Source organism: Pseudophryne corroboree (assembly GCF_028390025.1).
Source record: "Pseudophryne corroboree isolate aPseCor3 chromosome 3 unlocalized genomic scaffold, aPseCor3.hap2 SUPER_3_unloc_14, whole genome shotgun sequence".
In the NCBI taxonomy this organism is placed as follows: Eukaryota; Metazoa; Chordata; class Amphibia; order Anura; family Myobatrachidae; genus Pseudophryne; species Pseudophryne corroboree.
The window spans coordinates 1-72,089 of record NW_026967502.1 but is presented as its reverse complement, the minus strand read 5'-3'; the positions used below and the strand labels follow the sequence as shown (position 1 = coordinate 72,089).

General features: G+C 43.7%; 2 protein-coding genes and 1 non-coding gene across 3 annotated transcripts; 2 read left to right on the top strand and 1 right to left on the bottom strand.

The window, feature by feature from the left end:
* The first annotated feature begins 5,092 nt into the window (after positions 1–5,092).
* LOC134983418 (U2 spliceosomal RNA) lies at positions 5,093–5,284 on the top strand. Its single transcript, XR_010191637.1, has one exon. It is a non-coding gene; the product is annotated as a U2 spliceosomal RNA (small nuclear RNA).
* Positions 5,285–10,569: 5,285 nt separating this feature from the next.
* Positions 10,570–11,896, top strand: LOC134983379 (gastrula zinc finger protein XlCGF17.1-like). Its single transcript, XM_063949072.1, has one exon. It carries the CDS (start codon positions 10,600–10,602, stop codon positions 11,743–11,745), a length of 1,146 nt encoding a protein of 381 aa, XP_063805142.1. The 5' UTR covers positions 10,570–10,599; the 3' UTR covers positions 11,746–11,896.
* A 24,873-nt stretch (positions 11,897–36,769) lies between these two features.
* LOC134983375 (zinc finger protein 345-like) lies at positions 36,770–70,863 on the bottom strand. The gene is made up of 6 exons (XM_063949069.1): positions 70,824–70,863; positions 68,523–68,554; positions 66,780–66,858; positions 66,563–66,660; positions 65,766–66,405; positions 36,770–39,610 (listed from the first exon to the last, which is right to left on the bottom strand). The coding sequence occupies exons 3-6, from the start codon at positions 66,811–66,813 to the stop codon at positions 38,139–38,141; spliced, it is 2,244 nt and encodes a 747-aa protein (XP_063805139.1). The 5' UTR covers positions 66,814–66,858; positions 68,523–68,554; positions 70,824–70,863; the 3' UTR covers positions 36,770–38,138.
* Positions 70,864–72,089: the final 1,226 nt, after the last annotated feature.

Here is a 72,089-nt window from a genome sequence, read left to right as displayed (position 1 = left end):
AAAAAACCTTAGTTCTGGATTTCTTCCTTCGCAGAAGATGTTATTCATGGTATACAAGCCTGGGACGACACAAGAAGCCCAATGTGCTGAAGGAGAGGAAAAACCGATACAACTTGTGGTTTGTAAGTAAAACCACCCTAACTGCATAAACAAAAACACTGTAAACAAACCCCCTCCAGTTGCTCGACGAATACACCACTGTGAACAGCCCAAGAGGCTCCAACAGGTCGAGTCGAATGAGCCCCTAAGGAATCAGGAACAGGCAACGCCTAAGAAATCTAAGCCTGCTGAATAGCAGAATTAACCCAGCACATCACCCTGTTCTTATTGGCCAGCCAGCCACGCTTGGGTGCAGCAAACAAACCCAACAAGGTAAGAGTTAAGGTTTGAACAACAACCAATAAGGCCAATTACCGACCCGCCCCGGACAAGCCTGGGACGACACAAGAAGCCCAATGTGCTGAAGGAGAGGAAAAACAGCTACAACTTGTGGTTTGTAAGTAAAACCACCCTAACTGCATAAACAAAAACACTGTAAGAGAAAAGAAACCGCAACTCAACAAGAGTCCAGAGGCCGGAAAGGAGAAACAAGAGCCATTCTGGAAAGTAAATTCTAGAGCAGAACCCTGTCTCCTAAGACAAGAAGACAATGTAGCTCTGACAACTGTGTTGCAGAAAAGATAAGAGGCTGAAAGGACTAAGAACTCCAGCTGAGTGACCGTTAAATACACACCAACGATGACAAGTGTTCTGGCATTGTGATCGGTTAGAGACCCAGAAACGTAGTAGGGCTTGATGACGTTGTTCTCCACAATCACGCCGTCACAGTCAGAAGAGACAAAAGCCCATTGATGACGCAAAGGTTGAGAGTGAAAAGCTGGCCGGAAAGGTACCCTGTAAGGAGCCCTGGTCACCCTGGCCTGAAGCATTGCAGAACATAGTCAACAGGCAAATCCGAAGCGGATTAGGAAAACCGAAAGAGCCACTGGTCAAATGCGTTGAAGTACTCACTAGATTTTGCCAGAGGTAGAATAAATATGCTAGATGAAAGTGAGAAGGAGCTGACACAGCATCCATGATTGCCACAAGAGGATCCCCGGAGCGATCACAGTACCAAGGAAGCCCTGAGGTCTATGTCGGCTAGTCATAGACACACCAAAGCCAGAAATCCCCGCTGATTTCACATACATTAAGGAAGAACAGCCTGACGATCCAGGAAGTCCGCTCCCCAGTTGCCCATTCTGCAACCGGAGATGACAGATATTGCCGGAATCCAAAATTCCGCCCTCTGCATATGTTAGATACTGTTCCGATGGCTCTCCAGCTATAAGTGCCACAGAACAATTGATATAGGCCACAGTGGACAGACCTTATAGAAGACATTGAGCTGGAGTCAAGGCGTTGTAGATCGCCCGTAGATCGGAAGTGACATTTCCACTTCGGACATCAGTTTCATTGAAAATGCCAGAGTTGAAACCAAAAACCGTAATGTGTGAAACTTTTGACTGTAGGTATGACCCTCCATGTCGAGACAGAATGAAGTCCTATGAGTCAGATCTGTATTGTGTAACGAAAATATCGACCAATGAAAATATCTTCGTATTTTAATTGAGAAGCTAAACTGCTGTTTATGTAAACTCAATCCTGCCTGAGATTAATAACCTTGAATCTGAGATTGAAGAAACCCGGCAGGAGATCGGGGGAATGGAGCCACCTGTAAAATCACCACTGTCCTGCAGAGGAAGTGTATGCCTGACCCCTGAGTTTATTCTGGTCAGTAAATCCTGCACTCCGCCAAAGTTCGAGATACCAGGTATCGAAAAGAATACCACCCATGAATAACATCATCTGCGAAGGAAGAAATCCAGAACCAAGGTCCGCTGTAGAACAAAGTGCATGAGACAGAGCTCTTTTTTTTTTTTTTTTTAACAACTGACCCAAAATGGCAGCGATGCCCAGATGATGGGAAAAGGATTGGACTGAATACTCCTGTGGCGGATAGCGAACAGGCTGCAATTATTAGAGCCCGTCTCTTGGATGCAACATAAACAAGATGGGCAGTAAAGAATTTTGCTTGGTACGTGTTCCCCAAGATTCAGAATATATGTTCGTGATACAAATTCAGTACAACCAATGGACCAGTGGACTCTGAGAAAGTTGGTATCTTCCCCACTGGGAACCAGCGTGTCCGACTCCATGGCCCCTGCAGAGGGCACCTCGGAAGGCCGTGTTCTAGGCAGACAAATGCCTCCTAAAAGAATACACATTTTCCTGACATAGGTTAAAATACCCATTTCTCAGCTATTTACTCAGGATGAGAACCCACGACCTGTTATACCGCAGGCATACACCTTACTGATAGAGTTATTTGCTCCTGCCTGCAAAGTACGCTGTAATTTGGAAGCAGAATTTCACGATTCGCAACCATAATGAATAGAAGGGTGTCATAGCCAGGGAAAAGATGCAACATTGAGTAGATAGGGAATAGAGCCTGAGAGACCAAATCTGTCAATGGATAATTTGAAAAGGATCAGCTGCCACAAGAATGGACAACTTGCATTATGCAACCTGCAAACGGTTTAAAAATTCATGCATAAGCCAGGAGAGCGCGTAGTAATATTCCTGTCAGAATGAATACCAATATAATAACGGTCTCACTGTTGTCAATCTGTGATGACTGTTAAGGTCACATACTGTACTTTAGTAAAGACAGTCGCCTTAGGCTCTCCCGTGATGGATGCGTCCACTAATTATTAGTGGAACCTTCATTAGATCAGTGTCTTTATCAGCGAAAAGGATAAAGAAATACTGTCTCTAATAATGAGACACCGAAACTGAACCGAACACAGTATGTACTAGAGACAGACACATTTCCCTGGAAATATAAACTTTTTGCATCAGGTGTGTAGTCAGACTTCCATCAACATTCTCTCAACGTGAAGGAAGAGGTGGAAACCAAGAAATTCAGTAGATTATTTCTTATTTCTATCCTGAAGGATCCTCACTGACAGGATTTATCTCAACATTTTCTTTAGAAGAAGTATCAAAATGCCATCTAAATGGAAATAGTAATAATGGGACACTGTCCAACACTGCCAGGGCAAGTTGTCTGTCCTACCTGATATAGTGCCTCCTCGGTGCTGTGTCCGGTAACAGAAAGCCCCAGAGACCTCTGGCATGGTGACTTTCTAGAGGCTGGGTGAGTGAGAAATAAGGAACACAGCCGCCTTCTATATAACTTAACCCCACTCACAATATGCTTGTCGCCTGTATACAGGGACTAAACATAAAATCAAAACAGATAGGAAACAAAAACCTACTAAAAACTAAGAGCAAAGGAAACTGTGCCTGTCCTCCAAGGCACAAAACTAAAACTGAGGTAATCTGCTGGTCAGGCTGGAGATGGGAGGGGTTAGAGGGGGGAGGAGTTAGTTTTAGTTTTGTGCCTTGGAGGACAGGCACAGTTTCCTTTGCTCTTAGTTTTTAGTAGGTTTTTGTTTCCTATCTGTTTTGATTTTATGTTTAGTCCCTGTAAACAGGCGACAAGCATATTGTGAGTGGGGTTAAGTTATATAGAAGGCGGCTGTGTGCCTTATTTCTCACTCACCCAGCCTCTAGAAAGTCACCATGCCAGAGGTCTCTGGGGCTTTCTGTTACCGGACACAGCACCGAGGAGGCACTATATCAGGTAGGACAGACAACTTGCCCTGGCAGTGTTGGACAGTGTCCCATTATTACTATTTCCATTTAGACGGCAGTGGCGCGCAGCAGGGTACTGAGAGCGGCTAGGATCACACCGCTGACATGCCGCTCACCGCTACTTCGGATCCTGCCATTTCCGCTTCAGGGCAGGCGGCGGCGGGACTGCAGAAGGGGAGCGGTAGTCGCGTCTGTATAACTGAAGGAGTTTTACGGCTGCTACAGGCCGTTCTCCTAAAGGGGCTTCCCGCCGTGCTCTTCCCGCATTGCCGGTCTTTACTGTTCCGCCCATCACTGTCTGTGGGGATGGACTCAACCAGCGGGCGCCATTTTACTACCCAATCCCTCTGTATCAACGCTGTCTGAACAGGGAACGCTGCACAACAGAGGAGGAGATTATCTGACAGAAACCTGACTCACCCTGTTATTATACAGGCGGGGATCAGTAAATACAAGTGTTATTGGGTTAAATCAGAAATCTGCATCTCCCAATTTTATGTCTTGTCTGCCTATATTTCGGTAGTCTCACTGTAATAGTTATTTTTATCTCACCCTGTTTATTACACAGGCGGGGATAATTTCTTAACTAGTGTTGTGCTATTCTGACATAGACAACAGTTTTTTTGTTTTTTACCTGTTTACAAACATCATGTTATAAAAGGAGCGTTCTAGCTCAGTCGGTAGAACTGGACACAGCACACAGAGTTAAGAGGAACATTATTGTGTGCTTTGGTTGTGGCCTTGTATATTCCATGGTCTGTAAACCAGCAAATCTCCTAAAGGAACGACAAGTTCAGTAGTTTACTACACAGGAGCTCCAATAGCGTGGTGGGCTAATGCTGTGTATTGGCAAGATAGAGTACACAGGTTTGATTCCCATATACATTTAATTGCATGTTCCCAATGTGGCTCCAGACTTCCTTAAGGTAGCACGGACACAGGTACCCCATGCTCCGAGACACTAGTTGCGGAGCAGCCGGGAGGTTCCAGGGATCAGTTTATGCCTCTGTGGGCCAGACACACCCCAATCCAGAATAATACGGATGGGGTAGTGGTTAGCATTGCTGCCTCACAGCACTGAGGCCATGAGCTTGTTTAAATAAAAGTATATGCATATACCAAGCAGGTTTAAGCCTCTACCACCGCTCATGGGAGGCTATTCCACTTATCCACTACCCCTTCTGTGAAGAAATTTTTTCCTTAAATTTCCCCTGAACCTACCTCCCTTCAGTTCAGTGTATGCCCATAACTGTGTGAGGTTATATATGTATATATATTCCCTGTATTTGCAGGGATTGGGGTTCCAGGACCGGTCCACAAATACCGGTATTTTTTTGAGTCTACTTTTCCTTACATGTCAATGTAATGGGTCTGGTACTCTGTTTACTACTTAGCCGCTTCTTGGTCTTTTGGCTAAGATCAGGTGTAGTATCTATTCTTATCAGTTTAATATCTGATACGCCCTCTATCTGGGGGCCATGTATTAAATAGATTTTTTAGGACAGGGAGATGGAAGAAGAGCTTGCTCTGTCCACTCCACGCATTGACCCGGTATTGCAGTACCTCCGGGACCGGTGCACCTTTCAAACAGACTTTTTCTATTTCTTGTACTCTATGTACTCATGAATTGCCAAATGGCTGGACAAAGCTCCTTAATCAGTTCATACTGTGCAACGAGGCTGGTCTTTGACAGACAATATAGCTCCTTTACTTCAGAGGCATTTTGAGACTTCTTCTAAAGAAAATGTTGAGATAAATCCTGTCAGTGAGGATCCTTCAGGATAGAAATAAGAAATAATCTACTGAATTTCTTGGTTTCCACCTCTTCCTTCACGTTGAGAGAATGTTGATGGAAGTCTGACTACACACCTGATGCAAAAAGTTTATATTTCCAGGGAAATGTGTCTGTCTCTAGTACATACTGTGTTCAGTTCAGTTTCGGTGTCTCATTATTAGAGACAGTATTTCTTTATCCTTTTCGCTGATAAAGACACTGATCTAATGAAGGTTCCACTAATAATTAGTGGATGCATCCATCACGGGAGAGCCTAAGGCGACTGTCTTTACTAAAGTACAGTATGTGACCTTAACAGTCATCACAGATTGACAACAGTGAGACCGTTATTATATTGGTATTCATTCTGACAGGAATATTACTACGCGCTCTCCTGGCTTATGCATGAATTTTTAAACCGTTTGCAGGTTGCATAATGCAAGTTGTCCATTCTTGTGGCAGCTGATCCTTTTCAAATTATCCATTGACAGATTTGGTCTCTCAGGCTCTATTCCCTATCTACTCAATGTTGCATCTTTTCCCTGGCTATGACACCCTTCTATTCATTATGGTTGCGAATCGTGAAATTCTGCTTCCAAATTACAGCGTACTTTGCAGGCAGGAGCAAATAACTCTATCAGTAAGGTGTATGCCTGCGGTATAACAGGTCGTGGGTTCTCATCCTGAGTAAATAGCTGAGAAATGGGTATTTTAACCTATGTCAGGAAAATGTGTATTCTTTTAGGAGGCATTTGTCTGCCTAGAACACGGCCTTCCGAGGTGCCCTCTGCAGGGGCCATGGAGTCGGACACGCTGGTTCCCAGTGGGGAAGATACCAACTTTCTCAGAGTCCACTGGTCCATTGGTTGTACTGAATTTGTATCACGAACATATATTCTGAATCTTGGGGAACACGTACCAAGCAAAATTCTTTACTGCCCATCTTGTTTATGTTGCATCCAAGAGACGGGCTCTAATAATTGCAGCCTGTTCGCTATCCGCCACAGGAGTATTCAGTCCAATCCTTTTCCCATCATCTGGGCATCGCTGCCATTTTGGGTCAGTTGTTAAAAAAAAAAAAAAGAGCTCTGTCTCATGCACTTTGTTCTACAGCGGACCTTGGTTCTGGATTTCTTCCTTCGCAGATGATGTTATTCATGGGTGGTATTCTTTTCGATACCTGGTATCTCGAACTTTGGCGGAGTGCAGGATTTACTGACCAGAATAAACTCAGGGGTCAGGCATACACTTCCTCTGCAGGACAGTGGTGATTTTACAGGTGGCTCCATTCCCCCGATCTCCTGCCGGGTTTCTTCAATCTTAGATTCAAGGTTATTAATCTCAGGCAGGATTGAGTTTACATAAACAGCAGTTTAGCTTCTCAATTAAAATACAAAGATATTTTCATTGGTCGATATTTTCGTTACACAATACAGATCTGACTCATAGGACTTCATTCTGTCTCGACATGGAGGGTCATACCTACAGTCAAAAGTTTCACACATTACGGTTTTTGGTTTCAACTCTGGCATTTTCAATGAAACTGATGTCCGAAGTGGAAATGTCACTTCCGATCTACGGGCGATCTACAACGCCTTGACTCCAGCTCAATGTCTTCTATAAGGTCTGTCCACTGTGGCCTATATCAATTGTTCTGTGGCACTTATAGCTGGAGAGCCATCGGAACAGTATCTAACATATGCAGAGGGCGGAATTTTGGATTCCGGCAATATCTGTCATCTCCGGTTGCAGAATGGGCAACTGGGGAGCGGACTTCCTGGATCGTCAGGCTGTTCTTCCTTAATGTATGTGAAATCAGCGGGGATTTCTGGCTTTGGTGTGTCTATGACTAGCCGACATAGACCTCAGGGCTTCCTTGGTACTGTGATCGCTCCGGGGATCCTCTTGTGGCAATCATGGATGCTGTGTCGGCTCCTTCTCACTTTCATCTAGCATATTTATTCTACCTCTGGCAAAATCTAGTGAGTACTTCAACGCATTTGACCAGTGGCTCTTTCGGTTTTCCTAATCCGCTTCGGATTTGCCTGTTGACTATGTTCTGCAATGCTTCAGGCCAGGGTGACCAGGGCTCCTTACAGGGTACCTTTCCGGCCAGCTTTTCACTCTCAACCTTTGCATCATCAATGGGCTTTTGTCTCTTCTGACTGTGACGGCGTGATTGTGGAGAACAACGTCATCAAGCCCTACTACGTTTCTGGGTCTCTAACCGATCACAATGCCAGAACACTTGTCATCGTTGGTGTGTATTTAACGGTCACTCAGCTGGAGTTCTTAGTCCTTTCAGCCTCTTATCTTTTCTGCAACACAGTTGTCAGAGCTACATTGTCTTCTTGTCTTAGGAGACAGGGTTCTGCTCTAGAATTTACTTTCCAGAATGGTTAATTATTAGGAGGGGGTTTGGATTTTTTACATTTTCCAGTCCAAAAGGACTGCAGTGTAGGTGTAGGATAAGATTTCCTAGCTAGGGCTGCTGCGGAGAGAAGAAATGTCGACTTACCCGCAGTCGCCGTGGAAATCCACGCATCCAATGCGTCCCCAAATAGTGCCTGACCTGTAAATGGCAGGTTCTCCACACTTTTCTTGGATTCTGCATCCGCAGTCCATTAGCGTAGCCAGAGTCCTCTGCGTGCCGAGACAGCCATGGAAGTAGCAGGCCAATGTCCTTCATGGCCTCCACCATGAAGCCTGCAGAATCCTGTATGTGACGTAAAAACAAGTCAGTGTCACTCCTATCCATAGTATCTAAGTCCTCTAGTAAGGTGCCTGACCACTTTACTATGGCTTTAGAAATCCACGCACAAGCAATAGTGGGCCTTAAAGCCATGCCTGTAGCAGTGTATAGTGATTTGAGCGTAGTCTCAATCTTGCGGTCAGCCAGCTCCTTTAAGGCGGTTGAACCAGGGACAGGTAAAACCACCTTTGTAGACAGCCTAGATACAGAAGCGTCTACAATAGGTGGGTTTTCCCACTTTTCTATTCTCTTCAGGGAAAGGGAAAGCAATGAGAATTTTTAGGGATCTGTAATTTTTTCTCTGGGTTTTCTCAGGATTTTTCAAACAAGGAGTTTAACACAGAAGCAGGGAAGGTAAGTGAGGACTTCTTATTTACTGTAAAATAAGATTCCTCTACTTGTTCTGGACCTTCTCAGAAATATGCAAAACATCCCTAATGGCTTCAATCATTAGCTGCACCCCTTTAGCAAGGGATGCATGCTCCCCCTGCATATCCCCCTCACCATCCCCTGTATCAGAGTCGGTATTAGTGTCAGCTTGCATTATCTGGGCAAGTGTACTTTTTTGGGGTATGTAGGTGGGGTTTTAGATGAAGTAGTGGGAGCTGAATATTTCAAACACTCCACAGATTGTCTCAAAAACTGCGTCTCTTATTATGCGACATCCATGTTGAAATCTGGGATATCATTCCCCTTAAAGAATCCACCCATGGGGGTTCGGATTCAGAAGGCTGAGACAGCACATTGCAGTCCTGAGTACATGGAATAGACTCCTCAGGAGAAGATACACACTCTGGTAATGTGGTTACACACACACACACACACACAGGAAAATGTCAGACACAGTTTCCCCCAGAGTACCTTCAGAGAGTCACAGAGTATAAGGAGCCAGCCACACAGCGCCCCTGTAGGCAGTTATTATGATAAAAGCCCGGCACTGACTAACCTTAATAGGGAGGGCAGCGCTCCCTGTCAGTGTCCTAGTTCCTATGATCTGCAGGGTGAAAATGGCGCTGGTGAGTGCTGGATCCGCTCTGAGAGGAAGCCCCGCCCCTTGTAATGGCGTGCGGCTTCCTGCACTAATTGTTTATACTGGCCTGAGGATTTTAGTGCTAACAGGGGGATTAGCCCCTGTTAGCTGCGTGACCAGTGTAGGGTTTATCCGCGCTGACTCAGGACGCCCCTCAAAGCGCCTACACTGTGTGTTGCTGAGCCTTCCTGGAGCGTAGCCTGTCAGAGCTGCGCTCCCACCCTTGTGCCGCCATACCCTGCCGCTAACCGGGACGCCGGCGCTATACTCGCCACTTTTCTTTCTTCTGGCTCTGTTAGGGGGTGGCGGCCGTGTTGCAGGAGTGAGCAGTCGACTCATGGGCTTGTGATCAGCAACCTCAGGAGCTCAGTGTCCTGTCAGCGGAGTAGAGAACCATTAACTCTTCAGGAAGTTGGTTCCTATTCCCGACCCCCCCACCCCCAAGTCCCATGAAGCAGGGAGACTGTTGCCAGCAGCTTTCCTGTAACCTAACTAACTGTAGAAAATAAAAAACTAAGAAAACTCCTAGGAGCTCCTCTAACTGTGACCGACTCCTCTGGGCACATTTTCTAAACTGAGTCTGGTAGGAGGGGCATAGAGGGAGGGCCAAGCCCACACTATTAAACTCTTAAAGTGCCAGTGGCTCCCAAAGGACCTGTCTATACCCCATGGTACTAAATGGACCCCAGCATCCTCTAGGACGTAAGAGAAAGTAGATTATAGCCTAGCAGATGATGATTACAGGGTATCATATGGTGTATTGCATGTAAAATACCTTGTTCCACACCTACTCTGCTGTAGCAATATACCTTATATAAGGGTGAGTAACACATGTACAGGCTTACCAGCGTATGAGCACACACATAAAGGAATGCTACCTTACCAATGCTTCCAGGAGTAACGTTAGGAGACATTTCTCTGATCCATCAGCTCATATGACTGATGTTATTGTTCATCTAGAATCTCCAATTCATACAATATATTCCCCATCCATTGTTTTACATTGGTGCTGACATAGGACTTGGCAAGTGACTACATCTCCATTTATACTTCATGTTTAGTTACCAGTACAAGAGAGATGTATCTGAGTCTTATTATATTACATTTGTTATTGTGAGTGTTCTCAGGAGGGTGGACACAATGATCATCTGAGACACAATAGTATAAAGCCTTTATTAAAAGTTGTTTTATTATACACACCCATTTACAATTAATTGTCCCAGAGAGTTATCTTCTCCTATTGTTTACAATATTAATATTGTTACAGAAAATGTCACATTTCCATAATGTATTTTATTTCCAGCAGGTGGACACACAAGCAGGAATATCTCAGAAGGACATCTAATGTTATCCCCGGATTGTGACATAAAAGATAATGACAGTAGACAGGATTCTCCAGGAGATAACCCCATTACCCCAATTATACATCCAGCTCTATCAGCTGGTCCCTCTGATCCTGCAAAATATTCTCCTGATCACTCTGATATTGGTGTATCTGGTACAGCTCTGAGAGTAGATACAGAGTTTCCATGTGCTATAGATGCCAAATGTTTTACACAGAACACAAAGCCTATTAACCCACAGACCGGTAAGGCAGGTGAGAGGCAATTTCTGTGTTCTGAGTGTGGGAAATGTTTTGCATACAATTCAGTTCTTATTAGACATCAGAGAAGTCACACAGGTGAGAAGCCATTTCCATGTCCTGAGTGTGGGAAATGTTTTGCACGGAAATCAGATCTTATTATACATCACAGAAGTCACACAGATGAGAAGCCATTTCCATGTTCTGAGTGTGGGAAATGTTTCACACAGAAATCAGTTCTTGTTAGACATCAGAGAAGTCACACAGGTGAGAAGCCATTTCCATGTTTTGAGTGTGGGAAATGTTTTGCATACAAATTAGTTCTTATTAGACATCAGAGAAGTCACACAGGTGAGAAGCCGTATTCCTGTTCTGAGTGTGGGAAATGTTTTTCATCGAAACCAGATCTTGTTTGTCATCAGAGAAGTCACACAGGTGAGAAGCCATATTCCTGTTCTGAGTGTGGGAAATGTTTCGCACAGAACTCAGCTCTTGTTACACATCAGAGAAGTCACACAGGTGAGAAGCCGTATTCCTGTTCTGAGTGTGGGAAATGTTTTATCCAGAAATCACATCTTATTAAACATGAGAGAAGTCACACAGGCGAGAAGCCATTTTCTTGCTATGAGTGTGGGAAATGTTTTATCCAGAAATCACATCTTATTAAACATGAGAGAAGTCACATAGGTGAGAAGCCATTTTCTTGCTATGAGTGTGGGAAATGTTTTACCTGGAAATCACAACTTGTTACACATCAGCGAAGTCACACAGGTGAGAGGCCATTTCCATGTTCTGAGTGTGGGAAATGTTTTGCACACAAATCAGATCTTATTAAACATGAGAGAAGTCACACAGGTGAGAAGCCATTTTTTGCTCAGAATGTGGGAAATGTTTTACACGGAAATTAGATCTTTTTACACATCAGAGAAGTCAGACGGAAAAAGCCATTTCCATGTTCTGAGTGTGTGAAATGTTTTACATAGAAATCACAACTTGTTACACTTCAGCGAAGTCACAAGTGAGAGGCCATTTCCATACTCTGAGAAATAAATCAGCACAATAGACCACTCAGGTGAGGAACCATTTTAATCTTCTGGAGTATTCTCATCAATGCCATGCGTTGTTCTTCAAGGTTCTTCTATTTCCTATGCTTTTTGCAATATACATGTTACCACTGGGTGAAATAATCAGATGTCATGCCATCATCTACCACTGCTGTACAGATGACCTGTCTTTTGCTCCAGGTACTGAGAACCCAGTACCAATCCTAAATAGTTGTCTAGCTGAGCTCCAGGTGTGGGTGATGCCAGTTGGCTGTGACTCAGTCCTGGTGAAACAGGTCCCTATGATAGAAACTCACCAACAAAGGGCAGGGCTACAGCTCAGCTTTGCAAACCAACCAGACTTAAGCTTGTGGGTTCAGAGTTACAAAATGCTGATCCTGAGTGGAATCTTGGTGTCCTGGATGGTGGAGTGACACTTAGACATCAGGTATCAGCCACAATCAGAAGATTCCCTCAGAAGATCTACCTACAGTCATACATGCACTTGTATCATCACACATAGACTACTGCAATGTCCTCTACCTGGGTCTCCCAGCAAAAGAATTACACGGCTTGTAGCTTGTACAGAATGCAGCAGCCAGGCTGTTACCTAACCAGCCCGTTCCTGCCACATAACACCCATTCTCTGCTCCCTTCACCGGCTGCCTGTAAGATGGTGACTCTATTACATAATCTTACTGACTCTCCCAGCCCTACATGACCAGGGTCCATTGTACCAGAAGCAGCATCTGCCTCCTTACTGCCCTGCTTTCTTACTTCCATCTGGAGACAAAGGACTGTTACCAGCAGTACCAAGAATCCCCAAGCAGTTCTGAGATGTCAGAGGGGGAGACAGGGTGGTGGCACTAGTGCTGTAGCGGGGGCTGCCAGAGGCACTGTCTATGGGTAATATTGTCCCCAAGCAGTGCTGAGGTGGAAGAGGGGGGGCACAGGGTGGCGAGCAGTAGGGGGAGACAGGGAGGTTGGCAGTAGTGGGGTAAAGACAGGTTGAGGGGAGACAGGGCGGGTGGCAGTAGTGGGGGTAGGCGGGGTGGGTGGCAGTAGTGGGGGAGACAGGGTGGGTGGCAGGAATGGGGGAGACAGGGCAGGTGGCAGTAGTGGGGGGAGACAGGGCAGTGGCAGTAGTGGGGGAGACGGTGGGAGGCAGTAGTGGGGAATACAGGGCAGATGGCCGCAGTGCAGTACCAGGGGCTGCTGGAGGCAGTAAAGAGGTGTATGGGTCTCGCACAGAACCAGTTGATAATTAGACTTATGGATGATTATGCTTCCTTATTTCTAATTAATCCCTTGTATGTGTTACTGTTATTTGCTGTGTCAGCCTTTATGTGTGTTCTGTGTAATAATCCTGAAAGTAGTGCTGCTACCGATCTCATATCATTTGTAGTAACTTGGAAAAGATGAGAGATGAAGTGCACTCTGGAAGCTTATAGGGGGTTAAAGAGGAACGCATATGTGATATCACACAGCCCTCCGGAAAATGGTCCTGGCCTGCCGGCATTCGCCCCTCAGGTATGTGGCCACAATGTGCGTGTCCGCACGGCCGCTGCACATGTGCATTTTGCCAACACCAGCAAACTGCTGCGGGCCACTATTGCGGCTGGGTCTGAATGATATGTATCTGTTTTACTTGCCTGCAATACTAACACGTAACTTGAAATTGTTTCTGTGCTTTAAAGGATATTTTATCCATGTGCAGAGTAAAGTATATTTTAAGTTTAAAATATAGACAAAAATCTCTTATTAAAGATATGAAATAAAGTTGTTTAAAAACAAAAGATTTCCGTTGAGTCTTTTATTTGTCTTTGTATTATCTTATTTCCAGATAATTGTCGCTATGGTGACAGAAACAATTTCCTGTTAATGTGTCACTTGTATTGTTACTTTTGTGTCCACATAATATCAGTGTTGCTGTGTATAAATATCCCGTCTGGTGTATAAAGGTGGGTACACACGCTGCCATTGTGACTATGCGATTTCCCTTGAAGTAGCCAGAGCCCAGAACCAGCAATAGTGACTGTATGTACTTGCAATTTTGGCTATGTGCGATTTTGACAGCTCATTTGAATAGTGGGATGACATTACGGGGGGGGGGGGGGGGGCGGGACTCTCTATGCGTTTCGAGTCTGAGGTGACCAAAGGAGGTCTTTGCACAGGTGAGGTGGATTTGTGTCTCCCATGTAAGGTAAGATCTATTTTATTTCTATATATGTGGGATTTGGAGCTTCATTACCGGACCTCAGCTCAACAAAATCATATATTCTTCCTTGCTGGGATCTCGCACAGCCCCCCCCCCCCCTAAGGCTTGTATGTTTATTTTTTCAACCATTTTAAACCATTTGTAAAATAAATTGTACCTTTATTGCATCACTGTACAAGTCTATTTGACGCAAAGACCTTTATATATGGAGTTATGCTGTATTCATTGTGAGTAATGGTACGCTTGAGACATACCTTATGATAACGATACCTTGATGTGTGTTATACTGTTCCTCACTATGTAACTGAGGTATGCTATTCCTAAGATCACCTGCATATCTTATTTGTGGGGTTAAGATATAAAGAAACCATTATAAGGGTTATAGCACATTATATTGTGTAAGTGAGGTACGCCACCTCTAATCTACTAAAAAAACATCATTCACTTTCATAAGGAGTACCACATTATAATCTCATGTATGGAATAATCTTGAACATACAGTGGGGCAAAAAAGTATTTGGACAGCCACCGATTGTGCAAGTTGACCCACTTAAAAAGATGAGAGAGGTCTGTAATTTCCATCATAGACTTCAACTGTGAGAGACAGAATCTGGAGGTCACATTGTATGATTGTTACACTATTTATTTGTTTATTGTTGTGGGAAATAAATATTTGGACAATCAAAAAGTTTAACTCAATACTTTGTAATATCACCTCGGTTGGCAATTAGGTCAAACGTTTCCTGTAGTTCTTGACCAGGTATGCACACATTGTAGCAGGTATTTTGGCCTACTCTTCAATGCAGATCTCCTCTAGATCTGTCATGTTTTGGTGCTGTCACTGGGCAACACGGACTTCCAACTCCCTCCACAGATTTTCTACTGGGTTGAGGTCTGGAGACTGGCTAGACCACTCCAGGACCTTGAAATGCTTCTTACGAAGCCACTCAGTTGCCCGGGCAGTGTGTTTGGGGTCATTGTCATGCTGGAAGACCCAGCCACGTTCCATCTTCAATGCTCTTACTGAGGGAAGGAGATTTTTGCACAAAATCTCACGATACATGGCCCCATTCATCTTCTCCTTAATACGGATCAGTCGTCCTATCCCCTTTGCAGAAAAGCAGCCCCAAAGCATGATGTTTCCACCCCCATGCTTCACAGTGGGTATGGTGTTCTTGGGATGCCATTCACCATTCTTCTCCCTCCAAACACGGCGAGTGGAGTTTATACCAAAAAGTTTGAACATGGATTTTGACTTGCTTTTCTCACAATCCTGTGAGCTGTTCTGTCTGATATTTTTCATGGTCTTCCAGATCTTGCTTTAACTTCCACTGTTCCTGATGACTGCCATTTCTTAATTACATTTAGAACAGAGGATATGGGCATCTGATAACGCTTTGCTATCTTCTTATAGCCTTTCCTGCTTTGTGAGTGTCAACTATTCTCAGTTTCAGTGTTCTACACAACTGCTTAGAGGAACCCATGGTGCCGATTGTTGGAGCAAGGTCAGATGAGTCTGGGCTTTTAAAACCTTTGAGATTGACATCACCTGGTCTTTCCATACGATGATTGAGAACAATCCATGACACTGCCAGGTCACAGCTGTCCAAAGCGGGCAGTACACGGTATTAACTCTGCAGGGTGCCCAAACTTTTGCAGACGCCATTTTTTTGTTTTCTGTTATTTTGATAGTGTCAATGATGGAAATAAAATCAAACTTCTTTTGACATGTTATAAAAATCAAACTTTTTTTGACATGTTATAAGAATGTCTAATCTGTAATTTGATGCCTTTTGGAGATGTTTCCATCTTTCCTTTGCTTCTTTTTGCACATTCAAATGAATTTTTGCTTAGGGTGCCCAAACTTTCGATCCCCACTTTATGTCTCTTCATATCCGTCTGTATCTTCTGCCTTTATATCAGTCACATACGTCTCTTCTTCTCCCTCTGTATCTTCTATCTTAATATCAGTCACATACGACTCTTCTTCTCCCTCTATATCTTCTGTCTTTATATCAGTCAGATAAGTCACTTCTTCCTCTATATCTTCTGCCTTCGTATCAGTCACATATGTCTCTTCTTCCTCTATATCTTCTGCCTTTATATCAGTCACATACGTCTCTTCTTCTCCCTCTATATCTTCTGCCTTTATATCAGTCACATACGCCTCTTCTTCTCTCTCTGTATCTTCTGCCTTTATATCAGTCACATACATCTCTTCTTCTCCCTCTGTATCTTCTGCCTTTATATCAGTCACATACGTCTCTTCTTCTCCCTCTATATCTTCTGCCTTTATATCAGTCACATACGTCTCTTCTTCTCCTTCTGTATCTTCTGCCTTTATATCAGTCACATACGTCTCTTCTTCTCCCTCTATATCTTCTGCCTTTATATCAGTCACATACGTCTCTTCTTCTCCCTCTGTATCTTCTGCCTTTATATCAGTCACATACGTCTCTTCTTCTCCCTCTATATTTTCTGTCTTTATATCAGTCAGATAAGTCTCTTCTTCTTCCTCTATATCTTCTGCCTTTATATCAGTCACATACGTCTCTTCTTCTCCCTCTGTATATTCTGTCTTTATAGCAGTCACATACGTCTCTTCTTCTCCCTCTGTATCTTCTGCCTTTATAGCAGTCACATACGTCTCTTCTTCTCCCTCTGTATCTTCTGTCTTTATATCAGTCAGATAAGTCTCTTCTTCTTCCTCTATATCTTCTGCCTTCATCTCAGTCACATACATCTCTTCTTCCTCTATATCTTCTGCCTTTATAGCAGTCACATACGTCTCTGTTTCTCCCTCTGTATATTCTGTCTTTATATCAGTCACATACGTCTCTTCTTCTCCCTCTGTATCTTCTGCCTTTATAGCAGTCACATACGTCTCTTCTCCATCTATATCTTCTGCCTTTATATCATTCACATACGTCTCTTCTTCTCCCTCTGTATTGTCTATCTTAATATCAGTCTGACATTCATCCTAAATAGCAGTGATGTCAGGGTAACTGCTTCAAATCCCGAGTTCAACCTGTTCATAGTATTGGTAATTTTCCACCTGATGTTGATAATGGTAACAGTCTCGAAATATACCTTGAGAAAAGTCGCTCTGCTGCACTATGACATGGGTAGGCTCCGTATCCTAATGGTCAAGTGTCCTGCAGACCATGTCAGGGTCACTGGTTTGAATCCCAGTTTTAACCTGATAGTGTAGGTCATTTTCCGCCTGATGTTGATATTAGTCACAGGCTCAGAATATGCTTTGAGAAAAGTCTTTCTGCTGTGCAAAAACATGGACCAGCTCTGTAGCCTAATGGATAAGGGCCCTCATTCCAAGTTGCTCGCTAGCTACTTTTAGCAGCCGTGCAAACGCATTGTCACCACGCACAGGGGAGTATATTTTCACTCTGAAGAAGTAAGAATACCTGTGCAGTCAAGTGGCTGCAAACACATTTTGTGCATAACAAGACCAGCCCTGTAGTTACTTATCGTGTGCGATGATTCTAGCAACAAAGGTCCCGGAATTGACGTCAGATACACGCCCTGGCCACATCTGCATTTTTCCAAACACTCCCAGAAAACCGTCAGTTGCCACCCAGAAACTCCCACTTTCTGACAATCTCCTTGCTTTTGGCTGTGCGATTGGTATCGTCGTTAGAACCAGTGCAAAACCACAAAGCACTTTGTACCCGTACGACGCACGTGTGCATTGCGGTGCATATGCATGCGCAGATTAGCCATTTGATTGTTACACAGCGTACAACGGCAGCTAGCGATCAACTCGGAATAACCCCCAAAGTCTCCTGCCCACAGTGATGACCGTGTCACTGGTTCGACCTGTGTTTATAGTAATGGTCATTTTCCACCTGATATTGATATTGGTAAGAGTCTCAGAATATACCTTGAGAAAAGTCTCTCCGCTGTGCAAAAACATGGGCAGGCTCTGTAGCCTAATGGTTAAGTGTCCTTCCCACAGTGATATATTCTGCAGCCAGTGATGTCAGAGTCACTAGTTCGAATCCCACGTTTGAACTGTGTTTATAGTATTGGTCATTTTCCGCCTGATATTGATATCAGTCTCAGAATACACCTTGAGAAAAGTCTCTCCGCTGTGCAAAAATCTGAAAAAACTATATCTGTGAAACGCACGTCGGCGATGCACACTGTGCCTATGTGATTCATCATTTTGTGCATACCAATTATGTGTGGAATAGTCAAAGTGCGATTTGTGTGAAAGTGTACTCCTGGGGCTCAATGCTCTGTGATACTGATAGGGCTTAGTATATACTTACCAGAGCTCAGCCTATTATTTAGTTACAGGTGAACAAACAGCTGAATAGATAGCAACAGTGTAACATCAGTTTAAGACACAGAGTTTAATGTGTCCACTTGATACTTTTATATAATTGTCTGTGATACATTACAAACATACTGCAACTGCCACATGTATAAAGTAATGGCTCCCCCTTAGTGAATGGATGAGTGGGACCTGCAATCTGTGGAACACAGTCACAGACCATCAGTTGGGATAAACTGTTGCCTGATCCATAATAGCTCGAGGAGAGTATTTAGGACACTGACATTTTGTGACATTAATTAAGCATGTTGAAATTAATGCCTCACACTATGGACACATCTTATATCTAGGTGTGAAATCTTGTATTAATTCAGTCCGCTGCAGACAATACAACTGATACAGCGCATTACGTGGGGAAATAATCCCCAGTCTGCCCTAATTATAAAATGCAGGGATAGTGCAGTGGATCCCCTCTACCACTCAATTATAGCAATTCAGCAATATGAATCAAGCTCCACTATATTAAGAAATATTGGAGATTTAAAGTTCAAGAAGTATTAGTGATATTACAATATAAAGTTGTCATGTGATTAGGCATATCACGCCAATAGCAGTCATATATACGACAATTGTCATGTGCAAGTTCACGTTGGAACAGTGAATTTGTGTATAATGCTGATAGCAATGATTGCGAGCATCCACTAATATCACAATTTCAACATCTTTATTGAATATAAGAAGTGATATTGCACACTGTGATATTTGAGTGGAAGCGCTTCAAAAGCTGACGGGATAATAGAAGCAACGCACATTGCCACACGCAGCGTTAAACAATACTGCATTAGCTGACTGCTAAAAAATGATAAGAGACATAGGGGGTAATTCCAAGTTGATCGCAGCATGATTTTTGATAGCAACTGGGCAAAACCATGGTGGTCATTCCGAGTTGTTCGCTCGGTATTTTATTCTCGCAACGGAGCGATAAGTCGCTAATGCGCATGCGCAATGTCTGCACTGCAACTGCGCCAAGTAAATTTGCTATGCAGTTAGGTATTTTACTCACGGCATTACGAGGTTTTTTCTTCGTTCTGGTGATCGTAATGTGATTGACAGGAAGTGGGTGTTTCTGGGCGGAAACAGGCCATTTTATGGGTGTGTGCGAAAAAACGCTACCGTTTCTGGGAAAAACGCAGGAGTGGCTGGAGAAATGGGGGAGTGTCTAGGCGAACGCTGGGTGTGTTTGTGACGTCAAACCAGGAACGACAAGCACTGAACTGATCGCAGATGCCGAGTAAGTCAGAAACTGCTAAGAAGTGTCTATTCGAAATTTTGCTAATCTTTAGTTTGCAATTTTACTATGCTAAGATTCACTCCCAGTAGGCGGCGGCTTAGCGTGTGCAAAGCTGCTAAAAGCAGCTTGCGAGCGAACAACTCGGAATGAGGGCCCATGTGCACTGCAGGTGGGGCAGATATAACATGTGCAGAGAGAGTTAGATTTGGGTGGGGTGTGTTCAATCTGCAATCTAATTTGCAGTGTAAAAATAAAGCAGACAGTATTTACCCTGCACAGAAACAATATAACCCACCCAAATCTAACTCTTTCTGCACATGTTATATCTGCCTCCCCTGCAGTGCACATGGTTTTGCCCAGTTGCTATCAAAAATCCTGCTGCAATCAACTTGGAATTACCCCCATAGGCCCTCATTCTGAGTTGTTCGCCCGCTAGCTGCTTTTAGCAGCAATGCAAACGCTAAGCCGTCGCCCACTGGGAGTGTATCTAAGCATAGCAAAAGTACTAACGAAAACATCGCAGTGCGGCAGCAAAATAAGATTGAGCAGTTTCTGAGTAGCTCCAGACCTACTCCTTCCTTGCGATCACTTCAGACCATTCAGTTCCTGATTTGACGTCACAAATACGTCCAGCGTTCTCCAAGCCACGCCTACGTTTCTACAGGCACGCCTGCGTTTGTATCTGACACGCCTGCGTTTTTACGCTCACTCCTCGAAAACGGCAAGTTACCTACCAGAAAAGCTCCTTTCCTGTCAATCATTCTGCGGTGTGTAGTGCGTCTGAAAAGTGTAGTTCGAGCTTGTGTTAAAGTACTATGGATGATGTTAATGTCCGCCGCGTGTGCGCATTGCAATCCATGCGCAGAATTGCCGGTTTTTCACCTACTAGCAGAAATGCGAACGAAAACTGCTAGCGAACAACTCGGAATGACCCCCATAATTGCTGTGTGAGTAGGTGGACTGTACTAACAGCAAATAGATACACGGCAACCGTTACTCAGAAGTATATAATAGAACAGTGATTTCACTAATAAGGCTGCCAGCAATGACTGAGAGCACTTAGATGTATGTGGACTCCAACAGAGGGGAAACACTAGCCAGCAGTTTATCATTTATATAATATTATGTAATAGTGTCCAAGATTTGTGAGGCATTATCCTGGAAAATTATACACCAGGCCATATTTATTGAGCCCAGTTTAGATTCATATAATAAGTAAATACATCACAAGACAATACTGTGATATTACAGCTCAATAGTATACTTAGCACCTTGAAGGTTATACTACCCAAAACCTGGTAATGAATAAGAGAGTACACTGCAAGACATTAACAAATATTTTTATTTATATAAGCACTTAAATCAGGGCTGGCCAAACCAGTCCTCGAGATCTACCAACATTTTCCAGGCCACCTAGCTGGTGCACAGGTGTAGTCATTACTAATTAAGATGTGCTGCATTTATTCCTACCTGACAATTCTACAGATCTCCGGGAGGCCTGGAAAACATGCACTGTTGGCAGATCTTGAGGACCGGTTTGGCTAGCTCTGACTTAAATGGACAGTACACACAATATCATTGGAAGTCATAGTACAAATGAATTGACTATATATGGTGTACACGACACAGTAGGTACAGTGTGTGTTTTTAACAATATATGTTACACTGTGTTTTGTCAGTTGTTGTTTTTGGTATTCACATTTCACAGTTACAGGCCTTTTAACATTAATACAATAAAAGTTATATTTTATGTATCTATTTACTGTTAAGTGCGCCACACTAAGACCAATTCTTTCCTTTCTTTGTGTGTAACTTTATACAAAAGTAGCAGGATGGAAATGTACCAAGAGAGATTGTCAGAACTGTAATGTTCCTTGGTCTGATAAATGCAGAACTAATAAGTCTGGGGAACCGTCCACAGCACGTAGTACCAGACGCTGTGATAAGGAAAGGGTAAGGGTTACTCCCTATAAGCAAGGTTCCTGGAAATGTGAATGTTCTCAGACCAAGTTATACATGACAATACGTCGTCTAGATTGTAATAGCAAAAAGAAAGAAACCGACAGGCAAAGTAATCCTACAGAACCACAGCTACAGCCTGTTTATATTGTAAGTCCCACAGGAAAGTCACAAAAGTTGGTTCCGTATGGACAAAATACTAGTATGAAAATCCAGACTATTGCAAAATCAGAAGAATAGATTATTGATATATCAAAGTTTATTGTGATAGTAATATTATCAATAATAATCTGTTATTCTATGTACTTTGTAAATATACAGGTCGGGGATGCCAGGATATCAGATACTTACTAAGTGATGGAGCCAGTGTCTAGATTTTCATGCACACATTGCACTGCACATGTTGTAATTCCACATAGAAGTCACATATATAATATTGTTAATTTTTTTCCCTTTCCTTGTATTTGATACTACATCAACCGACATAATTTACATATTTTTCCTACCACAAGGTCCTCATACTGCTGTTTTTTTTCTCTAAATATTATGTTTTTAAACTTTTATGGTCTTTATTTTATGATCCCGTAGTTATCCAAGAGTTATTTGCCCATATAACAAACAATTTCTGTTTTGTGACAAGGTTGTCACAAGGGGGGAGAGTAGAATATATTTGTTATAGGCAAAGATATTGTTACTATAAATAGCTGCATGGCGCATATTCCAGTGCATTTTATTTTTTAGAAAGATATGCAAGTGAAGAAAGGAAAAGTATGTAGGATAATAGATGGATCATAACGAGAGAGGTGATTGGAAAAGAAAAGTTGAGAAACAATATGAAGGTCGCATGAAAGTTTGAAGACTGAAAGAAAGTCTGTTTTAAGAAAGAAAAAAGAGAGAGACTATTGTAGTAATGAAGATAATGAGATTACACCGAGTCATCCTACACGGAACGATGATATTTCAAAGGCCCAAGGAAAACTACCGTCATAAAAGACAATGAAGATATTAATTCCATGTTTCTTGACAATGAGCCACTATGAGAAATCTAGAAAGTATCCTGTTCCAGAGAAGAAAATATGGTATAATAGAGAAATGTTAAACCTATGAGAAATGAATACAATTGTACCAGTCTTGTTTATAACAGGAAATATCCTTGTGGAAGGGAAAATGGATGTGTACCAGATAATAATGATATCTGGTGAGGTTACAGGTAAGACCACTGCACTGACATCACTGTTACCGTACCTGGCCTGACGGAGAAAGCCCATAGGCTTACTCACATTGGTAAGGGGAGTATGGTGACAACAGTTCAGCTTTCTTTTCCTATGAATGTAAGAGGATGCAGTCATGCCTTCCCTGTCTAAAGAGAGAATACCCCGCTCTACACAAGGACCTTTCCCAGGCAATACAGAATAACTATCCACCCTATAGGAAATAAGTCTTAGTATGTTGTAAAGTGTTTAGCGGCAGCCAAAAGCACTGGTTGGCCACATTGTATAGAATAAAATTATTAAAACAATATATATATATATTTAATCATAAGAGTGGAATCCACAATTACACCGCCCTATAGGTCTTTGGCCTCAGAGAATCCCACCATGATATCATGTTGTCAAAAGTCACAGGGAACGTGGTGTGGGGGTGGCGTAGTCTTGCATAAGCACCAGTTGATGTCTATCGCTCCACTAACTCTGTTCCCAAGAACCGGTTTCCATATTAGATTTTCATTGGCACATGCCCAGTATAAGGTATCATGCTGAATTAAATAATGGCACCACATACTATAGCCATGCCTGAAAGGAAAAAATAAGGAGTTCAGGAAGATCCACCAGAGCACAGTCTCCTACCAGGCAAACAGCAGTGCTGGGAGCAGCTGGCATGAGATGAAGCCTGGTGAGTTTATGAATGGTCTGTAATTCTCTTATCAGGTCTCCTTATAGATCATTGGGGAAGAACCACGCCAAGGACTACCTCTATTTACAGAAATTTGCTGAGAGAAGCCCACCTGGAGAGGCTAATAGCACCAACGAGGGGGCTGATCTCACCATAAATTTGGAGGCACTGTTTAAGGGACAGTAAATAGTTCTATGCCTTGTTTGGTATGGATGGTAAAGTGGAAGAATCGCAAATCCCTGTAAGGTGTATAATGTTTAAGAATAGACCTGCTCATTATGGATTGGATGGCAGATATTATATACTGTATATATTTCATACTTGGTGGAACAAGGGGGGGACAGGACGGGGAGCTGAATCAGGTTCCTGGTACTGTGGCAAGTAAGGTAACAATTCACCTGTGGGTTCTATGTGACTGATGACATTTCTCCCTACATCATGATCCATAATGGCTTAAGGAAAATAACATAAACATGTAGTATGTTCCCCACACTGACCATGGCATATGATGATATAATAACACTAGGAATATGTACAAAATGATGTTTTGATAAGATACTGATGAATATGTACTTGAGCAGAAGAAGAAATATATCACTTATCAATTGAGACATGCTTACCAAAAGTATCTATTTATATCTCGTGGTTATAGAGCTAAAATACTATGATTTACAAATTAATTTACTATAAAAAAAACCCTTACTGATATGCCTTTTGGCTTGCTATATAGACTTGTGATAGACCTAGGAAGTTTTACTTTTATGGGCTAGCTAAAAATATAAAGGCTACAAATACCTCTATAGGACTCATTAATGAAGAAATGAGAGACATTAGAGAAGGTATGATTCACAATCAAGTAGCCATCCATTAGTTACTGCTCAGAGAAGGTAGCGGATGGGAATAATTTAAAGGAATGTGTTTTAATATCTCAGATAATTACAATCCCATTGAACAGAAGGTTAAATTACTACAAGATTTACAGGAACACATGAACCAATCGGCTGATTGGGATCTTTTTGGATGGATGGGAGCTAGTATTTCTAAGTGGCTATATCAAGTGTTACATTATGTCATGATGATAATTCTTATAATTCTCATAATCTGTGTAAGCATCAAATGTCTGCCGTCCCTTGGTCAACAATGTTGCAAAATACTAACACCCCAAAGAAAGCCTAATCTTATGGTGATGACCCCGGTTACCTACACTGCGGTAGCCCACACATGATCACACTAACAGAAATATACACTTAATAGGTGCGTACATGCTTTTGCTTCATACACACACACAGCAAGAAGAACCTCAACCTATAGCCAGGGTAAAGAAACAGAACATATTCTGTCGCTACCTCTTCCATTTCTCTTATCTATACAAGTTTTCGGGAGGGTTGAGGCTTTTCGCATCGATACTCAGTGGACTAGTGCCAGCGATTGCATCCAGAGAACGGGTTTTCCTTATTCTATCTCACATCTCACACTACTCCACTCATCACCAGACAAATCATTTAAACATGGTGAATATTTGATTTATTATATGATAGTTGTTTAGAGATTAAACAAAACGGTGGAATGTTGAAATTATATCAAATATCCTGTATTGTCTCATTAATTGTGCTGATTCTTGATATTCTAATGTTCCCTTAAACAGTGTTTTCTTTTAGTATAGAGTTACTATGCACAGAGTAATATTCTCCCACAACCCTTGAGCATCATTTGATTAGGTGTTTTACGTGGCTAGTAGCAAGGCCTTTGTGTAGATAACGAGTGCTCAATGATATTGTATGAGACTTTGTGACAGAACAAGGACATATCATGGAATATCTGATGGACCTTCAATTTGGACAACACGTTATTATGAACAAGAATGACCTTTATGACAACGAAGCCTATTAGAGAATCTAACTGTTATGTATAGGAGATTCAAGATTCATGGACAAGTCTGCCATCTTATGGATAAAACCACTCTCTTTAATTAGCTAATCGGACCATATTTGGCATTTCCCCTTATTGTTCATCAACCAATGTATCTCCATTATTTAATCTATATGTACACCTTGTTTGTAAATAAGCTCTGAATAATTGTATAATGTTATGGTATAAATAATGTAAAGTGTTCTAAAGACACAGGCTCATTGATGAATTCTGTCTTGGTCCACGCTCCTCTGCGCAGAATATTGGGAGCGGTTCCTTCTTTGATAATAAATTCTATATGCTGAATATCATCACAACGGAGAACTCTTAATTATTTTTATAATTCATCTTTAACACCAGACTTGTTGTATTGGGACTGTTTGCCATCTACTTCTTCTTTTGTTTTCCCTTGAGACAGAAAGGGCTGAAAAGCCGGAATTTTAGGCTTGAATTTGTATGTGGAAGGAAACTTCACATTTTTGGAGTCTGCTTCTGACTCCAAGATACTGATTAATTCTTTACCAAAAATAATATCTCCAGTAAAAGGTAAAGACTCCAAAACCTTTTCGGATTCTGAATCAGCTTTCCATGTACGTAGCCAAACTGCTCTGTGAGCGGCTACTGCTGAAGCTGATGCCTGAGAGGCAATAGTACCCATATTCAAGGCTGCTTCTTCCATAAACATTGCAGCCTGTTTGATATGTGCTACATGAGATTTTTGCTCTCTAAATGCAACTGAAAGATCCCCTTCCAATGCATCAGTCCAGGCAGCCACTGCTTTTGCCAGCCAAGCTGAAGCCATGACTGGTCTTATGATTGCCCCAGACAAATAAAAATGTTTTGAAAACCATCAACTCTCCTATCCATGACATCATTTAATGATGTTGAAGGCAGAGGTAATGTAGATATTCCCAGTAACCAAATGACATGCATATCTACTTTGGGGGCCACCTCCCTGTTTGAACAGTCCTCAGCCGGAAGAGGATAATTGGAATTCCATTTCCTTGAAATTCTACATTTCTTACTGGAAGTAGCCCACGCCTCTTCCATAATTTCCTTCAGCTGTTCTGACCCAGGAAACTCAGTCCTGACTGTTTTGGGACATTTAAACACAGGTGACTTAGATTTTAACACAGGCTCTGCTGATTATTCTAAGGATAGAATGGCTTTCATCGCATTAATTAACTCAGATATGTCCACTGAGCTAAGACCTCCTTCCTCATCTTTGTATGCAGAACCAGAGTGTAATGAGTCTTCTTTCTCCAACGAATCCTCATCTGAAGCATGTGTAGACTGTGAAGATGTTGTTTCATGTCTATGTGCTTTACTTACCACTGGCCTTTCAGCCTGTTTTTGTTGAGAGGCTGCTGCTTCCCCCGCTGGATGTGATAAACCCCAGGTGGATGCTGCATGTAAGGATTAATAGTGTAACCTATCCCTGGTACAGAAGTTGGAATTATCCACTCAGCTATACTGGATAATGCCTGTACAAAGGTAGCCCATGGGCGTTCAACTTGCACCTGTGTCCTCCTTGGATTTTTTAAGAGACTTTGGTGAAAGCTAAAACAATTTTTCTGAACCAGATCCTGAGAGGTTAACCCAGATTTGACAGACATGATATGAGCGTTGGTGCTGCTATGAGTGTATTTTCCTCACCCTTGCTGCTCTTAGACATGATAAATAATAGTTAACAGTGTACTACACAATTTGTGACTGTAATCACTTTAAATTTCGTTAAAGTGACATAAAATCTGACCCTACCCTGCTCTACACCAGCATTGAAGATCGGAATAGACAGAAAAAACTGACAGAATTATAGTAAATTCAGTAGTCACAGGTTATACATTAGTATAATAAGCAATATGAGCACATGATCAACTACAAATACATTTCAAGCAAGTAGTAGAAACCTATTGCTGAGATAGAGCATTGAGTAACCAGAACCGGAAGTGATGTTGGGCGCACACACACGAGGGAGCAAATGAGGACAGAGCGGCAAGGTGTTAGAGCCGCGAGCCGGGGGAGCCAGAAGGCAGCAGCAAGGGGGAAACCAGCAACCAGCAGCCGGGAAGAGGCAGCGGCCAGGAGGAAGCAGTGGCCAGAGGGAGCCAACGGCTGGAGGGAACCAGCAGCCGGTGGGGAAGAGAGCCTGCAGCCGGGGAGAACAACTTCTGTGCGCAGATCAGTGGAGAAGGGGGAGCGTAAGATCAGATGCAAGGGTATTTGCATGGGTATTGACACCGGAAATACTGACACAGGTATTGCCCAAGATATTCCCAATTTATTACCTAATGACGACTATGGCTCAGCAATATGGTATATAGAAAATAATGTGCATAGCATAAGGGAGGATACTAACATCAGGGAGGGGGTTTAGAAAGTCTTAATAGGTCAGATAGAGATAGTAGTGAGGAAGGTTGTCTTAAGCATGATGGGGTGGAAAGGGAGGGAGGAGAATAACAGTCAGTAAGGGTAAGTCTAGAAAGGCTCTTGTAAATATAGATAAGATACCACTAAAACAAACGAGCAATGGAGAGGCTAAGCTAAGATGTATGCTTGTGAATGCAAGAAGCCTTTCGGGTAAAATGGAGGAATTGGAATGGCTTGTATCATAGTCTCAGTATGATATTATAGGTATTACGGAAACATGGTGGGACGACTCTCACAACTGGGTTGTGAATTTGGAGGGATATTCTCTTTTCAGGAGGGACAGGGCTACCAAAAGGGAGGAGGGGTATGTCTCTTTGTTAAACCATCTCTAAGACCAAACTTAATAGAGGGTATTTTCGGGGGAGGCTGGAGATAACGTGAAGTCGCTATGGGCTGAGATCACAAGAGGGGGCACAGAGGCGAAGAAACTAGTCATTGGCACGTGCTACAAGGAACCGGATATTAGTGTACATGACGAGGAACAACTCTTACACCAAATTGAAAAAGCTGCGGGAATGGGGGACATCCTAGTGTTAGGGGATTTTAACTATCCTGATATAAATTGGAGTAGCGATTCATGTGTAAAAACTAGGAGCAGCAGGTTCTTAAATACATTAAAGGATCAATACTTAACTCAATTAGTCGAGGACCCAACTAGAGGTAAAACTATTCTGGACCTAGTTATTACCAGTAATGTGGACATTATATCAAACACTAAAGTTGGGGAGACCTTGGGAAACAGTGACCACAATATGATCACATTCAACATAAGTTTCAAGAAACATAGCTATAATAAGGGAACAACTAAAACATTTAACCTTAGAAAAGCTAATTTCAATATGCTGAGACAGGCACTAAACGAGATTGACTGGGAAGTTTTGTTTCATGGTAAAGACACAACGGTAATGTGGGTAGCTTTAAAAGGGTTGCTTGATAGCAATATTCGCAAATTTATTCCCATGAGCAGTAAATACAGGAGTACTATAAACAAACTAATGTGGCTTAATAAGTAGGTCAAAGAAGCAATGGCTAAAAAGAGGCGTGCTTTCAAAACATTTAAATCTAATGGAGGGGAGGAGTCATTCCAGTATTATAAGGAATGCAATAAAAATGCTAGAGTAATCACAGAAAAAATTGTAAACGAAAAGCAAATCGCTATAGAGAGTAAAAGCAATCCTGAAAAGTTTTATAAATACCTAAAAAGGAAAAAGGTTAAAAAATGAGAATGTAGGCCCATTAAAAGATGAATTGGGAGGTTTGATAAATGATGATAAAATAAAAGCAGAAATACTGAACAATTTTTTTCCTCAGTATTCACCAGGGAGGATCAGTCGGAGAAAGTAGTGCATAAATATAGGGAAGGTAATGACTCTTGGCTGGATACTTATTGTCCTGGAGAGACTAAGCAAAATAAAGATTAATAAATCACCAGGCCCAGATGGTTTTCATCCGAGGGTTAATACGGAGCTTAGGTCATAGCTAGCAAAACCCCTATACTTGATTTTCCACAGTTCAATCAGATCAGGCAAGGTACCTAAGGATTGGCGCATAGCGGAGGTAGTGCCTTTATTTAAAAAGGGAACTAAAAATAATCCTGGTAATTATAGACCAGTTAGCTTAACCTCTATAGTGGGCAAATTATTGGAAGGTATCTTGAGGGATAGCATAGAGCAGGCATTCCCAACTACGGTCCTCAAGGCACACCAACAGTGCATGTTTTAGTGATATCCAGGCTGCAGCACAGATGGTTAAATCAAAATAACTGAGCTACTAATTAAGTCACCTGTGCTGCAGCCTGGATATCACTAAAACCTGCACTGTTAGTGTGCCTCGAGGACCGTGGTTGGGAATGCCTGGCATAGAGGATTATCTGCACGTTAATAAGATTATTAGCAAAAGTCAGCATTGGTTTGTAAGGGACAGATCATGTCAAACTAACTTAATTAGCTTCTATGAGGAAGTGAGCGAGAATCTTGATCAGGGAAAAGCAGTGGATGTGGTGTATTTAGATTTTGCAAAAGCCTTCAAAACAGTGCCTCACAGGAGACTGATCATCAAATTAAGGGAACTTAGTCTAGGATATACTATTTGTACATGGATAGGTAATTGGCTGGATAACATAGCACAATGAGTAGTGGTCAACGGGATGTTCTCCAGCTGGGCACCAGTAGTCAGCAGAATACCACAAGGGTCCGTACTTGGCCCGCTACTGTTCAATATATTTATCAACAATCTAGGAATAGTCCTGGAAAGCACAGTGTCAATCTTTGTGGATGATTCTAAGATGTGTAAGGTAATTAATTCAGATAGCGATGTGGAGTCTCTACAAAATGACTTATTTAAACTTGAAGCATGGGCGTCTAAATGGGGAATGAGGTTCAATATAGAAAAATGCTAAATTATGCATTTTGGGACAAAAAACACAATAGTGTGTTCAATTTTGGGCACCATATTATAAAAAAGATATGAGAACTAGAAAGGGTTCGAAGGTGGGCTACTAAATTGATTAAAGGGTTAGAGTCTCTGGAGTACGCAGCGGCTAAGAGGTGACATTAATATCTTCAAATATGTAAAGGGTCAGCACAAGGAGCTAGCAGCGGATTTGTGTATTAAAAGAACTCTGCATAGGACACGTAGGCTCTCGCTGAGGCTAGAGGAGAGAAAATTCCATATACAACGTAGGAAAGGGTTCTTCACGGTAAGGGCAATAAAAATTTGTAACTTCCTGCCGGAGAAGATAGTAATGGCAGACTCTGTAAATGCATTTAAAAACCGATTAGACAAATTTCTAACTGGAAAGGGTATCCAGGGTTATAGCATTTAACACAGTGACATTAAACTGGGAGTGGTAATAATCATTGTTGTCAATTGGTACTAAGACATTACATCAGCAGGTACATTATAATATGAACAGCTGATCACAGAATACAGGTTGAACCCGATGGGCATTTTGCCTCTTTTCAACCTCACTAATTATGTAACTATGTAACTATTACCTTATATAGGAGTTTAAACGTATTCAGACGCATAGCAAAAGAAACAACAGTAATAATTATTAGACTCATATGCATCCGGCACTTATCCAACTATTCGTACTCAAAAGGTAGATAGAGACTTAGTGCTGTATTACTCGGCTCAGTAGAGTGTGATACAAGGAGACTCACCCCACTTCCAGGACTGATCAATACGTTAGCAAACGCTGAGTGGATCCAGACGCTAATAGTGTACACACTCGCCCCGTAAACCTACAGTGAACACAGACGCCCAAGAGAACACTGACACACCAGTCACACAGCCGCCTATGCTGCGACTGGGTCCTTTTAGATACACAGTGTCTCAGATGGAAGCCGGAAAACCGTTCATGGCAGGAGACTCTGAGGAAACTGGTCATGAACCGGGGGAGGGACAACCAGGGGAGAGTCTGACTCTCCACTGTTGACATCAATCCCAGGGATCATGGCCTCATGCTACCTCTGGATCCTATGATCCTGAAGGCCTAGCACTATGATCATAGGCCTAGCCTATGATCCCGAAGGCCTAGCTGCCACGCTAGGTGGCAGCCACATCAGTGACTGTTTGGTAGTCACCTCCAAAATAGTGCAGCTGTGTCCATGTTCCCCCTCTAAGCAGAACCGATGCCTTACCTTCTCCCCATGCGCCGGCCACAGCCGGGTAACTTCTGCTGGACTTGCTAGTATATCCGACACAGACTCCCGCCAAAAAGGCACTGTACACGTGGGTAAGCATTGTCACGACTCGGCGGGGAATTGTTGGAGCGACTCTTTCTAAGGTGCGTGTAAGATGCTTTTTAGAAAGATCACTCAAGAAAAAGACTATAAAAATAAAATAAGAATGCTTATAGCTGCTAAAAACCAGAAGCCCTCTTGACCATGGTCTCGCTCCTGCCACACCAAACAAAAAACTGATTTGCCTGAGCCAGGAGGTGGGGATATATGGATGGGCCCACTGCATGCTGGGAGGCCAAAAGCTTTGACCATTTGGTGCAAATCTGCTGTCGCATCATCATATCCCAATGTTATCCTGTGGATAACCTGTGGACCCTGCAGGAGAAAAAACTGCTGCAGCAGCTGGGAGAGTTACATGAAATGAGGAGCTGGTGCAGCTGGTTAATAAGCTGGAGGAAATCACAGGATCTATATAGCAGCTGCAGCAAATAAAGAGTCAAAAGTTATCATAATGCTGATTCCATGGACCTGTGTGAGGCTGGCTGGGATGCTGATGCAAAGGAGATCAAAGCTGGTGGTGAAGGAAACCTGCAGAGTTCCAGCTTAGATGTGGAGAGGTGGCTCTGTAGGAGAAGGTAGATCTGAGGGCGGGTAACAAAGTGCCAGATGTGGCAGCTTCTAGGTACACATTGTGGATCTGGTGGTGGCTGTGGTCTCTCAGGGTCTGGTCTAGGATTGGCCATCAACCATTGATGATCAGGAATCATTGATGGACTATACGTGATATCTAGTTTTACCATCAAAGGAAGAGAGCCAGGTAGTTACCCGCCATCGATAGTAGCTGTGAAGATACTAGGTTCCAAATCACTCAGGCACAGTGGTAGATGAAAAACCAACAGTGGTTTATTGAACAGAATGGGTTATAAACAGCTCAGCACACCTCTGTAATCCAATTCCACATGACAATTCCCACCACAAATTCCTGGCAGAACATCACTTCTTAGTCAAGGAGCATAGAATCTCTTTCAGCTCTCTGGTTAGCTCTTCTTATACCCCCAGAAGCTTCATATTACATGGGGTGTGTGTGACTTCTTTGTCTAAGGATCTTACAGCATTGGAATACAATACATATTCTAATCAAGGTGATTACATCAGCCAGAGAGCAACCATGTCTGGTCAGCTCACTGTTGGACAATAGGGAGTAAACAAAAAGGGACAATGGTACCTTATATGACTCACCCTTTGAGAGTCCACCGTGGTGGTAGTAAACAATAGAAAACTAAGTCTAACATGAATACATTATCCAAAGGGTAACAGATAATGTAACACAATTGGATATATTAACAATATTAAGGTTGATTTAAACACAATATTGGGTGAGCAGTAATGGACATGTTATGGAGAATGAGGAAACAGATGAATTGAATGTATAGGGACATGGGGATAAAAAGCACATATCTGACATAAGAAATGAGGCATAGCTATATTGTCACAGACCTCTCATTTCCTCACTGTAGCCATGGGCCAGATGTTATTTCCCATCATTTACAGACTTCTGCCGCTGCACCGAGATGCTAGGCTGTCAGCCAGTAGCCCTGCACCGCTCCGGCTCTTACATATAGTGTGCTGTTCCAGCTGGGAATGGGATGCCCCATCCACCTCACTGACGATCATAATTCTTATCATATAGAACTAAAGAATATTTCGATATAGTGGGCAATATAAACTGCCTGACAACATTTGTGGTTTATGTAATCTCCTGCATTTGCGGTTGCCAATATGTCGGTAGAACAATACGCTCCCTAGGTTTTTAGAACATAGAAGATTAATTCTTAAAAAGTCAACTAAACACAGCGTACCTAGACATGTTTGCTCACTCCATGGAGGTGATTGTGGGGTTCTGTCCATACAGGGAGTTGAACATATAAAACAGACATTCCGAGGTGGGGATAGATATAACCTCCTCTGTAAGAGGGAAGCATACTGGATTTGTATGATAGATACTTTGTTCCCTCTAGGTCTCAACGAAAACATTGAGCTGAATAATATATGAATCAATATCTGTATGTTATTCTATTTTATCCTATAGCTTCCTTTTTTTTCTTCTTCCCTCCCCCCTTTTTTTCCCCTTGCTGTTTTCTTATCCTTCTGTTAAGAAACTTAGTCTATACATACATATATATCCTTTGCGATATCTATGGAGTATATTATACACATGGTACTTTGTATCTATCTCTGGATTATTCTTTGGCTAGTGTGATATGAGCAACAATAGACTCATATATATATATATATATATATTTTCACCAATTTACACTGAATATGACGATGCATATGGCTAACTCAGATGGTCTCTGTCACAACGACTGATGATTCAGAAAAGATTTTTCTATTTAATTATTATTATCTGTATATCTTAGGAACATCTATTTGAATATTTTCTCTCCTACTATTTTGAATATAGTGGTTTGGTCCGATATGCTTTGGGTGGGTTATAAATAGTTTATACAGCTGTAGGTATTTCCTCCACCTTAATCTTGCCACAACTTGTGATTTATTTGTTGCCTCTTCTCAATATACGTACCTAATAGATTAAACCTATAATATAAATGTATTCCCCAATAACAACTATTGGGGTGCGCTTCAACCATTCTAAATGGCTGTAAACATAAAAACAATATAGAATTCTATATAAAGTAATTGAGTCTAGGTTGGATTTGAACTGATGACATCTCTCACTGGTGCTCAGTTACTTACTCACTGAGCTATTTTAGCTGTCTAGTTATTATGAGCTCTTTTGAAATACTTGTTTCTTGGAGCTTTCTAATTAAATTAATGGTTATACTCAGAGATTCCTTTTTATATTGAATGTGTTTTCAGAAAGTGGTGGGAATAACTTGAAACACGAAACCCCTTCAAAGGAATAGAGAGGATGATAAATATTCAAACTATATATAAAAAATAATCTCTATAAAGCAAGACATATTTAATGTCAAAGTAATAAAGCGACATATTAGGTATCTGTCCATTAGAAATTCTATCTGTATATACATATATATGGGGCTTAGTGTGTTCTTTGTTTTCCCACCACTATCTACTATAAGTACTAATTTTATTGTTTAAGCTTGATATTATCTGTATAGTTCCTTTTTCTTTTTAACAAAAGAGCACCTGTATTAATTACATCATGTGGATCAACTCTATACAAATTAAGCAACACCGAGCATTCACTCAGGTGTGCATATCACCACTCAAAAGCCAATTGGATACAAACGGTTTAAATAAGCATTTACTTCTTCATTGGGTATTCATATCTCCTGAGGAAACCGCCGTTTGCCTGTGGCGGAGAAACGCGTTGAGGGTTGTAGCTACTGTCGGTCCATTGAAGGAGATTCATACACTATAAACAATTTCATTGATCCTCACCGCTGTCACATGGGACAGAATGATACCGCCCGCCGCTGTGCTGAGACGCCCTGTCTGCAGACTGATCATCGGAGCTCGTGGCATCTCCCTCTGGTCCATCTGTGAGGGATACCTGCAGCCGCTTGTAGCTCACACTGCACTTTGCTATTGACGGGAACCAGCGGAGATTACCAACATTGGGTGAGAACACTGACCTATAAGTGAGGATACTGAACTACTTAAATTATCCACTTTAATACAATGGGATCCCTCTGGTATATACATAAACTGGAGTACTCCTACACTCTAATATGTTAATTAATGGACCGCAGTACTGCACATATCAGCTGATTCAATTGCATTTAAATACAACTGATCTAACATGAGTGATTACAGCTGAATCTGTATACAGTTTATATACAATCAGAAATATTGTGGCTACATTTTATCTGGTTATTATTGGCAGAACTGTTTTTATTGTGTTGAACTGTAATAAATATTAGAAATATTTTTATTTACATACCATCAGCGCTCTTTTATGTCTCTATTGAAACTTAAACAATCTATATTGTCTAAGGCATCCAGTTGCCGCATAGGAGCTGCTATCTAATAATCAATATATTTGGTGCTCATTTAATACATGTAACATTGCATTAGCGCCTGATTTAGCTAGGTAATTATATCTTGCATTTTGTCACCTCACTGACGTGACAGGCTCAGCTGTCAGTCATGTAGCCCCACTGCTCCCACTCTCTCCGTACTCATACATACATGCCTTTCTGGGAGTGTCTCATCCTGGTTGTCAGTGAGACAGTATATCTGGCACAGCTGTGTAATCATGATGTGAGTGTGTGCTGAGTAGTGAGTACTGCTAGCAGCAAGTCTCACAGCTTAACTGCAGTATAGCAGTGTGGTGGGGGTGGGGAGAAGGGGGTTGCTACACCAATGAGTCAAGGAATGGAGTAGTTGTATGGGACTCACACAGCAGGTGGTGAAAGCTTAAAAAGGAGGAGTGGTTGGAAGGGGAAGGATCTGGTAGGTTCAGAAGGGATTAGTGAGGGTAAGGACTCTCAAGGGAAATTGGAGTTGGATCCCACAGGTACCAAACTGGGTAAAGAGCAGTTTTTAGGAAGGAAATAGGCAAGCCAAACCCTATGGTTGACCCTTCTCTGCCTCATGTGGGGTAGATCCTTGGGCTCTCCAGTTCCTGGGGAGGCTGTGAATTCTTCTTGCCCACTACCTGGTGGTTCTGTGGCTATCTCAGGCCACAAACCTCCCAGATGCCTGGCCTCCAGATAAACATGAAATGGTCATGGAGGTGGTCATGGGCTCTGTGGAGTAGGTGGAACAAGCAAAGGAAAGTTGTGACCCTTCTGAAGGGGCAATGGTGGACATTGTGAATGGTGAAGAGAAGATTTTTGTGGGCGAAGAGTTATTCCATATATAGCAGAAGCATGGGTCCTCAGCCTATATGATGTGCCACCATTAATGTGGCTTCTATCTTGTCCGACCAAGCTTGATTTATGGGCTTTGTCATTTTTATAAGCAGGATAAAGGCTGATTTTTTATTTCTGCAGTAGACTAGAATAAGCCAAGACAGTCCCACTTCCATTATACCACCTGAATGTGACGGTCAGTGACCACCGTGCCATCACTTACCTGTATGCTTACACGTAACAGAATGATGGAACACTTACAAGGTTTCTTCACATCTTCTGGGGTCCACTCCGAGATTAGACATTATGGCGTAATTACTCAGATGGGAATATAAAACGGATAACAAAATAAAAGCTTTAATGTAATAATTAGATGCAAACAAAAGCTTTTATTATGAAATACAGGGGAGTATCCGCACCATATAGATGTAACATACAACAAACCACTGCAGATGGAACCCTGGTGATTCTAATGCACATGGTAATGTACAGGGTATATATGGATAGGATCTTGTATCACAAAAAACACTCGACACTCCTGATCAAGATGAGTGTCTGCAACAAGTTAGGCAAACTAGAAGAAGTGAAAACACGTTCCAATGGCCGCCATATTGTCGTGCAGCAATACAGATTGTGCAAACTGGTATTAGACATTCACATTTACACAAAACACAAGATACAAAATAAACAGCAGAAAAAAGACCTAAGCATTTGGGATGTATTATTTAGGAACTAAATAGAGGTAAATTAATGAATAGTGTGAGTAACAGTCATCAGTCTGCTTGTGAAGGTCTCTAGAGTGGAGGCCTCTTGGACTGTGCAAGGCAGTGAGTTCCAGGGTCAGGGCTGCAAAGCTAAAAGTTCAACCCTTAAATGAATGACAGGAGATTCTTGGTACTGCTGGTAACTGTCCTTCATCTGTAGAAGCAAGCAAGCAGGGCAGTAAGGAGGCAGAAGCTGCTTCTAGTACCTTGGACCATGTAATGTTGGGCTGGGAAGGTCAGTTAGCCAATTATGAAATAGATTTGTCATCTTACAGGCAGCCGGTGAAGGGAGTAGAGAATGGGTGTTAGGAGGCAGGAACGGGCTGGTTAGGTAACAGCTTGGCTGCTGCATTCTGTACTAGCTGCAAGCTCTGCAATTCTTTTGCTGGGTGACCCAGGTAGATGGCATTGCAGTAGTCTATGAACTTCTGAGGGAATCAAGTGCTTGGTTCTGGCTATGGTCAAACAGATGAAAGAACGAGGATTTGTATGTGGCAGATACATGATGTCTATGTCAGCCACAAACCAGGACAACACAAAGATTCAGCACATGTTCAGTATTTAGCAATTCTGAACACCAAAGCATAAATCCTGATGGTTGGTAAAGCTGTAGTCTTGTCCTTTGTTGGTGAGCTTCTATTATGTTTCACAAAGACGGAGTCACAGCCAACTGGCATCATCCACCCCTGGAGCTCAGCTAGACAACCATTTAGGATTGGTATTAGGTTCTCAGTACATGGAGCAAAAAGCAGGTCATCTGCATAGCAGTGGTAGACCAGGCCATGACATCTGATTATATCACCCAATGGTAGCATGTATATTGCATAAAGCATAGGAGATGAGGTTGGCCCTTGAGGAACATTGCATGACAGTGATAAATATACTCCAGAAGATGTAAATGGTTCCGTAATGGGTAATGTCTAATATGTTCAACAAGACCGGATTTATTTCTCTCACAGCATGAAAATGGCTTCTCACCTGTGAAATCGCTGATGATTAACAAGAACTGATTTCCATGCAAAACATTTCCCACACTCAGAACAGGAGTACGGCTTCTCACCTGTGTGACTTCTCTGATGTGTAACCAGAGCTGGTTTCTGTGTAAAACATTTCCCACACTCAGAACAGGAGTACGGCTTCTCGCCTGTGTGACTTCTCTGATGTGTAACAAGAGCTGATTTCTGTGTAAAACATTTCCCACACTCAGAACAGGAATACGGCTTCTCACCTGTGTGAGTATGCTGATGAATAACAAAATGTGATTTAGATGCAAAACATTTCCCACACTCAGAACAGGAATATGGCTTCTCACCTGTGTGACTTCTCTCATGTTTATCAAGAGCTGATTTCTGTGTAAAACATTTCCCACACTCAGAACATGGAAATGGCTTCTCACCTGTGTGACTTCTCTGATGTAAAACAAGATCTGATTTCCGTGGAAAACATTTCCTACACTCAGAACAGGAATATGGCTTCTCACCTGTGTGACTTCTCTGATGTGTAACAAGAGCTGATTTCTGTGTAAAACATTTCCCACACTCAGAACAGGAAAATGGCCTCTCACCTGTGTGACTTCTTTGATGTGTAACAAGAGCTGATTTCCGTGCAAAACATTTTCTACACTCAGAACAGGAATACGGCTTCTCACCTGTGTGACTTCTCTCATGTTTATCAAGAGCTGATTTCTGTGTAAAACATTTCCCACACTCAGAACATGGAAATAGCTTCTCACCTGTGTGACTTCTCTGATGTGCAACAAGATCTGACTTCCGTGCAAAACCTTTCCTACACTCAGAACAGGAATACGGCTTCTCACCTGTGTGACTTATCTGATGTGTAACAAGAACTGGTTTATATGCAAAACATTTCCCACACTCCGAACAGGAAAACGGCTTCTCACCTGTGTGACTTCTCTGATGTGTAACAAGATTTGAGTTCCATGCAAAACATTTCCCACACTCAGAACAGTAATACGGCTTCTCACCTGTGTGACTTCTCTGATGTGTAACAAGAACTGATTTATGTGCGAAACATTTCCCACACTCAGAACAGGAATACGGCCTCTCACCTGAGTGACTTCTCTGATGTGTAACAAGATGTGATTTATATGTAAAACATTTCCCACACTCAGAACATATCAGTGGCCTCTCACCTGCCTTAGCTGGCTGATTGGTAATACGCTTTGTGTTCTGTGTAAAACATTTGGCATCTATAGAACAGGGAAACACTGTATCTACTCTCAGAGCTGTAACAGATGCACCAATATCAGAGTGATCAGGAGAACATTCCCCAGGATCAGGGGGATCAGCTGATAGAGCTGGATGTATAATTGGGGTAATGGGGATATCTCCTGGAGATTCCTGTCTACTGTCATTATCTTTTATGTCACAATCCGGGGATAACATTAGATGTCCTTCTGAGATGTTCCTGCTTGTGTGTCCATCTGCTGGAAATAAAATACATTATGGAAATATAAAATGAGTAGACAAGACCCAGGGTGTTACAGGATACAATATATAATTCTATAACTGACATTTTTTACTTGTAATCATTGCTTTTATGTTTATTAAAAAACAAAAAAAGCTAGGATTCTTAGACTGGAGCTTGATCAATACTGAACGCTCATGTGGGATTACTAGAGGGGACGTGGACGCTCATGTGGGATTACTAGAGGTGACGTGGATGCTCATGTGGAATTACTAGAGGTGACGTGGACGCTCATGTGGAATTACTAGAGGTGACGTGGACGCTCATGTAGGATTACTAGAGGTGACATGGGCGCTCATGTGTGATTACTAGAGGTGACATGGACGCTCATGTGGGATTACTAGGGGTGACATGGGTGGGATCACAAGAGGTGACATGGGCGCTCATGTGGGATTACTAGAGGTGACATGGACGCTCATGTGGGAGTACTAGAGGTGACATGGACGCTCATGTGGGATTACTAGGGGTGACATGGGTGGGATCACAAGAGGTGACATGGGCGCTCATGTGGGATTACTAGAGGTGACATGGACGCTCATGTGGGATTACTAAAGGTGACATGGACGCTCATGTGGGATTACTAGAGGTGACATGGGCGCTCATGTGGTATTACTAGAGGTGACATAGGCGCTCATGTGGGATTACTAGAGGTGACATGGGCGCTCATGTGGGATTACTAGAGGTGACATGAACGCTAATGTGGGATTACTATAGGTGACATGAATGCTCATGTGGGATTACTAGAAGTGACATGGACGCTCATGTGGGATTACTAGAGGTGACATGGACGCTCATGTAGGATTACTAGAGGTGACATGGACGCTCATGTGGGATTACTAGGAGTGACATGGATGCTCGTGTGGGATTACTAGAGGTGACATGGACGCTCGTGTGGGATTACTAGAAGTAACATGGACGCTCGTGTGGGATTACTAGAGGTGACATGGACACTCGTGTGGGATTACTAGAGGTGACATGGACGATCTTGTGGGATTACTAGAGGTGACATGGACGCTCATGTGGGATTACTAGAGGTGACATGGACGCTCATGTGGGATCACAAGAGGTGACATGGACGCTCATGTGGGATTACTAGAGGTGACATGGATGCTCATGTGGGATTACTAGAGGTGACATGGGTGGGATCACAAGAGGTGACATGGGCGCTCATGTGGGATTACTAGAGGTGACATGGACGCTCATGTGGGATTACTAGAGGTGACATGGACGTTTATGTGGGATTACTAGAGGTGACAAGGACGCTCATGTGGGATTACTAGAGGTGACATGGGTGGGATCACAAGAGGTGACATGGGCGCTCATGTGGGATTACTAGAGGTGACATGGACGCTCATGTGGGAGTACTAGAGGTGACATGGACGCTCATGTGGGATTACTAGAGGTGACATGGACGCTCATGTGGGATTACTAGAGGTGACATGGGCGCTCATGTGGGATTACTAGAGGTGACATGGGCGCTCATGTGGGATTACTAGAGGTGACATGGGCGCTCATGTGGGATTACTAGAGGTGACATGAACGCTAATGTGGGATTACTAGAGGTGACATGAATGCTCATGTGGGATTACTAGAAGTGACATGGATGCTCATGTGGGATTACTAGAGGTGACATGGACGCTCATGTGCGATTACTAGAGGTGACATGGACGCTCGTGTGGGATTACTGGAGGAGACATGGACGCTCATGTGGGATTACTGGAGGAGACATGGACGCTCGTGTGGGATTACTGGAGGAGACATGGACGCTCGTGTGGGATTACTAGAGGTGACATGGTTGCAATAATAAAACAGCAAAGAAGAGAAAGTGCTGCCCTGTTTGTGCACTAATATATAACCTTTATTAAGTACAGTAAAGTATGTAAGATAAATCAGTGATATATAAAACACAAAGGTAAATGTATAAAGGTGAATAAAGTAATAAAAAAACAAGTGTATTTGTTGTTAAACATCGGCATGTATATTATATTGGGTGATAATTGATTCAGTGCTGGTAATCCTGTTCAGTAAGAATATATTGATATATTACACCCATACGAGGATGGGCTAAATGACATATTCAATAATATTGTGGCAGAGTTTCCTCCAGCGGTAATCTCAATGTAACATCATACTGTATGTATAAACACTTAATGGGGGAATTCAGTTCATCGCAAAAACTCCCCATCCAATTAGCCGCAAAAAGTTTTTAGTGCTAATTCTCCATAGGTTTTACTGCAAGTTTTTTATTTTGCGCACAAATGTCTGCGCACTGAGCAGTTGTGCGGTGTTAGGAGGAACTTGTTTCAAAAGGCTTTTTAGAAGTTTCCTACTGTATTGTCTTACTGACCTATAATTTCCTTCTGTAATGTCTTACTGACCTACAGTTCCCTACTGTATTGTCTTACTGACCTATAGTTTCTTACTGTATTGTCTTACTGACCTAATTTCCTACTGTATTGTCTAACTGATCTATAATTTCCTTCTGTATTGTCTTACTGACCTACAGTTTACTACTGTATGTCTTACTGACCTACAGTTTACTACTGTGTTGTATTACTGACCTACAGTTTACTACTGTATTGTCTTACTGACCTACAGTTTCTTACTGTATTGTCTTACTGACCTAGTTTCCTACTGTATTGTCTTACTGACCTATTTCCCTACTGTATTGTCTTACTGACCTATAGTTTTTCTGTATTGTCTTACTGACCTATAATTTCCTTCTGTATTGTCTTACTGACCTATAGTTTCCTACTGTATTGTCTTACTGACCTATAGTTTCTTAATGTATTGTGTTACTGATCTACAGTTTAATACTGTATTGTCTAACTGACCTATTGTTTCTTACTATATTGTCTTACTGACCTATAGTTTCCTTCTGTATTACATAGTAACATAGTATCCAAGGTTGAAAAAAAGACAATTTGTCCATCAAATTTGACCTATTTGTGGTCTCCTGTGCAGTATTAATTCTTTTTCATCCACTAGGGGTCACTGGAGTACTCTTAGGGACGGTCGATAGCAGGGAGAGACACATTTAAATATTCAAATGTGCAACCTTCCTCCACCATCCATATTCCCAAGTGCCTCAGTGTTTTTTGTGTCTTCGAGTCGGGAGGAGCCGTTCCTGAAGTCTGCAAGGACTTCTATTATTTATTTTTTTTAAATAAAGTATTTTTATTTCGAAGGAGAGTAGTTTGCATACAGACATTGCATAACAGGAACACATTAAACACGTAATGACATGTCCTCATCGGGGAACAGCATTCACTTTCGACTTATTTTCAAACTATGTCATTTGCTCATAGGCGCATAGGAATGTACAGTTATATATACCATTATTTTGCATTATCCGTACACTCTAGTATTCATGAAATCACATTATACTTTGTTTTGTTTCCCCCCCCTCAAATATAACTCTTACGGACAATCCGTCCGAGTAAAACCCTTTAAAAGAGAAGAAAACAATCAGAAACCAAACACAGAGAACCCCAGAAATAAAAAAATTAAAAAAACAAAGAGACAAAAAACATTATGGGGAAGAGGACGCATTGGGGGATACTAGCACTCTAAATCCTACCCTGTCCAGATGGGCACAGAGCCACTCTCTCATTCACAACCCATTGGGTGAGAAGGAAGCCTATGGCCCTAGAAGATCATAACTTGGCAAATCCAGGACCTGTTAGTAACCCTATCACCATTAAGTTGTAGGGTCTGGGACGGAGTATATGGATTCCAGCCATGGAGACCAAATTCTTTCAAATTTAGCGGAGGCATTGTGTTTCATATAAATGTATCGTTCCTTAAAAACAGTGTCGTTTATTAGTGCCTTAAGAGCGGGGAGTGTAGGGCCCTTAGGGGCCATCCATAGCCTCGCAATGCTCACCTTCGCCATTGCACATATGTTGCGAGCATATAGGCCCTCTGGACCAGACACAAAGTCAGAGCTACCCATTCCCAGGATGCAAAATTGCGGAGTAAGCATGGCCTCGTCCACCCCTGTGTTCCCCAGAATCGATCCGACCCCCGCCCAGAAAGCCCGCAGCACCGGACAATCCCAAATGAGGTGCCAAAAAGTACCTGCAGTCATCCCACACTTAGGGCAGTCACCCACACGACCCGTCCCGAATTTGGCCAGTCTGGCCGGGGTCATATATATTCTATGCAAAAGGAAGTATTGTATCTGTTGATACCTGATGGATTTGGTAACCGTGCACGGAGTTTCCAAAGCAAGGGCCCAGTTCTCTTCATCTATGGGGCCCAGATCCTGCTCCCATTTGACACGGAGACGTGTCAAAGGATCTATATGGAGTTTGGCGAGTAGATAACCATAAGCATGGGAAATCATCTTAACTCGACCCAGCATACTTACAAAGGTCTTAACGGGAAATTGTATAATTTTAGGGGGGGAATTGGCGAATTGGGACTGCAAGGCATGTCTGAGCTGGAGGTATCTAAAAAAATAGGAGTTAGGCAAATTAAACTCATCTTTTAGTTGTTGGAAGGATTTGAGCGTATTATCCGTATAAAGGTGATTTATGGAAATCACTGATTTAGGGGCCCAAACTTCCCTCCCCTCGAGCGCATACAGTTCAGGGAGCCATTTAGAATACCAGAGGGGGGTGTCCGGGTCCAATCCATCAAATTTCAAAAGAATTTTTAGTGCCTGCCACACCTTCATGGCTTGGTATATAAGAGGAGGGAGGAACCGGGCCAAGCTCCCACTCAGCAACACCTGCAGGGGGGATAAGTCGGGGAAGTAGCATTGGACAAATACCCAGTGTAGAGAAGTGACGCCAGTATCCTGTACCCATGCACTAATATGAGACAGCTGAGCGGCAGAGTAGTACATCTGAAAGTTTGGCAAGGCCAGACCTCCGTCGCTGCGCAGCCTGGTGAGAGTGTTCAGTTGTATTCTAGGACGTTTGCTAGCCCATATTAAAGAAGACAGGACACTAGTCAATTTTCTAAAGAAGGATGGAAGAATATATACAGGGGATTGCAGAACCACATATAGAATCTTAGGTAGTATTATCATTTTTACGAGGCTGACCCTGCCAGATACAGTCAATGGAAGCTTACACCAAGTCTTGGATTTACGAGTAATTTGTTGCATGATCGGATCAAGGTTCAAAGGTGTAAAGTCAGAGGGGTCATTGGTTACCTGAATCCCAAGATATTTAAATTTCGCCGTCCAACATAGCGGTAGGGAGATTTTAGGAGCAGCAGGGGGGGGGGGCAATCACAGGCATAATAGAGGACTTAGACCAGTTAATATGAAGGCCTGAATATACACCGAACTCCTCAATCAATTGCAACACTGTAGGCATAGACCTGGTGTAATCCTGCAGAAACAACAGCATGTCGTCAGCGTAAAGGGCAATCCTATCCTCACGAGGGCCGGTATGAATGCCCACCACGCCTGGGTGGGACCTTATTAGACAGGCCAAGGGTTCGATGGCCAGGGCAAACAAGGTTGGGGACAGAGGACATCCCTGCCTGGTCCCGCGAAACAGGCGGAACGAGGGAGAGATATAGCCATTCACTGAGATTCTGGCAGTCGGGTGCTGATAAAGCAATTTAATCCATTTTATAAAATTAGGCCCGAAACCCATAGCTGTCATGACCTCCCATAGATAGGACCACTCGATACAGTCAAATGCCTTGGCGGCATCCAGTGAGACCACTACCGAGTCAGAGGGGAAGTCATATGGGATTTGTAAGATGGTATATAATCTACGTAGGTTAATAGAAGTGGACATCCCTGGCATAAAGCCGGTCTGGTCAGAGTGGATAATGGAAGTAATTACGGTGTTGAGTCGAACTGCTAAAATCTTTGCCAGGATCTTAGCGTCAGTGGGAATCAATGATATCGGTCTATAGGATTCTGGGGATCTAGGGTCTTTTCCGGGCTTCGGGATCACTATAATAATCGCCTCCGCCATAGAGGGGGGAAGTTGATCATTAACAAAAATATCAGAATACAGGGCGTGAAGCCTAGGACCGAAGAAATCAATGTGGGTCTTGTATCTGAAGGGATGCCGTCATAGCCCGGTGCCTTGCCGCTGGGAGACAAGCCAATAGCCGCCGTTACCTCTTCCAGAGTTAAGGGTGCCTCCAGCATCTCAGAGGCCTCCGGGGGGAGTGAGGGTAGGGGAATATTACTTAAATAAGCGGAGAGGTCTGATGTCGAGTCTACCAGTTGTGAACTGTAGACCTCAGCATAGTAGGAGCGGAATAGCTGCGCAATTTCCGGCGTGGTGTTCACAAGGGAGCCATCGCTACCGGTCATCTGAGCAATTGTAGAACCTGGGCGGTCACTGTGCACCAATCGAGCCAACAGGCCACCTGGCCTATCGCCCTGCATGTAAATATTAGTAGCCTGAAATAGAAGCGAGCGCGAGTTTTTATCAGACAGATGAGCCACCCATGCCGACTGGGCCGCCAGCCAGCGTACCTTCAGCGCAGGGGTGCCATCCACCAAGTATCTAGATTCCAAATCCCTGGCGTCACTCTCAAGGGCTCGCTCTCTCTCCCTGCAGGACATTTTGAGGGCAGAAATACGTCTAATATACGTTCCCCTTAGGAATGCCTTAAATGAATCCCAAACCACTGTTCCGGGGGCCGAGCCTACATTGTCAGTAAAGTATCCCTCCCACTGAGTCACCTGGTCAGAGCAGTCACCTATTTGCAGCAGCCAGGAAGGATGCAGTTTCCAATAAGATTGACCCCTCTGGCTCACCATAGCGAGAGTCAACACCATAGGGGAGTGATCAGATATACCCCGGGCCTCGTATTGGACGTCAACCACCCTAGCGAGAAGAACGGGGGAGAGTAGGGTCAGATCGATCCTGGAGAACGAACCATGCGTGCCAGAGAAGCATGAAAACTGTCTAGTCGTAGGGTGCCGAGCTCTCCACACATCCACCCACTGCAAATTATTCAGAAAATCAGCAAATTTAGTAGGACTAGAGCGGACCCCAGCAGCCTGCGGAGAGCGCCATCTGTCTAAAGCTAAATTCATGACATTGTTAAAGTCACCCAAGCAGATTACCGGGGTGTCCGGAGAGGAGGCTATGAATGAAGCGGCCTGCTGTAGTACATCGTACGAGAATGGGGGGGGGATATAAACCGCCAGTATGTAGTAGGGTTGGGAACTTAGTCTACATTCAAGGAACACAAATCGACCGTATTTGTCAGTCTTGACCGATACCAGCTCAAATTGGACCGATTTCTTTATCAGGATTGACACACCCCTGGAGGAAGAGGAGTGAGAAGCGTGATAGGCCCAGCCCACCCAGGGTCTTCTAAGTGACAGTAACCTATTCCCCTCCAAGTGAGTCTCGCAGAGACATGCAACATCCGGGCCATATTTCCGAAGTGTAGTTAATACTAAGGAACGCTTTATCTTATTATTTAAACCTCGAACATTCCATGTCAGAAATTTCAAATTAGCCATAGATCTGGTAATATTCTATGTAGTAACCTAAAGATACAGTCCAGCGAATATTCCTGGAAATTGTTAGTGAGGGTAATAACAGTGCTATACTACTCAATCCCTGATTCTTAATCGACAGTATCCAATGCATCAGACATACTTCCCACATCAAAATGAATGTACTCCAAAACAAATTTAAGCATGAGAAAAATAACAAACTATAGAAAGAAAAAAACTTGTGTAAGGCACAGCAACAAGCTGTTCGCTGAACTCTCCCCCCCCTCCCCGTATACCACCCCTAACTTCGGCATACTTAAATCCCAAACTATCGTTTCTATCTCTCAAGGGCTAAATACTAAACAAAACCCTTAACCAAAGTCAAGCGATCAAGAGAAAGAAAAGAAAAGTCCTGAGCCACCAACGCCAAGGGGGGGCTCCCTGGACAATGGGTAGATGCCTCTGGTGGTCCCAACCGATCATTAGACAGTGCAGGGCCTCAATCCGGGGCCATCTGGCGCGCTCCCGGAGCATATCTGTCCAGCCATTGGGCCGCCTCTCTAGGGGAATTGAAGAATTTGGTTTCCCCGTCCGCTACCACCCGGAGTCGGGAGGGGAATAGCATAGAGTAGGAGACGTTCAGGTCTCTGAGGCGCCTCTTGATAGGCATAAACTGGGCTCGATCCTTCTGGACTTCCGCGGCAAAATCAGGAAAAGCAGACACGGTAACCCCGTTTCTGGTAAGGGGGCCTTTTGTGCGTCCCAACCGGAGGACCGAGTCACGGTCCTTATAATGCAGAAATTTGGCGATGAAGGTGCGCGGAGGGGCGCCAGGAGGTAGAGGACGAGATGGTATCCGGTGTGCACGCTCCACCGTAAACTGTGCCGTGAAGGATTCAGCGCCGTACAGTTCCTTAAGCCATGACTCCAGGAAGACCTCAGGCTGGGAGCCCTCCTCCTTCTCCGGCAGGCCCACAAATCGCACATTATTTCTACGCAGCCGACCCTCCATGTCTAGTAATTTGGATTGAAGGGATGTTACTTGCTGGGTTACCGTGGAAATAGATTGTTTCATAGGACCGCACATATCCTCCAGATTCGAGACACGGGTTTCTGCCTCTCCCACTCTCTCTCGTATGCGCTGGACGTCCTGCCGAAGCAGTGAGAGATCACACTGCACTTTCTCCATCTTATCTGAAAGACGCTGTTCCGATCCAGCTATTGCCTCCAGCACTTGTTGAAGAGATGGAGCTGCGGGTGTGTTAGGGGATTCAGCAGCTGTTGCAGGTGGGGAGTAGGAGTGGGACGGAGAGGCCCCCTGCGAAGCGGCCTGCGAGGCCCGTTGGTTTAGTGGGTTAGGTTGTCTGGCAAATTTCTCCAGCTTCGCCGCAGCCGTGCGCTGGCCGTCCCGAACCATGACGGACAATAGGTAGTAACAGACACTCCGGTATAATCTCAGGTCAAAAGCGTAGAAGGAGACTTCAGCAATGAGTGAATTTTAGGGTTGTAATAAGCAGAAACACATCCGCAGCTGGTCTCCAAAGTAGTAGGCAAATGTAAAAGAAAGTACTGGCAGCGTCCCAGAATATAGGTGAGAGCAGGAGCGATGCAGTTATTTAGTATGTAAAATAAGACAGCAACTGAAGTCAAAGTGTAATTTGATCCCAGGAGGTAGAAGTCACTCACCAGTTACATATCAGTCAGCCTTTAAGTGAGAGTGTTCCCTCTATGACTGGAAGCAGCAGTCCAGAGCAGTGGGGCCGGGAATCTCCAAAATTGAGGCCGGGGATCCGGAGGAGGTGTAGGCCGCAAATCCGGAAGTATGTCTCCTCGGCCGTACAGACCCCGGGGAGAGCGGGGAAATCGCCTGCCGGTGCCCTGCAGCGTAGGGAAGAAAAGCAGGGTATTCAGGCACACCAAAGGGGCCAGGATATTACAGGAGGATGTTTAATCCAGGGAGCTCCCGGGATCTGCTTCCTACTCCTGTGCTGCCGTGGCCACGCCCCCCTTCTATTTTTATTTTTAACTTTTTCCTTCCAGTCCCTTCCCAGCTTACCTTAATTAGCGTGGGTCCGGGACTGTGTGTGCTGCTATAGCAGCATAAGGCTTGTCAGCGCTTATAAGAGAAGTGCCGCCATAGACCTTATCAGCAAATGCTGACTCAGCCATGGCTGCAGAAGCAGGACCAATGTTACAGAGAAGGCCCATCATTGCCTCCAGACCCCGCAGGTGCAGCGAGTATAGAGCAGATGGTCAGCTCACGCTGCCGCCGCTCCGTGTGTGTGTAATTTCACTACTGAGAGGGGTTACAGGCGCTGCGCCCGATACCCTCTCCCCAGGGACGCTGCTGTGGACTTAAAGGCAGGGACAGAGCAGCTCCTGCACACTCTCCCTAGATCACTGTGCCTCGCAGCGCTCCCCAGCGACCAGCCGCGGACAGCTTTATCTGCCACCACTGGGCGCCGTCAGGCTCCACAGTTCTTCAGCTTCCTTGAGCCCAATTGCGGCTCCCAGCAGCGGTCACACTTGGCTGACGGCAGCGCGGCTCCCAGCAGCGGTCACATCTCACTGCCGCCGCTGGCCGACGTCACGCTGCACAGCAAGATCCCCGGCTCCACACAGCACGGCTCCCATCACGTTACCGCCTCTCAGCAGCAGCGCTATCCCGATCCTCTGGTACGCGGCGGTCAGCTCTAAAATAACACATCCTAGATCTGAATGAATTAAATATTCTTATTAAATACTTTGTTCTTTACATAGTTGAATGTGCTGACAACAAAATCACACAAAAAAATAAGAATTTACTCACCGGTAATTCTATTTCTCGTAGTCTGTAGTGGATGCTGGGTACTCCGTAAGGACCATGGGGTATAGACGGGCTCCGCAGGAGACTGGGCACTCTAAAAGAAAGATTAGGTACTATCAGGTGTGCACTGGCTCCTCCCTCTATGCACCTCCTCCAGACCTCAGTTAGAATCTGTGCCCAGCCAATCAATATGTCACTTTGTAAAGATTCAAGATGTAATTGCTGTGGTCCGTGATTGTGCGTCTTGTCCACAGGAATTCATGATTTCACTGAATACTCACACATTCCAATTTGGCCACCGCGCATTTTCAGTTTGCGGTAAAACAAAAACATTATCACTCAGTCACTGCCACTTGGTCTCTTATCAGTGCCTCCGGTATTTACAAGAAGTGATGTCTGGGGGAAGGGATGTCTGTGGTGATTGCTCATCACAGATCTATGGAAGTGAAAATAGTTCCGCACTGAGACAATCTGCTCAAGACTTTGTATCAATACATGTTTTTTCAGCAGGCTTTACGCCGTACAATGTCCTAGTTTAGCAGTTTTACCTGACAGCGGTAAAATCACAGTATTTGTCATCTGGTACTGGCAGTACTCTAACCACGGCCAGTTTCCATGCACTGGGTGCATTCGACTATTCGCAAAGATACTAGTATCTTCCAGACATCCTACTTTGGAATGCTTCATTCGAGTCCTTTGCTGCTTAATCTGCTCGCAGAGGGGGCCACTGGCACCAGGGTCCAGGGTATCGATATTCTCATGGCTCCAAATACAAAATTACACTGCGGGGGGACTCGAATAAGAGATTTGGAGTCTGGAATTGGATAATTCTGACGACTAACACAATTCTCAACTGTTTGGATACTATAGTCCAACATGGTCTATTTCAAGGTCTGTGCAGACCAGAAAAGATTACTGTCAATGCCTAGAACTCAGGCCTGTTTACAAGTCTCTGCACAGGCAGTTCATTTCTTACAAAGCCGGCCGTGGTGGCGTGCGTCTGTAATCCCAGCTACCTGAGAGGCTGAGGCTGGCGGATTGCTTGAGTCCAGGAGTTCTGGTCCTCACTGAGCTATGTCGATCGGGTGTCCGCACTAATACCCTTATTTATCAATGAGTGATAAATTTCACTGTGGGTGATAAATTGCACCAGCCAATCAGCTCCTAACTTTCATATTTGGCCAAATAACGTGACTGCAGTCGCATACATCAACAACAAAGAAGGACTCGAAGCCCCATGCCCATGGGAGAGGTTTCTCGATTCCTAGATTGAGTTGAACATCACCAGGTGATGGACAACTAGAACAGTCATCAGGTTTTTCACCAAATAAAATGGTCTCTGCATACACAGGTGTTCCAGATCGTAGTCCAGCAGTGGGGGTTCACACGGGTGGATCTACTGGCATCTCGCCAATTCATCAGACACTCAAGTAGAGGTTCAAAACAAGGCTGGGGGCAGTGTACAATAGCGTGGCATTCGCGCTGCTTACTCTGTTGATAAAGCGGATCAAGTAAGAAAAGCCACGACTAATTTCAGTGGCGCTTCTTTGGAATCTGAGAGCGGGGTTCTCGGATCCTCACTGTCTACTCACAGACAGTCCATGGCCGGTCGCTACGTCCATACCTTCTGGAAAAGGGTCAGTTTCGTTACCCCAAGTTAGCTCGGTTGAGTTTCACGAGATGACTATGGAAACCACTCTCTTAAAATGAGAGGGCATTCCACTGTCAGTTATACCAAGCATGTTACATGCTGGGAAGCCAGTTACAGCAGCTCATTATCACAGGATTGAGCGACCTTATGTTGGATGGGGTGAAGCTCGGAAGATTCTGAAATCTTCTTTCAAATGATTCCGTCTGGTGCTATGTTTACAAACGGGGTTAGGTGGAGGACTAGGTTTAAGAACACTAAAGATGACGGTTTCTAGTTTGACGAATTTCATTCAGCACCATTTGGCTCTTTTGCCAACAGCGCATACGTTTCTGCAGGGTGTCCTTACAGTTAACCTTCATTTATACCACCTACAGCTCCATGGGACTTCAATAGACTTTTAGGGTTTTGGAGTCCTCACCTTTTGAACTCTTCCAACAAGGGGCTGTTAGGTTTCTCAATTACACACCAGTTTTCTTCTAGCCTGGACTTCGGCAGGGTGTGTTCTAAATGATGTCATGCAAACCCCCGTATCTGATGTTTAAAGATTACAATGCGCAATTTCGAAATAATTCCGTTATTCAACCAGAGGTAGTAGCCTCTCTTCACATAAATTTACAGAGGGCTCAGAAACTCCAGTTACGGTGAATGTGGTTCGTGTGCTTTGCATTTATGTAGCCGATATCAACAGTACATAGAATACATTGCTTGCTCTTTATAATGCAGTCACCGTAGTTTGGACAAATTCCAGTTGGAGGTAGGCTGGAGGAATTAAGCTGAACATTCGTCAGGCTTCTTTTCATACTAGTTTACAACCGCTTGATTTGATTTCAGCATTCCACGCGTTCTGTGGGAACGGCAGTGACAGCAGGTGGTCAACATAGTTGTCACGGCAGACGTTTGTGCGCTTTTACAAGTTTAATACCTTTGCGGCATCAGCATCTAGCTTTGGCTGTCTAATATTACAGGTGACAACCAGCTCTCCCGCCCAAGGGGGAAACTTTGGTACGTCCCAAGAGTAGTCCAGTGACCCCTAGTGGATGAAAAAGAAAATAGGATTTTGGTACTTACCAGGTAAATCTTTTTCTTTGAATCCATAGGGGGCACTGGACGCCCACCCAGAGCAGTTTCACCTGTCTTGTGGTAGGTTCAGTATATCTTATGGTAACACATTCTCACCAACTTGTTGGAAGCTTACGGTGATTATCGGTTGTCGGGTCAACTTTCCAGTTGACCGTTATGTTAGGTGTCAACTTTTCAGTTGTCCGTTATGTTAGGTGTCAACTTTCCAGTTGACCGTTATTTTATAATGTTGTAACTGTCCATTGTTCATCCTCTCTTTCGCTCCTGTTCATCTCAGCACAAAAACACTGAGGCACTTGAGAGTATGGAGGGTGGAGGAAGGTTGGATATTTGAATATTTAAATGCGTCTCTCCCTGCTATCGACCGTCCATATCCCTAAAAGTACTCCAGTGACCCCTATGGATTCAAAGAAAAGGATTTACATGGTAAGTACCAAAATCCTATTTTTTGGACTAAATTCTGTCTGATGCGGTTGTCAGCCGTTGTGTTTATTCCTTTTTTTTTAATAACTATAGTGCGTGACTACGCACCATAACCCTTGATATCCTTATCCATTAGGAATTTATCCAACCCATTCTTAAAGGTGTTGACTGAGTCCGCCATTACAACTCTCTCAGGCAGGGAATTACAAACACATATTGTCCTTACTGTGAAAAAACAGTTTCCCCGCTTTGTGCGGAGTCTCCTCTCCTCTAACCTGAGTGTCCACGTGTCATCTGTGCTGATCTTACCATAAACAGGTCCCATGCAAGCTCTGTGTATTGTTCCCTTATATATTTGCAAATGTTGATCATGTCCCCTTAGTCTCCTCTTTTCCAGTATAAACATGCCTAGCAAGCCTTTCCTCATATTCCAGCATCTCCATGCCCTTAATTAGTTTGTTCGCCCGCCTCTGAACCTTTTCTAACTCCAGGATATCCTTTTTGTAGTATGGTGCCCAAAATTGTACACAGTATTCAAGATGTGGCCTCACTAGTGATTTATATAATGGGAGTATAACACTCTCGTCCCTTGCATCAATTCCTCGTTTTATGCATGCTAATATCTTATTAGCTTTCTTTGCTGCAATCCGACTTTGGGTACTGCTGCTTAGTTTGCTATCTATGTGAACACCTAAGTCTTTTTGGTATCGTCTGCAAAAATTGACACCATGTTCCCTAGACCTACTGTTAGGTCGTTAATGAAAATGTTGAACAATAGTGGTCCTAGTACAGACCCTTGCGGCACACCACTTGGCACTTCAGTCCAATTTGAAAATGATTCATTAACCACAACGTACTGCTAACTATTATCTAACCAATTTCTGACCCAAGTGCATATTGTGCTCCCTAGCCCTATTCCTTGTACCTTATAGATAAGTCGCATGTGTGGTACAGTATCGAACGCTTTGGCAAAGTCTAAAAAGATTACATCCACCTCCTTACCCTGATCAAGGTTTGCACTTACGGTTTCATAAAAGCCAAGTAAGTTGGTTTGATATGATCTGTCCTTCACAAATCCATGTTGATTCCTTTTAATGACCTTACTGAACTTCCTAATACTATCCCTCAGAATATCTTCCAATACTTTCCCCACTATAGATGTAAGACTAACTGGTCTATTATTACCCGGTTAAGCTTTACTTCCCTTTTTAGATACTGACACTACTTCCGCTATACGCCAGTCTTTGGGTACCATACCCGATATAACTGAATCTTTAAAGATCAAAAATAGCGGTCTTGCAAGTTCAGAGTGAAGCTCCATAAGAACCCTAGGGTGAATTCCATCGGGACCCGGTGACTTATTAATCTTTAAAAATTTTAATCGGTCACAGACTACCTCCTCACTTAAAACCACTTAACGGACGATTTTTCCCTTCAAAAGCGTTAAAACATTGTATTTTTTTATTTATTTATCTTATTTAATCACGTTGAAATAGTATTTTTTTAAATATTTAAACATTATATTATGCACATCTGCAGAACGGATCTCCTCGTCAAAAACGGGGGGACAGGGTGGGACGGCGCAGTTGCATGAAATCTGACCATGCCAGTTAAGCACCAGTGGGACATTCTCTTTATTGAGACTGTGGGGTATATTTACTAAGCTCCCGATTTTGACCGAGATGCCGTTTTTTCATCAAAGTGTCATCTCGGTCAATCTCGGTCATTTACTAAACACTAATCACGGCAGTGATGAGGGCATTCGTAATTTTTTGCTAGTTCAGGTAAAAAATTACGAATGAATACACCATCGGTCAAATTACGCCTGTTTAGATACGAATCTCGGTCATTTACTAAGCAAAAAAACACAACACACTGCCGTGAAAAATTACAATTCGCAAAAAAGTCCTAAAAAAAAACAGACCTGCTTTTTTTATTCGTGATTTGAGATGCATGCAGGGATCCATGAGATCCGTGCATGTATATCAATGGGAAGGGGTGGGAAAGTGTTTTTTGTTGTTAAAAAAAATTGCGTGGGGTCCCCCCTCCTAAGCATAACCAGCCTCGGGCTCTTTGAGCCGATCCTGGTTGCAGAAATATGGGGAAAAAAATGACAGGGGTTCCCCCATATTTAAGCAACCAGCATCGGGCTCTGCGCCTGGTCCTGGTCCCAAAAATACGGGGGACAAAAAGAGTAGGGGTCCCCCGTATTTTTAAAACCAGCACCGGGCTCCACTAGCTGGACAGATAATGCCACAGCCGGGGGTCACTTTTATACTGCGCCCTGCGGCCGTGGCATCAAAAATCCAACTAGTCACCCCTGGCCGGGGTACCCTGGGGGAGTGGGGACCCCTTCAATCAAGGGGTCCCCCCCCCCCAGCCACCCAAGGGCCAGGGGTGAAGCCCGAGGCTGTCCCCCCCCATCCAATGGGCTGCGGATGGGAGGGCTGATAGCCTTTGTTGAAAAATAAAAGATATTGTTTTTAGTAGCAGTACTACAAGTCCCAGCAAGCCTCCCCCGCATGCTGGTACTTGGAGAACCACAAGTACCAGCATGCGGCGGAAAAACTGGCCCGCTGGTACCTGTAGTACTATTACTAAAAAAATACCCAAAAAAACACAAGACACACACACCGTGAAAGTATAATTTTATTACATACACACATACATACATACTTACCTTAAGTTCCCACGCAGGTCGGTCCTCTTGTCCAGTAGAATCCAAGGGGTACCTGTTGAAAAAATTATACTCACGAGATCCAGTGGTCCAGGCTCCTCGGCAAATCCAGGGTTAATCCACGTACTTGAATAAAATAAAAAAACGCTGTCACGACCACGAACTGAAAGGTGACCCATGTTTGCACATGGGTCACCTTTCCCCGAATGCCAGAAACCCACTTTGCCTTCTGGCTAAGTGGGTTTCTTCAGCCAATCAGGGAGTGCCACGTTGTAGCACTCTCCTGATCAGCTGTGTGCTCCTGTCTTCACTGACAGGCAGCACGCGGCAGTGTTACAATGTAGCGCCTATGCGCTACATTGTAACCAATGATGGGAACTTTCTGCTGAGCGGTGACGTCACTTTAGGTCAACCGCAGGGCAGAAAGTTCCCATCATTGGTTACAATGTAGCGCATAGGCGCTACATTGTAACACTGCCGTGTGCTGCCTGTCAGTGAAGACAGGAGCACACAGCTGATCAGGAGAGTGCTACAACGTGGCACTCCCTGATTGGCTGAAGAAACCCACTTAGCCAGAAGGCAAAGTGGGTTTCTGGCATTCGGGGCAAGGTGACCCATGTGCAAACATGGGTCACCTTTCAGTTCGTGGTCGTGACAGCGTTTTTTATTTTATTCAAGTACGTGGATTAACCCTGGATTTGCCGAGGAGCCTGGACCACTGGATCTCGTGAGTATAATTTTTTCAACAGGTACCCCTTGGATTCTACTGGACAAGAGGACCGACCTGCGTGGGAACTTAAGGTAAGTATGTATGTATGTGTGTATGTATTTAATAAAATTATACTTTCACGGTGTGTGTGTCTTGTGTTTTTTTGGGTATTTTTTTAGTAATAGTACTACAGGTACCAGCGGGCCAGTTTTTCCGCCGCATGCTGGTACTTGTGGTTCTCCAAGTACCAGCATGCGGGGGAGGCTTGCTGGGACTTGTAGTACTGCTACTAAAAACAATATCTTTTATTTTACAACAAAGGCTATCAGCCCTCCCATCCGCAGCCCATTGGATGGGGGGGGACAGCCTCGAGCTTCACCCCTGGCCCTTGGGTGGCTGGGGGGGGGGACCCCTTGATTGAGGGGGTCCCCACTCCCCCAGGGTACCCCGGCCAGGGGTGACTAGTTGGATTTTTGATGCCACGGCCGCAGGGCACTATATAAAAGTGACCCCCGGCTGTGGCATTATCTGTCCAGCTAGTGGAGCCCGGTGCTGGTTTTAAAAATACGGGGGACCCCTACTCTTTTTGTCCCCCGTATTTTTGGGACCAGGACCAGGCGCAGAGCCCGATGCTGGTTGCTTAAATATGGGGGAACCCCTGTCATTTTTTTCCACATATTTCTGCAACCAGGATCGGCTCAAAGAGCCCGAGGCTGGTTATGCTTAGGAGGGGGGACCCCACGCATTTTTTTTTTAAAAATTACATTGTTTACTTTAAAAAAAAAAAAAAAAAAAACCCAGCACGGATCACACAAATCCGGCCGAGATTGATTGTAAAAAAAAACGGCAGTGTTTTGCTAATCACTGCCGTTAAATTAGGTAAAAAAACACGAATGACATCGACATCGGAAGCAAAGAAAAACACGAATACGACAGTTTAGTAAATTAGTCGTAATCCATTCAAAAAGTTGCAGTTTTACACTGTCGATGTCATTCGTGATTGAACTTTGACCTTTTTTCGGAAATTACGAATCTTAGTAAATAAACCCCTGTGTGTTAGTCCCTGCATTTGGTCCTCTCTTGTAAATACTGTTGAAAAAAACTAATTTAGTGTGTCCGCTATGTCATTATCATTTTTGCATAAGACTCCCAACTTGTCTTTTAAAGGCAATATACTCTCCTTCTTTAATCTCTTGCTGTTGATATATTTAAAAAAAACTATTTGGGGATTTGCTTTGCTTTCCTTTGCTGCTAGTTTTTCAGGTTCTACTTTAGCCGCTCTTATTTCTTTTTTGCATATTTTGTTACAATCCTTGAGCCAGTATAGGACTGCTTATGAACGCTGATATTGAATGAGACCATATCGTGGTCGCTGTTTCCTATCGGCTCCCCTACTATAATATTTGATACCATTTCCCCATTGTTTGCTAATACCAAGTATAAGACTGCATTGTACCAGTTGGTTCCTCGATTAATTGAATGAAGTAGATATCATTAGTGTGTGTAAAAACATATTACCCCTAGCAGTATCACATGAATGGATTTTCCAATTTATCTCTGGATAGTTAAAGTCTCCCATCACTACTATGTCTCCTACTCCTGCTGCTCTTTCAATTTGCTTCAGTAACAATTCCTCATCAGACACATTAATACCAGGCGTCCTGTAGCATAACCCCAATAACATTTTTATTGCTTTACCCCCGCATGCAATTTCTACCCATAACGTCTCAATAGTATTTACAGTCCCCTCTTGAATATCTTCCCGTATATGAGGTTTTAATAACGGCTTTACATAAAGACATACCCCTCCACCCGTTTATTTAAGCGGTCTCTCCTGAACAGCGTATAACCCTCTAGATTGACTGTCCAATCATGAGATTCATCCCACCAAGTTTCAGTAATGCCTATAGTATCATACTGTTTGCTTGCTGCAAGGATTTCTAGTTCACCCTATTTGCCTGTAAGGCTTCTGGCATTTACATACATACAATTAAGATCAGTATTTCCCCCTGTGCTAGGGACATCATTCTCTTTATGCAGCAACGGTGACCCATAATCATTATTACTTAGTGTTTTGGTAAAAACTTTTTTAATACCCATGTTATACCCTTGCCGGCTGCTCTTTCCCTACCCCCTACTCCTCCTTCCTTTCATTCACTACTGCCATCCCCACTATTCTCACTGCATTGTCTTACTGACATATAGTTTCCTTCTGTATTGTCTTACTGACTTATAGTTTCCTACAGTATTGTCTTACTGACCTATAGTTTCCTTCCATATTGTCTTACTGACCTATAGTTTCCTTCTTTATTGTCTTACTGACCTATGGTTTCCTACTGTATTGTTTTACTGACTTATAGTTACTGTATTCTCACTAACCTATAGTTTCCTACTGTATTGTCTTACTGACCTATAGTTTCCTACAGTATTGTTTTACTGACTTATAGTTTCCTGCTGTATTGTCTTACTGACCTATAGTGTCCTTCCATATTGTCTTACTGACCTATAGTTACTGTATTCTCACTAACCTATAGTTTCCTACTGTATTGTCTAACTGACCTATAGTTTCCTACTGTATTGTCTTACTGACCTATAGTTTTCTACTGTAATGTCTTACTGACCTATAGTTTCCTTCCATATTGTCTTACTGACCTATAGTTTCTTACTGTATTGTCTTACTGACCCATAGTTTCCTAGTGTATTGTCTTACTAACCTAGTTTCCTACTGTATTGTCTTACTGATCTATAGTTTCTTACTGTATTGTCTTACTGACCTACAGTTTCCTACTGTATTGTCTTACTGGCCTATAGTTTCCTTCTGTAAGGTCTTACTGACCTATAGTTTCTTACTGTTTTGTCTTATTGACATATAGTGGCTTACTGTATTGTCTTACTGACCTATAGTTTACTTCTGTATTGTCTTACTAACCTATAGTTTCTTCTGTATTGTTTTACTGACCTACTTTCTTCTGTACTGATTTACTGACCTATAGTTTCTTCTGTATTGTTTTACAGACCTATACTTTCCTTCTGTATTGTCTTACTGACCTAGTAACCTTCTGTATTGTCTTACTGACCTATAGTTTCCTTCTGTATTGTCTTACTGACCTATAGTTACCTTCTGTATTGTCTTACTGACCTATAGTTTCCTACAGTATTGTTTTACTGACCTATAGTTTCCTTCCATATTGTCTTACTGACCTATAGTTTCTTACTGTATTCTCACTAACCTATAGTTTCCTACTGTATTGTCTTACTGACCTATAGTTTCTTCTGTATTGTCTTACTGACCTAGTTTCCTACTGTATTGTCTTACTGATCTATAGTTTCTTACTGTATTGTCTTACTGACCTACAGTTTCCTACTGTATTGTCTTACTGGCCTATAGTTTCCTTCTGTATGGTCTTACTGACCTATAGTTTCTTACTGTATTGTCTTACTGACCAAGTTGCCTTCTGCATTGTCTTACTGACCTATAGTCTCCTTCTATATTGTCTTACTGACCTATAGTTTCCTACTGTATTACTGTCTTACTGACCTATAGTTTCCTACTGTCTTACTGACCTATAGTTTCCTTCTGTGTTGTCTTACGGACCTATAATTTCCTACTGTATTGTCTTACTGACCTATAGTTTCCTACTGTATTGTCTTACTGACCTATAGCTTCCTACTGTATTGTCTTACTGACCTATAGTTTCCTTCTGTATTGTCTTACTGACTTAAAGTTTCTTCTGTATTGTCTTACTGATCTATAGTTTCTTATTGTATTGTCTTACTGATATATAGTGGCTTACTGTAGTCTTGCTGACCTATAGTTTCTTCTGTATTGTCTTACTGACCTATAGTTTTCTTCTGTAATGTCTTCCTGACCTATAATTTCTTCTGTATTGTTTTACTGACCTATAGTTTCTTCTGTATTGTCTTACAGACCTATAGTATCTGTATTGTCTTACAGACCTATAGTTTTCTATATATCCCTCAGTTTAGAAAATTTGAGCGAGAGAACAGGACATGATACTATAGCACATGGCAAGGAACCGAACCGTACAACATATCAAACAGTCCAGTGTCCACTAGAGGATTCAGAGAAATGGATTTATCGGTAAGTACCAAAATCCTTTTTTCTCTTTCATCAACTAGGGGACACTGGAGTCCTGTACAGTAGGGGACGTCCCAAAGTTTCCCCCAGGGAGGGAGTGCTATCGGTGGCCTGCAAAACTAAACGTCCGAACTTAACGAGTCTCCGGACGCAAAGGTATCAAACTTGTAAAATTTCGCGAACGTGTGGGCTGAGGACCACGTCGCCGCTCTGCAAAGTTGAGTAGTGGAAACACCTCTGGCAGCCGCCCATGAGGCACCCACTGATCTGGTGGTATGAGCACCCGTCTGAACCGGAACCTGTTTGCCACAGGAAATATAAGCTTGCCGAATGGTAAGTCGAATCCATCTAGACAAAGGCTGCTTAGATGCTGGCCAGCCCTTCTTTGGCCCATCATAAAGAACAAACAATGGTCCGACTTTCTGAAGGAAGACGTAACTTGTACGTATACCCGTAAAGTTCGGACAACATCCAAGGACACTTCCCCATCTGCGAGACCCTGAAAAGATGGGACCACAATTGGCTGATTTACGTGAAATCCCGAAACCAACCTTAGGAAGGAAACCTGCTCTTGTACGGAGTTCTGCCCTGTCCTCATGAAACATTCGAAGGACTCTTACACGATAAGGCTCCCAACTCAGAAACCCGTCTGGCCGAAACCAAGGCAAGCAATAACGTGACCTTCCAAAAGAGATATTTCAGGTCTGTTCTTGCTAACGGCTCAAAAGTTGGAGATCTCAAAAATTCCAACACCAAATTTAAGTCCCATGGTGCAGTGGTAGGACGAAAAGGGGGTTGTATCCTCAGAACTCCCTGTAAAAAGGTTTGAACCCCTGACAAGCATGCTAACTGCTTGTTGAAATAGGATGGAGAGAGACAAAATTTGAACCTTCAGAGAGCCCAGACTCAGTCCTACATCTAGACCGGCCTGAAGGAAAAGTAGAAGTCTGGATAAGTGGAAGTTCGTCGAATTCCACCCACGTTCTTGACACCAGTCCATGTACCACTTCCAAATCCTGTAGTAGTGCATGGCTGTGACAGGCTTCCTAGCGGCAAACATCGTAGGAATGGCCGTTCTTGGTATCCCTCTGTTTCTTAAGATCCGGGTTTCAATAGCCACGCCGTTAAATGCAGCCTGTGCAGGTCTGGGTGTTGGAACAGTCCCTGAGATAGCAGGTCCTCCCTCTGAGGTAACCGCCAAGGATCTTCCACTAGTAACCCTCGCAGGTCTGAGTACCAACTCCTGCGGGGCTAATCTAGTGCGATTAGAAATGCCCACACTCGTTCTCGTTTCAACCGTTTCAGAACCCTGGGTATGAGTGGGAAAGGTGGAAAAATGTAAACCCTCCTGTAACACCAAGGAAGTGTTAATGCGTCCACTCCTTCTGCTGCTGGATCTTTTGTCCTGGACACATATCTGGGCAGCTGATAGTTTTGCCAAGACGCCATTAGATTGACTTGAGGTAGACCCCATCTCCTCACCACCATGTCGAAAATCCGTGGATGTAGGCACCACTCTCCCGGATGCATGCCCTGGCGGCCGAGATAATATGCTTCCCAGTTTTCCACACATGGAATGAACACTGCCGAGAGGATGATGTTTCACCTTTCTGCCCACAACAAGATCTTTGTGGCTTCTTTTAACGCCATCCTGCTCTTTGTTCCTCCTTGATGGTTTATGTAAGCCGTCATCGTGACATTGTCCGACTGTATCTTTAAGTGTTGACCCATGACTAGGTCTGCGGCTAAGAGAAGCGCATTGTAAACTGCTCTCAGTTGGAGAATGTTTATGGGTAGGCTGCTCTCCTGTAACGTCCATCCTTTATGTCCATGGATACCATGACCCCTCCATGTTCTAAACCCACAATAACTGACTGGATTTATTCCATCTTGAATCTGCAAACCGGTAGGAATTTGTACCACTAGGACGGCACCCCAACCTCTGAGACTGGCATCCGTTGTCAGGATCCTCCAATCCCAAATGCCGAATCTCTTGCCTGCTGCGAGATTCTTGTGCAACGACCACCAAATCAAGTAGGTTCGTATGCGTGGTGGAAGCTGGATTCTTCAATGTAGAAGCCAGTGCGAACCTGCTCCCTGAGCAATGAGTTTCATCTGGAATGGTCAGGAATGAAGTCCTCCGTACCGGAGAGCTGCGAATGACGCCACCCTCTTCTCGAGAAGTAGCACAGAGGTGTAGAGAACCCATCTGTGTTCTTAGTACCTGAGCCACTAACCTCTGTGGGTCCTGGATCTAGTTCTCTGGTAGGAATACTCTTAATTGTATCGTGTCCAAGATGAGACCGAGGAAATTAATCCGTTGAGTTGGCATGAAGTTGGATTTCTGGAAGTTCACAATCCACCCATGTTGAATGAGAAATTGATGAGATGTCTGAGCATCCTCTATCAGCTGTTTCTGAGATGAGGCCTTGATCGGTAGATCGTCTAGATAAGGTATGATCATGACCCCTGTCTCAATCCTGTCACCACTATTGCTATGATCTTTATAAAGATTCTTGGGGCTGATGATAGACCGAATGGCAGGGCCCTGATTCGGTAGTGATCCCACACCGGTGCAAATCTTAAGTAAGCTTGGTGAGGGGTCCAAATCGGGATATGAAGGTATTTTGCACTACCAAAAGTTTTGAATAAAATCCACTTCCTCATTGAGGATCTGGGACTGGTGACTTAACCCTTTGTATGCAGGAGTCTTTGAATTTGCCTCCTGTAAACACTCCTGCTCACAACGGGCACCTAGGCCCTCGCGCTGCAAATAAATGGACTGTGCGGACGCTCTTGTAATTATCCTGTAACCCTGGGAAATATCTTGTTGACCCAGACGTCTGGTGATGTTTTGGCCCAGGCGTCCCGAAAACCTTCCAACTCTGTGCCCCCCAAGGGGGACCCCAGGTGAGCAGGGAAACCGTCATGCCACGGGTTTGTCAGCAGGTCTGTCCTGCTTTTCTGGTGTCGACTATGAACGACCTCTACCTCTGGTTCCACGAGTCTGTTGCTCCAAAACCTCTTCTGGCTCGGTACGACAGCGATCCAATGAATTTAAACACTGGTCCCGAGCAACCTCCTCTAACGTGTGACGTGGTGCTCGAGTAAGAAGTAGGTAGAAAGGTGGATGTCACTGCAGTTGCCTGCGAAATCCACTTGTCTAACTCATCAAACATCATCTAACCCCCAAATGGAATAGCCTCTACTCTCTATAAAAGAAGGGGAGCGGCGGAGGAGCTGCGCTGCTAGCCTACCAGGGCTTAAGTTATAAGGCAGCAGCGTATGAGAAGCCCTCGTACTAGCGCCGAAGGCGGGAGGAAGCGTGTGGGGGATATAGCCCGGGTCCCGGTGAGTGCAGGGGAAGCTGCGGCTGCTAGCCGCGAGAGATATGTCGTTTCAGCGGGCGGCGGGAGGGGATGCTCTTTTCAAGCACCCCGCTGTGTGTTTAAGAGGCGGCGGTATACGCTGCCGCTGACAGCCGCGCTGTGTCTCCCTCAGCCCTCCGTCTGTAGAGGAAGGAGGGGCGGGCGGGGGAGCTGACATGAAGCGGGAGTGTATAGCCGGCCAGGGAGTGTTTTAGACCGTTTGTTCTGTCCCAGCGCCAGCGGAAGGAGGGGGGCGGCGGGGAAGCTGCGCTGCTGAGTCCCAGGGCTTAGAGCCAGAAGGTAGCAGCAATGTGTGCGGTCCGCGGGAGGATGTCTGTCAAACTGCCTCCTGGATCCATGAAGAAGCTATGGTTACCGTAAGTGTAACTAGGGCCCCTTTACAACCAGTACTCACTGCTGACTCTGTGCTCCGGATTTTCTGAGGAGAGATGCAGATCCCCTTTAGTAGGGATCATTGTCTCTCTATTCTGAAGACTTTCGTCCCCCTTTACATTAGGGTAACTCAGTCTCAGTACTGAAATGGAGCAGGAGCTTCCTTCTTGTGCTTGTACCTCCTTGGCACAATTTTTCAAACTGAGGGATGTGAAGGGGGAGGAGCCGGCTGTGCAGACAATGCTAATTTTTAGATTGTGCCACACCTCCGGTTGCAAGCTTCACATCCCTACTGTATAAGACTCCAGTGTCCCCTAGTGGATGAAAGAGAAAGGAGGTTTACTTCTTTCTTTCCCGACCGCTCTTCTATGCAGAAGGGAAATATCTGCTGTTTATTGAGAGATGCTCCCTGTAAGGAATATAGAAATTTGCCACTTGTAGCTGAACTTGCAAAAGACCCCTCCCAATTTACATCAGTTAAATTAAAGTCTCCCATGATTATGACTTCTCCCTTTAAAGCCATTTTAGTGATGTCCAACAATAGATTCCTGTCCAAATCCTGCCCCTGGCCAGGTGGTCTACAGATCACCCCAATGCGAATAATGTCCTTTTCCACGGTTTCTGTGGTGACCCAAAGGGCCTCAGATTTGTCTTCAATGTTTTGTATTAATTGAAGTAGCATTTATGCTTTTTCCCCCACATACATTGCTACCCTTCCTCCTATACTGACCATTCTATCCTTCCTAAATAAATTGTATCCTGGTATAGCTATGGCCCAGTCATGATTCTCATTGCACCATGACTCTGTAATTGCCACAATATCCAGGTTATCCCTGGTTATTATCACAATTAGCTCTGGAATTTTGTCTCCTAAGCTCCTAGCATTTGCACACATAGCTTTAAGAATTATGTCTGTGCATCTGTTATTAGTAGCCATGTCCAGACAGTACAAAATAAATGACAAGTTTAAAGTTGAAATTACCTGTTTGGTGATGTTGCTCAGTATTTGGTATTTGTTTTTTTAACTAATCAGGAATCACACTCTGTCCTTTACACCACGACTACACCTCGCTAAATGTAAAGATATAGTAAACCTGACCACAAATGGCCAAATAGGTGTACTATATACAAGGAATTATTTAATACCTGCATCATCTAACAAAATGAAGGTTATTTAATAAAAGGTTGCTAAACTGAGAAATTTAGATCCCATACAAATTAGACGCTCCACAAAAAAACACAATACTACTTATATATGATCCCTAAATATAAACTTCTGCTTGTTACTTTTAATAACACTATAGTGATGTTTGTAATAACTCTCTTCATGTGATGTTTGTCATGGATAACCTTGTGTTATAAATACCCAACTGAGAACAGGGCTGATGGCGGAGGAGGGTGTAGAATAAAAGATTGCTGTAGTGACTGAGCAATGAGAATATGTGACTTCTGTAATAAGTGTTTATTACTCACCTGTGCTGATATCTGTAGGGATCTCCTCCTCCTTACACTGCTGATCACCCCTCACATACGTCTCCTCTTCTCCCCCTGTATCTTCTGCCTTCATATCAGTCACATACGTCTCTTCTTCTCCCTCTGTATCTTCTGCCTTCATATCAGTCACATACGTCTCTTCTTCTCCCTCTATATCTTCTGTCTTCATATCAGTCACATACGTCTCTTCTTCTCCCTCTATATCTTCTGCCTTTATATCAGTCACATACGTCTCTTCTTCTCCCTCTATATCTTCTTCCTTTATATCAGTCACATACGTCTCTTCTTCTCCCTCTATATCTTCTGCCTTCATATCAGTCACATACGTCTCTTCTTCTCCCTCTATATCTTCTTCCTTTATATCAGTCACATACGTCTCTTCTTCTCCCTCTATATCTTCTGCCTTCATATCAGTCACATACGTCTCTTCTTCTCCCTCTAGATCTTCTGCCTTTATATCAGTCACATACGTCTCTTCTTCTCCCTCTATATCTTCTGTCTTCATATCAGTCACATACGTCTCTTCTTCTCCCTCTATATCTTCTGATTTCATATCAATCACATAGGTCTCTTCTTCTCCCTCTATATCTTCTGCCTTTATACAAGAAAGACGTTCTACCTAAATAACCCAAAAAATACAATGGCATTTGCATATTGTTTGATTAAATTGAGGTGAAACAGTATAATATTAATGTATTATATGCACACAGCTTCTCTGAACATCATATAGTGACAATCACTTTGGTGTATTGGATGAGACCCTAAATCCCACCTACCTGATCCTCCTGTGGGATCCTGTGATTCTCCTCTGTACAGTCCTGGGAATACAGAGGACGGGGACATCTCTCTGGGGTATCTCTGTTACTGGGTCCATCTGTAGGAGACACACAGTGACTGAGTACAGTGTATATATGTGATTATCAGATGATGTGTGTAAATAGGGGGCCCCCATACCTGCTCTCCCATGTACAATACATGACAGTCTCCTCTTACCCAGTGATGTGAGGGGCCGGTGATTCTCCATCATCACGTCCTTGTACAGACCCCTGTGCTCCTCTATATACTCCCCCTCCTGCATGGAGACATAGTGACATCCTGACACCTAATAGACACCTGACACATACAGTGATAGTTATCACACAGACACGTCCCCTGGTGTTACTGTATAATGTCTCATTCCCAGCAGTCACCTCTCCAGTCATCACCCAGACACACCCCCAGGTGTTACTGTATAATGCCCCATTCCCAGCAGTCACCTCTCCGATCATCACCCAGACCACATTCCCCGGTGTTACTGTATAATGCCCCATTCCCAGCAGTCACCTCTCCAGTCATCACCCAGACACCCCCCCCCCCCCCGGTGTTACTGTATAATGCCCCATTCCCAGCAGTCACCTCTCCAATCATCACCCAGACACATCCCCCGGTGTTACTGTATAATGTCCCATTCCCAGCAGTCACCTCTCCAGTCATCACCCAGACACGTCCCCTGGTGTTACTGTATAATGCCCCATTCCCAGCAGTCACCTCTCCAGTCATCACCCAGACACATCCCCTGGTGTTACTGTATAATGCCCCATTCCCAGCAGTCACCTCTCCAGTTATCACCCAGACATGTCCCCCGGTGTTACTGTATAATAACCCCATTCCCGGCAGTCACCTCTCCAGTCACCACCCAGATACATCCCCTGATGTTACTATATAATCCCCCATTCCCAGCAGTCACCTCTCCAGTCATCACCCAGACACATTCACTGGTGTTACTGTATAATGCCCCATTCCCAGCAGTCACCTCACCAGTCATCACCCAGACACATCCCCCGGTGTTACTGTATAATGCCCCATTCCCAGCAGTCACCTCTCCAGTCATCACCCAGACACATCCCCCGGTGCTACTGTACTCCCAAGTCTCCTCAGACCCCAGTCATGTTCCTGTATTATTACTATAGATAGAAGTGACGTTATTGTGACGCTCCCAGATCCCCTCACCTCGCCAGTAATGTCCCTGTATTATTACTATAGATATGTGATGTCACTGTGACATTCCCAGATCCTATCACCTCCCAGTCATGTCCCTGTATTATTACTATAGATATAAGTGATGTCACTGTGACAGTCCCAGATCTCCTCACCTCCCCAGTCATGTCCCTGTATTATTACTATAGATATAAGTGATGTCACTGTGACGCTCCCAAATCCCCTCACCTCCCCAGTCTTGTCCCTGTATTATTACTATAGATAGAAGTGACGTTATTGTGACGCTCCCAGATCCCCTCACCTCCACAGTCATGTCCCTGTATTATTACTAGAGATATAAGTGATGTCACTGTGACGCTTCCAGTTCCCCTCACATCCCCAGTCATGTCCCTGTACTCTTACTGTAGTACTCTAGTAATTTGAAGGCCTTGGGACACTATGAGGGGGCAAATCAATGAATGAATGTGTAGATCTATAAGGTAATAGAGATGCTGCCAACTGATGTATACCATATATGTGATAATAACTTGGATCTTTCTAGTGATCCAATAATGTATAGTGTGTTTATGCATGTTATTATTCTGTGCCTGCTGAAGGTGAGGGGACTCTGGTTAGCGCGCAGTGCGCGGGGGAGATCACGGAGAAGCTTCCAGTGTAGCGGCGGTTTTGTTGGTGGGCTGACTAAGGGGAGAGAAAAAGGCTGAAATAACTGTTTAAGGTGGCCTATAACTTCTTACATATTAAAACTAGTATACTTACCGGTGGAACTGTCTTCGTATCTGTGGAAGAGCCTGAAATCACAAAGGAAAGGTACGATAGGTAAATGTGCATAGTCCTATCTGGCTACATCACATACTAATGTTATAGGCGACCACTACAGGGGTAGGTTATTTCTTAAGCGATTAGAGTATTGGGCTCTAAATAGCTTGGGTGGAGGCACATTGCACATATACACTGTACCCCCAGGTAAAAGAGGGGTTACATTACTATAGATATGTGATGTCACTGTGACACTCCCAGTTCCCCTCACCAGTCATGTCCCTGTATTATTACTATAGATATAAGTGACGTCACTGTGACACTCCCAGATATCCTCACCTCCCCAGTCATGTCCCTGTATTATTACTATAGATATAAGTGACGTCACTGTGACACTCCAAGGTCCCCTCACCTCGCCAGTCATGTCCCTGTATTATTACTATGGATATAAGTGACGTCACTGTGACACTCCCAGTTCCCCTCACCTCACCAGTCATGTCCCTGTATTATTACTATAGATATAAGTGACGTCTCCCAGTTCCCCTCACCTCCCCAGTCATGTCCCTGTATTATTACTATAGATATAAGTGACGTCTCCCAGTTCCCCTCACCTCGCCAGTCATGTCCCTGTATTATTACTATAAATATAAGTGACGTCTCCCAGTTCCCCTCACCTCACCAGTCATGTCCCTGTATTATTACTATAGATATAAGTGACGTCTCCCAGTTCCCCTCACCTCGCCAGTCATGTCCCTGTATTATTACTATAAATATAAGTGACGTCTCCCAGTTCCCCTCACCTCCCCAGTCATGGCCCTGTATTATTACTACAGATATGTGATGTTACTGTGACATTCCCAGATCCCCTCACCTCCCCAGTCATGTCTCTGTATTATTACTATATATATAAGTGATGTCACTGTGACATTCCTAGATCCCCTCACCTCCTCAGTCATGTCCCTGTATTATTACTATAGATATGTGACGTCACTGTGACGATCTCAGATACCGTCACCTCCCCAGTCATGTTCCTGTATTATTACTAGAGATATAAGTGATGTCACTGTTACACTCCCAGATCCCCTCTCCTCCCCAGTCATGTTCCTGTATTATAACTATAGATATAAGTGATGTCACTGTGACACTCCCAGATCCCCTCACCTCCCCAGTCATGTCCCTGTATTATTACTATAGACATAAGTGATGTCACTGTGACGCTCCCAGATCCCCTCACCTCCCCAGTCATGTCCCTGTATTAGTACTATAGATATAAGTGATGTCACTGTGACGCTCCCAGATCCCCTCACCTCCCCAGTCATGTCCCGGTATTATTACGATAGATATAAGTGATGTCACTGTGACGCTCCCAGGTGTGTGATATACATTTGCTTCATACTGAGCAGTATTTTCAATCCCCACAATTACATATAATAAAATTAATAATAACAATAATAACAATAATAATAATAACGACACTAAAGGCTGCACCCCAGTATAAAAATAATAACGGATGTCTTTAAAAGCAGGACGCCTCAGGCCATTCCTCCAGTATTGTAGGACATCACCACCACTCCCAATGTATAATAATAATACCAGGACACCACAAGCTGCTGTTCCTGTATAATAATAACAACCGTACACAAAAACCTGCTCCCCCTGTAAAACACTAATAACAACAGGACACCACAGGCCGCTCCCTCTGTATAATAATAATAATAATAACAACAACAGGACACCATAGGCCGCTCCCCCTGTATAATAATAATAACAGGACACCACTGGCCGCTCTCCCTGTATAATAATAACAACAACAACAACAACAGGACACCACAGGCTGCTCCCCCTGTATAATAACAATAACAGGACACCACAGGCTGCTCCCTCTGTATAATAATAACAACAACAACAACAGGACACCACAGGCCGCTCCCTCTGTATAATAATAACAACAGGACACCATAGGCTGCTACCCCTGTATAATAATAACAACATGACAACACAGGCTGCTCCCCATGTATAGTAATAATAACAGGACACCACAGGCTACTCACCCTGTATAATAATAATAATAATAATAATAATAATAATAATATCAGGACACCACAGGCTGCTCACCCTGTATAGTAATAATAACAGGACACCACAAGCTGCTCCCCCTGTATAATAATAATAACAGGACATCACAGGCTGCTCCCCCTGTATAATAATAATAACAGGACACCACAGGCTGCTCCACCTGTATAATAATAATAACAACAGGACACCACAGGCTACTCCCCCTGTATAGTAAGACGCCATTACCTGATCTCCACGGACACTGGGAGGCTGCAACAGTCGATGAAAATTCACTTCCTGTATGTGGAACGCAAAGTCCGGAAGTAAGGTGGAACGCACAGTCCGGAAGTAGGGCATGATTGGCACAGGCTGCTTACTGGTTACTGGCCCCTCCCCTCCTTCACCCCGCCCACAGCCCTGCCCTCTGTAACGATTATTACTATACATGTCCTCAGTGCAGTAGGCCGGCGGCCATTTTCTTGTAGACCAGTCCGGCAGCAGCAATAGGTTCCCTGGCCGTGTAGTGACGTCAGGAGCGGCGGCCATTTTCCCCTGGTCTGAGCTCCTCCTTCCTTCTATCATTCCCACAAGGCAGCAGGAGCAGAGAGCAGCCATTGCTGTGTCTGGCAGCAGGTAATGATATTATTATTATTATTCTATAGGCTGAGCAGCTCTGGTGTCAGGTTCTGTACTACAGGGGGAGCAGCCTCTGGTGCCATGTTATAGTGCAGCTGGAGCAGCCTCTGGTGCTGCATTATCCCTGTACAGGTGGCTGACACTCTAGTGTCCTATTACCGTAATACAGGTGGCGCAGACCCCGCCGTTACCCTAATACAGGTGGCGCAGACCCCGCCGTTACCGTAATACAGGTGGCGCATATCCCGCCGTTACTGTAATACAGGTGGCGCAGACCCCGCCGTTACTGTAATGCAGGTGGCACAGACCCCGCCGTTACTGTAATACAGGTGGCGCAAACCCGGCCGTTACCATAATACAGGTGGCGCAGACCCCGCCGTTACCGTAATACAGGTGGCGCAGAGCCCGCCGTTACCGTAATACAGGTGGTGCAGGCCCCGCCGTTACCGTAATACAGGTGGCGCAGACCCCGCCGTTACCGCAATACAGGTGGCGCAGACCCCGCCGTTACCGTAATACAGGTGGCGCAGGCCCCGTCGTTACCGTAATGCAGGTGGAGCAGACCCCGCCGTTACCGTAATACAGGTGGCGCAGACCCCGCCGTTACCGTAATACAGGTGGCGCAGACCCCGCCGTTACCGTAATACAGGTGGAGCAGACCCCACCGTTACTGTAATACAGGTGGCGCAGACCCCGCCGTTACCGTAATTCTATACATATAATGGCATTGTACTATACAGGGGAGCGCTATGTGTTGTCCTACTCTACAGGGGGAGCGACCTGTGTTGCCCTTTTATACAGGTGGAGGTGCCTGTGGTGTCTTGTTACTATTATTATATAGGGTGAACGGCATGTATTGTCTTTCTATACAGAAGG

What these genes read in the sequence shown, in the direction of transcription:
- LOC134983375 (XM_063949069.1), bottom strand. Translation starts at nt 66,813, where the DNA reads ATGATGGAGAATCACCGGCCCCTCACATCACTGG. An exon ending in CCGGCCCCTCACATCACTGG is followed by an intron (nt 66,661 to 66,779) that starts GTAAGAGGAGAC and finishes TGTCTCCTACAG; the next exon opens with ATGGACCCAGTAACAGAGAT. An exon ending in GGATCCCACAGGAGGATCAG is followed by an intron (nt 66,406 to 66,562) that starts GTAGGTGGGATT and finishes TGGGTTATTTAG; the next exon opens with GTAGAACGTCTTTCTTGTAT.
- LOC134983379 (XM_063949072.1), top strand. Translation starts at nt 10,600, where the DNA reads ATGTTATCCCCGGATTGTGACATAAAAGATAATGACAGTAGACAGGAT.